This window comes from Chenopodium album, chromosome 8 (assembly GCF_948465745.1).
Source record: "Chenopodium album chromosome 8, dcCheAlbu1.1, whole genome shotgun sequence".
Lineage (NCBI taxonomy): Eukaryota > Viridiplantae > Streptophyta > Magnoliopsida > Caryophyllales > Amaranthaceae > Chenopodium > Chenopodium album.
This window is the reverse complement of record NC_137841.1, coordinates 6099077-6171165: the sequence shown is the minus strand read 5'-3', so window position 1 is coordinate 6171165 and position 72089 is coordinate 6099077. Positions and strand designations below refer to the sequence as shown.

General features: G+C 34.0%; 3 protein-coding genes, 1 long non-coding RNA gene and 1 pseudogene across 9 annotated transcripts in view; 3 read left to right on the top strand and 2 right to left on the bottom strand.

Moving 5' to 3' along the window:
- LOC145555738 (uncharacterized) overlaps nucleotides 1-854 on the top strand; it is a 6845-nt gene extending 5991 nt beyond the window's left edge. Inside the window, exon 7 of the mRNA XM_081617468.1 lies at nucleotides 1-854. This exon is cut by the window's left edge and continues 120 nt beyond it. Coding sequence (XP_081473594.1) covers nucleotides 1-112 — 112 coding nt within the window. The 3' untranslated portion in view covers nucleotides 113-854.
- A 2178-nt stretch (nucleotides 855-3032) lies between these two features.
- LOC145555737 (uncharacterized) lies at nucleotides 3033-6348 on the top strand. 4 transcript variants are annotated; one of them, XM_081617466.1, is made up of 6 exons: nucleotides 3033-3226; nucleotides 3812-3989; nucleotides 4079-4198; nucleotides 4301-4526; nucleotides 5418-5609; nucleotides 5704-6346. In XM_081617466.1, the coding sequence occupies exons 1-5, from the start codon at nucleotides 3222-3224 to the stop codon at nucleotides 5456-5458; spliced, it is 570 nt and encodes a 189-aa protein (XP_081473592.1). In that variant the 5' UTR covers nucleotides 3033-3221; the 3' UTR covers nucleotides 5459-5609; nucleotides 5704-6346. The 4 variants fall into 4 exon arrangements, with proteins under 4 accessions (XP_081473592.1, XP_081473593.1, XP_081473590.1 ...); XM_081617467.1 differs by lacking the exon at nucleotides 3033-3226 and adding an exon at nucleotides 3265-3681 and having other exon boundaries at nucleotides 5704-6348; XM_081617464.1 differs by lacking the exon at nucleotides 3033-3226 and having other exon boundaries at nucleotides 3688-3989; nucleotides 5704-6345.
- Nucleotides 6349-19441: 13093 nt separating this feature from the next.
- LOC145555736 (protein FAR1-RELATED SEQUENCE 5-like) lies at nucleotides 19442-22382 on the bottom strand (annotated as a pseudogene).
- A 33141-nt stretch (nucleotides 22383-55523) lies between these two features.
- LOC145641671 (uncharacterized) lies at nucleotides 55524-60796 on the top strand. Of its 2 annotated transcripts, XR_014115489.1 has the most exons (7): nucleotides 55524-56440; nucleotides 56727-56834; nucleotides 57249-57372; nucleotides 57922-58110; nucleotides 58413-58494; nucleotides 58597-58690; nucleotides 60291-60796. It is a non-coding gene; the product is annotated as an uncharacterized LOC145641671 (long non-coding RNA). The 2 variants fall into 2 exon arrangements; XR_014115488.1 differs by lacking the exon at nucleotides 58597-58690 and having other exon boundaries at nucleotides 55529-56440.
- Nucleotides 60797-64190: 3394 nt separating this feature from the next.
- LOC145555734 (protein LONG AFTER FAR-RED 3-like) lies at nucleotides 64191-71355 on the bottom strand. Of its 2 annotated transcripts, XM_081617463.1 has the most exons (12): nucleotides 71283-71355; nucleotides 69876-69982; nucleotides 69510-69789; nucleotides 69032-69117; nucleotides 68803-68910; nucleotides 68540-68635; nucleotides 68337-68435; nucleotides 68142-68216; nucleotides 67812-67943; nucleotides 67693-67716; nucleotides 65316-65407; nucleotides 64191-64438 (listed from the first exon to the last, which is right to left on the bottom strand). In XM_081617463.1, the coding sequence occupies exons 1-12, from the start codon at nucleotides 71353-71355 to the stop codon at nucleotides 64249-64251; spliced, it is 1362 nt and encodes a 453-aa protein (XP_081473589.1). In that variant the 3' UTR covers nucleotides 64191-64248. The 2 variants fall into 2 exon arrangements, 1 of the variants encoding a protein (XP_081473589.1); XR_014091543.1 differs by lacking the exons at nucleotides 65316-65407; nucleotides 71283-71355 and having other exon boundaries at nucleotides 64317-64438; nucleotides 67463-67716; nucleotides 69876-70672.
- Between the last annotated feature and the right edge of the window lie 734 nt (nucleotides 71356-72089).

Genomic DNA, 72089 nt, shown 5'->3' with positions numbered 1-72089 from the left:
GTTAGAAACATTTCCAACAGAAATGATTAGATGGCTATGCGGTTGTTTTGATACAACAACTTGTCAGTTTAAATCTTCCTCCCGGTCAGAGTTATCAGCTTACTGCAGCTGATGTGCATGATGTGTTCATGATACCTATGGGAAAAACAGAGGTTCCTACTTCCCTTAAAAGACAGAATTCTGATTTGAAGTTTGCTTGGAGATCGATGTATGGGACTAAAAATCTGGATATTTCAGTACCTCTTTTATGGAATAAGATGATAAATGATGATGGGATGAAAAAAGGCAATGATGATTTTAAAAGATGCTTTGTCATGTTTGTAATGGTTACACTACTTGCTCCTACATCAAATAGATCTGCTGACTTCAAACTGGTTTTGGCTTTGGAGAATGTTAAAGAAATCCATAATTTCAACTGGTGTAAGTATGTGTTAAATGATTTGTGTGAGAAATTATCAAGTTGTTCACTAAGACAAAAATATTTTCCTGGATGTGTTTTGTTGCTGCAAATATGTTATTTTCATAGGCTACAAGTGGAAGGGAGTGTACTTGATTGTTCATTGCCTTTAATTCAGCATTGGACTGAAGAAACTTTTAGGGATAGGTTGGACAAGGAAAATGGAAAGTATGGTGATGGTGAGTTAGATGAAAATACATATCCTGTAACTGTAGTTGATGATGCAGAAGTTGAAGTTGATGATGTAGAAGTTGATGATACAGATTATTCTAAGAAGCTGCAAAAGAAAGAAAGAAAGAAAGTCACTTGTCTCTAAGAAAAAAGAAGAGGAAGAAGAAAAGAAAAAGGAAAAAAATAAAGAGTTGGTTGTTGAGGCTGATAAGAAAAAAGAACAGAAAAAGAAATGAAAAAAAGAAGTTCAAAAAAAGAAAGAAAGAAAGAATGAAAAAATGGAAGAGGAAGAGAAAAAAGAAGAGAAAAAAGTGATAAGAAAAAGAGTGTCAAAAGGAAAAACACTGATGATTTTGAAGCTGAAAATGTTGTTGAAGAAAAACAACAACCAAAGGAAAAAAAGAGAAGGCGTTTGCTAAGGAAAGCTGATTTTTATATTTTAGAAAAAGAGAAGAGATCTTCAGATGGGGTTGATGAGAAAGAAATGAAGAGAAGACGTTTGACTGAAGAAGTTGGACTTGAAGATTTGGATGTTGCTGGTTCATCTCATAATTTAGAAGTTGGTGGTTCTTCTCGTCTTGTTTCTTTTGAAGTTCCTGCTGAAATTCATACAAATGATGAAATTTATCAAATTTCAAAGAATGTGAGTTTTTTTTAACTTTTTTTATTATTATTAATGTTTATTGAATTACTTAAACAAGTGTCAATTGAAGATTGGAATCGGAGTTACTTGCAATTTTTTTTAAGTGTCAGTTAGAGTTACTTGTATATGTATGATTTTATTTGGTGTTACTTTTATTTGGAGTTACTTGTAATTGTTTAGTGTTACTTGTATTTAGAGTTACTTGTATTTTGGATTTTCTTGTATGTTGTTATTGGGGTTATTTGTATTTTCTATTAATATTACTTTTATATGTATTAATATTATTTTGAGTTACTTGTTTATATAGTTACCTTGACTTTGTTTATGTTACTTGTGTAATATTGTGTGTTATAGTTAATTATTAGTTGAATGGATGGATTACTTGTATTGGATACTAGTTTTTCTGAAATTTATATAATTTATTGATTTTTTTTATAAATTATTTGTATTGGTTACTTTTATGTATAGTTACTGGTTTTTATTAATTAAAGTGGTATTATTTGTTTTAATTTTTGTTACTTGTATGTATAGTTACTTGTTTTATGAATTATAGAGGTATTAATTGTTTTAATTTGTGATTCAATTTTATTTGTAGGATATGGAAAAGAATTACATGCTAATGCAAAGGGACATGAATTTGAGCGTTATGTTGAGTCAATGAAGCAACAATGGAAAGCTGTTGAAGTTGATTCTCATGTGGGGTCTCAGCTGGATCCAATTTATAATGCTCAGTCATATTGGGATCAAATTGATAAGATTGGGAAACAGAATATTGAAATGAAGAAAGTTCTTGATGAAATGCCAATATTTAATTTGTTTTCATCAACTGATCCTCAAGTTGGTTCATCTGAAAATCAGTTATCTGTTAATGATTTTCAGAACAGTATGAAAAATGTTGGTGGTCAACAAATTCCTGTTGAAGAGGTTTCTTATTTTGATGATTCATTGGATGCTGATCGGGCAAAATCAGTTGTTGAAGATGTTTTACAAAGTATTAATCTAGAAGAGATTAATGATAGTGAACCAACCAATGATGCCAAAGATCTGAATGCTGGAGAAGGAAATGGTGTCACTGCTGATGTGCAAATTGATCCTCATTCAGATGTTCCTGAATCATCATCTATTCTCGTTGAAGAAATATCTACTTTTGCTTATGTTCCTGAAGTTAATCCACTGGCTATAGTTCCCTATAGTCCTATTGTCCTAAGCCAGGACCTTGTTTTAAATAGCAAGTCGGGGTAAGTCAAGATATTTTTCAGAGTCTTGACACATTTGCTACTCTTCCAAGTCAAGATATATCTTCAACTGAGATTGTTTTGTCAAGCCAAGAGATTATTCCAACTGAGATTGTTTTGTCAAGCCAGGAGTTTAATCAATCCACTCAAGATATTTCACAAGAAGTTATTCATCTTTCAACTCAAGATGATACTCAACAAAATCCTGAAGAAGAGATTCATCCTTTAACTCAAAAATATCTTGATGAAATTAGAGAAATAAAGAGAAGTGGTAAATCTGCTGCTTCTCAAAAAAACTTGTCTGACAAAGCTGTTATTTCTTCTGATGGCACCAAAGGGAAGTCTACTCAGAAAAAGAATACTCAGAGGAAGAATACCCAGAAAAAGGCTTCAACACAAGGGAAAGGAAAAAAGAGAGAAAGCAAAGAAGTGTTGACATCATTTGTGGCAGGTTGTACTCCAGAAGAATCAATGAGAATTCTTAGACAAACTTTTGATGAAGCTGGGATGCCTGATGGTGAGGAGATTAATACTTCTTCTGATGATAGTGCCCTACAATATGCTGAATTAATTAGCTGTGATATTAACTGTGGTGCACATGGTGCTTATAAATTACAGTTAATATCAAAATTTATGAGGCTTAACCGCAAGAGAGTTTCTACTATGAGGAGCTTACGGTTGATGGTTGCAGATTATTGTTTTGTTTGGACTGGATATGTCGTAAGTTATTTTATCTTTTGTTTTTTTTAATAATTATTTTGTATAATTTTTGGTTATATAATGTAATGGGATTATTTGTATAGATTACTTATGTTACTTGTTGCACTAGTGTTAGTTATTATAGTTTAGTAAAGTTATTTATTATATTGCACCATGGTTACTTGTTGTAGTGCCTTAGTTTTACTTGTTATAGTGTCTTAAGGTTACTTGTTATAGTGCCTTAAGGTTACTTGTTATAGTTCATTAAGGTTACTTGTTAGAGTACATTAAGGTTACTTGTTATAGTTTATTAAGGTTACTTGTTATAGTACATTAAGGTTACTTGTTATAGTACCTTAAGGTTACTTGTTATAGTTCATTAAGGTTACTTGTTATAGTACTATAGGGTTACTTGTAATAATTAGGGGTTACTTGTACTCCTACTACCCCCTGAATACCTGTAGTTAGTTGAAAAGGTTTTAAAGAATTTAGTAGAATTACTTAGAGTAGTTTAAGTATTCATTATTAATGTTACTTATAAGTTTTATTTGTTACTTGTAAATTTTTGTAAATTTTACTGATTTATTTATTGTTTATGTTGAACAGGGAGATTCTCGTTTATTATAATGAGTTTTACAGTTTACCTAGAGAAGAATTTATGACATTGTTCCAGAAGGAATTGATTTCAAGTCGAATTTTGGATTGTTTTTTTATCCTTCTGAATTATGCTGAGGTTAAACAAGATAATGAAAAACCAAGATTCTTTTTTGGTGGTGAACATATGGTAATTTTTTTTTATCCTGCTAAATTATGTTGAAGTAATTTATTTAATGTTTATATTTTAAAATTTTAATATATGCTTTTTGTATACAGTTGTCTCTTTTGCGTTCTGTATTTAATGGAGAAGGTTGCATATATGAAAATGAAATATTTGGAGCATGGGATATGTGGATTGAATCAGTTCAATGTTGTGAATTGGTAGATGCATTGTTGGTATGCTTTCTTTTTACTATTTTATTTCTTTTTTTTTATATATTTTTGTATAATATACTTAACTTGTGTTGTTTTTTTTTTTTTTTTTTTTTTTTTTTGTAGATATTCATACCAATATACTATGGCAATCATTATTCAGCTGTTTGTATAAATTTTTACACTCAAACTGTTGATTACTTGGACAACCAAACATATTCAATGCAAGTAGAAGTTGAAAATAAGCCAAATTCAAAGAAAGGGAAAGGTGCAAACAAAGAGAGTACTAAAAAATTCAAAATTTCAACAAAATTTGATGAATTTCACACAGATTTTTATACTCTGGTATTTGGTAAGTATAAAATTTTTATTTAAATTAGAAATAGTACTTGATTGCTTGTATTTTACTTGTATTATTCATAGGTTTATTTTATTTATGTCTTATGTAGTTTACTCATAAACTATGTGGTTTACTCATAATTACTTGTATTGGGGATTTTACTTGTTCTGAAGATTACTTGAATTTGTATTTTCAATTACTGTAATTACTTGTATTGATGATTACTTGTTCTGAGGATTACTTGAATGAGAATCTTTATTTAATGATATATGTGTTACTTGTATGGTTAACTCAATGAATATATATAAACTATTGGTATAGAATAACATGTGTTACTTCTATTTTGAATTACTGCATTTAGTTGTATTTGGACTTTAATGAAGGGTTATTGTACTTGGGATTACTTATATAAGTTATTGATAAATATGTATTTAAAAAATATGAGTTTACTTGAATGATTTATTCTATGATTATAGACAGTATAGATATTGAATAACTGGTGTTACTTGTATTGTGAATTACTGCAGTTACTTGTATTGGGGATTTTTATATTAGTGTTACTTGTTGAATGGCTGCTTGTTTGGTTATTATTGATTACTGGTTTTTATATAACTGTAACTAGTTTATGGGTTATTATATGGATGTTACTTGTTTGATTATTATTGATTACCGGTTTTTATACGGGTGTTACTTGTTTGGTTATTATTGATTACTGGTTTTTATACGGGTGTTACTTGTTTGGTTATTATTGATTACTGGTTTTTATATGAGTGTTACTTGTTTATGGGTTATTATATGTGTGTTACTTGTATTGTGAATTACTGCAGTTACTTGTATTGGGGATTTTTTACTTATTTTAGTTTTAACAAACTTGTATTTAATGATATATATTTTTTATTTCAGAGACTTTATATGTCAAAATATTTGGTTTCAAAAGGGCATGATAATGGAGAATTTGTCAAGGATTTCGACATTCGAATGATTCCCCTTGATTCTCAAAAGTGTGCTTCTGAAACTAATGACTGTGGAATTTTTTGTTTGTATCATTGTGCCACATATGAAGGGAAACCTTTTAAATGTAAAAGTTTAACTCAGGTACAATATTTATCTATTTAATTTTTATTTATTTTTATTTTCTATTTTTTTATGAGATACTAATTATTTTTTCTAAATGTATATTGTTTTTTAGGCATTGGAGAGACGTCGTTTTAGAGCAGAAATATGTGCATCACTGGTTTTATGTAATTTGAATTTGTGTCGACCTGATGTTTTAAAAAGTGTGAATGCTTTTTGTGACAACAATGAAGAAATTTATGCTGAAGTTATTCTTAATGAGAAGATTTCAAAAGCTAATAAACTGGTTCAGCAAAGTTTGAAGGCTAAGAGAGCTAGTCTGATTAATAGCAGAAGGAGGAGTTTAAAGATGAAGATGGCTAAACAGGGGAAAAAAGAAGAAGTAGAAGCCAGAGCTAAATAGAAGAGAGAAAAGTAGTCCTGATTGCTGCAACTATAGGTGAAGAGAAAATAGCAAGAATATTAAGGCTGCTGTTACAATAAAGAAGTAAGAAGTTCTGAAAAAAAATCCAGTTAGTAATATGTTGAAAACTTTAGATTTAAAGCTTCAATAGAAAAGTTTGTAATTACATTATTAAAATTACATCATTATTTATATAGTATTACTGTCTTTTATTAATTTTATTTATAATGGTTATTTGAATGAGTTTTTAATCAGTTATTTGATAGTGTTACTAGTATTAGCTATATTGATTATTAGTATTAGATTACTTGTATTGTTTACTTGTAATTGAATAGTATTTACTAGTATTATTAATTTTATTAATATTATTTATTATAATATTATTTATTATAATATTATTTATATAGTGTTACTTGCTCTAATTGTTACTAGTATTAGATTAGCTATATTGATTACTAGTATTAGATTTACTTGTATTGATTATTTGTAAACGAATATTACTTGTATTAAATGTTTACTTGTATTGGTTACATGGTTTTTTGTTTTAGATTTATTATATTATTAATTACTTGTATTTGTGGTTACTTGTTTAGTTACATTGTTTTTTTTTAGTTACTTGTATTTTTGGTTATTTGTTGTTACTTGATATTTGATTACTTGTATTAGTAGTTACTTGTATTTTTTGGTTACTTGTATTAGAAATTACTTGTATTGGTTACTTGTTAGTTGTATTGGATTACTTGTATAAGAAGTTTCTTGTATTTTAGATTACTTGTTTTGGATTACTTGATTATTTTTTTTTTAAATAACTTGAATTATTGATTACTTGTATTATTTTTGGGGGGTTACTTGTTAAAATTTTTATTTTTTTTTATTTTTCATTGGGGTTTTGTTACTTGTTAATTATATTTGTAAAATGACTATTATGTTTGTTTGGTCTTTTTTGTAAAATTAGTGTTACTTGTATTAATTGTTACTAGTATTAGCTTAGCTATATTAATTACTTGTAATGGTTACTTGTATTACTTATATTGATTATATGTATTTCTGGTGTTACTTGTATTCGTTACTTATATTACTGGTATTTATTGTATTAGTAGTCACTTATATTTTTATATACTTGTTTATATTGTATTTTTTTTATTTGTATTTTTTATTTGATTACTTGTTGTGTATTCTTATATTATTGATTACTTGTTACTTGTATTAATAATTTCTTGTATTGGATTTCTTGTATTTATTATTTGTATTAATAATTTCTTGTATTAGTGTTACTTGTAAAATAATATAATAGTGTGATTGCAGTATGTATGAAAAACATAAATAATTTTAAAATTAAGTAATAAAAATATATAATAAAAATCTAATTACTGTAGCTAAGTAATCTAGTATTAAAGTTTGTATCACTTACATTGTGTGGCCATCATACATAACGGGCCTACTCAATTTCAAAAATAACAGACCCATTACATATTCCGTTATTTTAGAATTTGAAACGTTATATTTGAATTTTTTTTTTCCCAAACCGCCATTAATAGAGTTGTCACTTCAAAAACCGCCATTAATATTCACTTTTATTTTCTCTCTCCTCCTGAATATTTTCTCTCTCTTCCTGCAATTTTTTCTCTACTCTCTATATTTTCTCTAAATTGTCTATATATTGTTTCAAAATTATTAAAAATGGTTAAATTGAAGATTATTCATCCTAAGGGAAAGACAAGTAAGTTTAAACCCTAAATTTCATCTTTTCAAGAATTTATCAAGAATTTATCAAGAATTTTGACATTATTTTCATTTTTGCAATTGTTTTTAAGAATTTTGATATTATTTTGCCCTATTTTTTATCGGCATATTTTGCGATTATTTTTTGAGTTTCGTCTTATATTTTCAACTGTTTTGAAGAGTTACTTGTTTAATTTGTTTTTCTATATATTAATTTTTGTTTTTTTTGCAGATTACGTATATGTTTGTTATGGTTATTGTTGTTATTTTTGCGTTTGTTAGGTTATTGTTGTTATTTTTGCGTTTGTTAGGTTTTGGTTTAATTGATTTTTTATTTGTAGCATCATTTATTAAATTTTAATAATTTTGTTACCTGTTGTTATTTGTTATGTAATTAATGGTTACTTGTTACTTATCATTAGTGCAGGATTTTTATTGTTACTTCTTTTTGGATTAATTATAAGATTGTTACTTATTTTGATTATATATAATTGCTAGATATTTTAGGTGTTACTTATTTCTTGTTATAAAGATTTTAGTTGTTACTTGTTTTATAATCAGTTGTTACTTGCTATATAATTATTGATTACTTGTTACTTATTGTGTTTACAGTATTTTTATTGTTACTTGTTTTGATTTTACTTATATGACTGTTAATTGTTTTTTTTTTTTTTTTAATTCAACAGAAAAATTGAATGTTACACAAGATGAAGAAACTAAACAATTTATGGATAAATCAAATGTTGTAGATAATGAGCCTACTGAAGAATTTGAAGCTGGTGAAGTAGTTAGAAATAGTGGTATGTTTATTCTTGATGAAGATAATTTAGAAGAAAATCAGAATCTTGAGAAGGATATGAACCTATCTAAAGATGGTGATGATCTGAATGCTGAAAATTTGAATGATGGCAATGCTAATTCTGATAATGGTAATACTGAAATTCCAAAAGAAATTATTACTGTGGGGGTTGATCAGCCACCTTCTAACAAGGATGATGTTAAACCAGATGTGGATGTTAAACCTTCAATTGTAAATACACGACCTCGTAGAACTCGTAAACCTGCTGCAAGTTCTAGTCAAGTTGTTGAAGTTGTAAAACTTGAAGAGGGGTATGAAATTTCTTCTTTTATTAATTATTTGTTATATATATGTGATTAAGGTGTTTGTTAAATTTATCAAGTTACTTGATAGGTGTTACTTGTAAATGATAAAGGTATTACTAGGTAAGGTGGTGTTGTATAAGAAAATTACTTGTATAAGTATTTTTTTTTTTTTTTGTATGGTTAATTGTTTGTGTTCAAGAATGTAGGTGTTACTTATTTAAAAATGATTCAAGTTGTTAGTTGTTCTTGTAAAGGGTTTTATTAATTATTCTATCAATTCATTGTTACATTTTATTTTTACTTTTTTTGTTTTACGGATGTTGAATTTATTAAAATCGATAGATATTACATTAGGTTATTTGTTATACGAGAGTGATGTAAGGTTTTTTTGTTTAATTGAATACTTATTTGTTTGATATATATTGTAGGTGTTACTTGTTGTATAAAGTGTATAAGTGATTAAGTTGGTGTTTTTTTTTAAGATGTTACTTATTCTGTCAAATTAATGAATACTATATTTCTATTTTTTTTTTTGGTTTTAGGGAAGATGAAATTGTTTTGCATAGTAGACCTTCTGGTATTATGGATTTATTTAAGAAGTTAAGTGAAGATCAAGTTAAAGCTGTAAAAGCTATTGGCTTTGGGAGTTTACAGTACGGAAATGGTTCGTTGGCTCTGCAGTTCTTTTGATGCTGAAAATTGTAAGTTTAACTTACCTTTTGGGCAGAGTTTTCAGTTAACAGCGGCTGATGTTCATGATGTTTTTAAGATACCAATGGGAACAAAAGATGTTCCTATTTCAATTAAAAGACAGAATTCTGACTTGAAAACAAATTGGAGGAACGTATATGGATCTAAATCTCTAGATATTTCAGTTCCTCTTTTGTTGAATAAGATGTTAAATGATAAGGAGATGCGAAAAGGGAATGACGCGTTTAAAAAATGTTTTGTTATGTATGCAATGGTTACTTTACTTGCTCCTACATCAAATCGATCAGCTGACTTCAAATTGGTTTTAGCTTTGGAGGATACTAAGCAAATCAAGAACTTGAATTGGTGTGAATATGTTTTAGATGATTTGTGTGACAAACTGGGGAGTTGTTCTCCTACTCAGAAGTATGTGCCTGGTTGTACTCTGTTGTCACAGATTTGTTATTTTCATAGGATTCTGGTTGAAGGGTTTTCTGTTAATAATATTTTGCCTCTGATTAAGCATTGGAATGATGAATCTTTTAGAGATAGGTTGGTAAAGGAAAATGGACACTATGGTCATGGAACTTTGGATGAGGATACATACCCTGTGTCTGAATTTGTTGCTGTAGATGTGATTGAGAATGTAGAAAAAAAGAAAGACTCTGATGTTAGTGCTGAAAAGAAAAATTTTCAGAAGAAAAAAGATGAAAAAAAAGAAGTAAAACAGAAGGGAAAACAGAAAGAGTCTGTTGAAAAGAAAAAGAAAAAGGAAGTAAAAAAACAGAGTTTGAAAAAGAAAATTGATTTTGATGATGCTGAACAAAAAGAACAGCAAAAGGAAATCAAGAAGAAGTGTTTCTTAAGGAAGGCCAATATTTATATTGGTCAAAATAAGATTGATGATGCAAATGACGATGGACAGAAGACTGATAAGATTGATAATGCAAATGAATATCAGAAAATTATTCAGAAATATAAACTTTCTGATGTGTCTTAAGAAGAGAATGAAAATGACAATGTATTGAAAAGAAAGCGATTGAGTGAGAAGAATATTGAAATTGAAAATATAATTGCAAAATATAAGGCTTCTTTATTTAAAAATGATCCAGATGAAGGTTTTGATGTTAATGATGGAGCTGCTGATGGAGTTGTACATGGAGTAAAATCTGATGATACTGAACAAATATTGGATGTTGAAGTTGTTGATGGATTGGTTTCTATTGGAGCTGATGCTGTTCAAAGTTTGGATATTGCGGGTTCTTCTCGTCTTGTTTCATTTCAAATCCCTTCTGATATTCAAACAAATGAAGAAATTTATCAAGTTGCAAAGAATGTAAGTTTTCTTACTAGTTTTTTATTTGGTTTTTCTTGTTTTTATTAGTTTATTATTTACTATTACTTGTTATAGGTTACTAGTTATAATTTCCCGTTTATTTTAATTATAGGATACTTATTATAGGATATCTATTTATTTTTGTTTTTGTGTTACTTGTTTTAGGTTACTAGTTATAGATTACCTGTTTTATATGTTACTTGTTATAGATTACTTGTTATATGTTACTTGTTATAAATTACTTGTTATAGATTATTCGTTTTAGGTTACCTGTTTTATATGTTACTTGTTATAGGTTATTTTTTATATGTTACTTGTTATAATTTTCCTGATTATTCTAGGTGTAACTTGTTATATAAAAGTCATTTATATAAAAGTGATTAAGGAGATAGGTGTTATTTTGATTAAGGTTTTAAATGTTACTTGTTAAAATTTGATTAAGGTGTTTACTATTACTTGTTTTGTTATTACTTATTATTTTTTAGAGAGATTTTTTGTTACTTATTTTGAAATTAAGGGTGTTACTTTTTTTAGTTTACTTGTTATAGATTACCTGTTTTATATGTTACTTATTATAGGTTACTTGTTATGGGTTACCTGTTTTATATGTTACTTGTTATAGGTTACTTTGTTATAATTTTCAGCTTATTCTAGGTGTATCTTGTTATATAAAAGTGATTTATATAAATGTGATTAAGGAGTTAGGTGTTATTTTAATTAAGGTTTTAAATGTTACTTGTTATGCTTTGATTAAGATGTTTAGAGTTACTTGTTTTGTTGTTACTTTTTTTTTTAAAGAGATTTTTTGTTACTTATTTTGGGATTAAGGGTGTTACTTGTTTTGGGATTACTTGTTTTGGATTTATTTTGGGGTTAAGGTTGTTACTTGTTAGTTTTTAATTGTTACTGATTATGGGTTACTTGTTTCATAATTTGTTGATGGTTACTTGTTTTTTTTTTGTTTCTTGTTTTTGTGTTACTTTGTTTTTGTGTTAATATGTTAATGTCATGTACTTGTAGGATGTGGAAAAAAATAACATGCTCATGCAGAGGGACATGAAGTTACCTATCAATTTGAGCATTACATTGAATCAATGAAGCAACAATTTAAACCTGTTGAAGTTCATTCTCAACAACAACAACAAAAGGAGAATTCTCCTGAGTTATCACAATTAGATCCAATATATAATGATTTGTCATTCTAGGATCAAATTGATAAGATAGTGAAACAAAACATTGAAATGAAGAAAGTTATTGATGAAATTCCTTCATTCAAACTGTTTGCTTGCCCTGATCCTGAAAGTGAATCACTTGCAAGTCGGTTCTCTTTTGGTGGGTGTCAGAACATTATTAAAGATGTTGCTGCTGAACCAATTTTTGTTAAACAAGTTTATTTTTCTGATGATCCATTGGGTGCTTCTCGTGCAAGAAAAGTAGTTGAGGACATTGTTCATTCTATTAATCTGGAACAGTTTAATCATAATGCTTCTACAAATGATGCACAAAAAGAAAGATCTGTTATTGCTGATGTACAATTTGGTAATCATTCGGTTGATTCTGCTGCAAATGCAGAAACTTTTGCACAGTCTATTTCTGGTACACTTGTACATGATTCTGACATTAGAGGTCCTGTTTCTATTTCAATTTCAGATGTTCCTGAAGCTGGCAAGAAGGCTATTGTTGTCTATAGTCTTGTGGTCTCAAATCAAGATATTTTAACAACTAGCCAAGAAAATTTTGAAGTTCAAGCAAGTCAAGATGTTGTATTATTATCTAGTGAATATAATGTTCAAGTTGAAACAACTCAAGAAATTTTTCAAAGTCTCGAAAGTTTAGCTACGATTTCAAGCCAAGAACTAGCTACAACTGAGATTAATCCAACTGATATTGTTTTGTCCAGTCAAGGATTAAAACCATTGTATCAGGAGAATTTTCTGGATGAAGGTGTTATTCATGTTTTGTCTCAGGATAAAATTTGTAAAGCTTCTGATGTTCCTAAAGAAGTTGTTCATCTCTCAACTAAACAATGGCTTGAAGAACTTAGGGAGGTGCAGAAAAAAGCTACTGACAAGGCACAGCCTGTTGAGACTATTGATACCACATCCAACAAGAAACATAATACTAAGAGAAAAATAACTCAAAAGAAAGATTCTACTAAGGCAAAAGGAAAAAAGAGAGAAAGAAAAGAGGAGTTGCTTTCTTTTGTGGCTGGATGTACTCGTGAAGAATCTTATAAAATTCTTAGGAAATTTTGGGATGATGAAGGGAGGCCTGATGGTGAGAAGAATATTATTTCTGATGATACTATTGTACAGTCTGCTGAATTATTTAGTTGTGATATTAACTGTGGTGCATATGGGGGTTATAAACTACAGTTAATCTCAAAATTTATGAGGCTTAACTGCAAGAGAGTATCAAAAATGAGGAGTTTAAGGCTGATGGTTGCTGATTACTGTTTCCTTACAAAATATTCAGAATTGTCTAATTCGTAAGTTTCTTTTTTATTTTTTATTTTTGTTGTATTGATTACTTTATTATATGATGACTTGTTTTACATATTCTGAAGTTAATATTTTAACTATTTTTATATATTACTTGTTACATATATTTTTTATTTTACTTATTCTAAATTTAATATTATATTGGTTACTTGTTGTATATGTTACTATTTTAGCAATTATTATTTGGTTACAATATATGTTACTTGTTAAATATATGTTACTTGTTTTATATATGTTACTTGTTTTGTATTATATATGGTACTTGTTTTAGCAATTATAAATTGTTATTTCTACCTGGTTTACTTGTTTTATATGTTACTCGTTGTATTTAAGTTTTTTATTTTAGCAATTATAAATGGTTTGTTATACTTATTGTGTGGAGTTAATTGTTAATATGTTGTTAATATGTTACTTATTATATGGTGTTACTTGTATCATAATTGTCTGGTGTTATTTGTTTTAGTAGTTACTTTTCTTTTTGTTCATGTAAATTTTGTTACATATTATATGGTGTTTCTTGTTTCAGCAGTTTATTTAAGTTACTTATTGTTTATGCTTTAACAGGGAACTGTTAGTGTACTTTAGTGAATTCTATAGTTTGCCTCGAGAAGAATTTTTGACGTTGTTTCAGAAGGAAATGATATCAAGTCGAATCTTGGATTGTTTTTTTATCCTGTTGAATTATGTTAAGGCTAATAAACAAAATAATGAGAATCCAAGATTATTTTTTGGTGGTGAATATATGGTAATAATATATTACTCCTTTTTCTTTTTTTTTTTTCAGAATTTAATTTTTTTTGTATATATGTTATACAATGGCATTGTTTGTTTATACTTACTTTTTTTTTATATTTATATATATAATACAGTGGCCTCTTTTATGCTGTTTATATAATGGAGAAGGTTGTATATCTGAGAAAGAAGTTTTTGGAGCATGGGATATGTGGATGGAATCTGTTAAATGTTGTGAATTATTTGATGCTGTGTTGGTATGTGTTCTCTTTACTTGGTTTTTTTTTTATTGCTTATATTGGGTTAATTTGATAAAAAAAACTTGATACTCTGTTTTTTTTTGTTATAGATTTTCATACCAATCTACTATGGAAAACATTATTCTGCTGTTGTCATAAACTTCATAACTGAAACAGTAGACTATTTGGATAATCGTACTTATTCAATGCAAGTGGAAGTTGAAGACAAAGGCAAATCAAAGAAAGGAAAAACTGCAAAAAAAATGGAAACTTTCAACAAATTTTGATGAATTTCACACAGAGTATTATACACTCACTTGGTACATAGTAAGTATTCATCATTGGATTCTTTATTTATAATAATTTTATAATTGTATGTGTTTATTGTATTTTTTATTCAGTTACTTATTTTTGGGTTTACAGGTTTTTGTGGATACTTGTTTTTGGGGTTACTTGTTTTTGGAGTTACTTGTTAAGAGTTACTTGTTTTGTGGGATTACTTGTTTTTTGAGGTTACTTGTATTTTTGGATTACTTATTTTTGGGATTACTTGTTAGGAGTTACTTGTTTTTGGGGTTACTTGTTAAAATTTACTTATTTGGGGGGTTAGGGTTACTTGTTTTTTGAGGTTACTTGTATTTTTGGATTACTTATTTTTGGGATTACTTGTTAGGAGTTACTTGTTTTTGGAGTTACTTGTTAAAATTTACTTATTTGGGGGGTTAGGGTTACTTGTTTTTTGAGGTTATTTGTATTTTTGGATTACTTGTTTTTGGGATTACTTGTTAGGAGTTACTTGTTTTTGGGATTACTTGTTAAAATTTACTTATTTGGGGGGTTACTTGTTAAAAATTACTTGTTTTTTAGGGTTACTTGTTTTTTGGGGTTACTTGTTTTTGGAGTAACTTGTTCTTGTAGTTACTTGTTTTTTGTGGTTACTTGTTAAGAATTATTTGTTTTTGGGGTTACTTGTTTTTTGGGTTACTTGTTAAGAGTTACTTGTTTTGTGTGGATACTTGTTTTTGGGGTTACTTGTTTTTTGGGTTACTTGTTAAGAGTTACTTGTTTTGTGGAATTACTTGTTTTGTGGGATTACTTGTTATGAGTTACTTGTTTTTGGAATTACTTGTTATGAGTTACTTGTTTTTGGAATTACTTGTTATGAGTTATTTGTTTTTGAAGTTACTTGTTAAGAATTACTTGTTTTGTGTGGTTACTTGTTTTTTGGGGTTTACTTGTTTTTGGAGTTACTTGTTAAGAATTATTTGTCTTTGGGGTTACTTGTTTTTTAACGTTACTTGTATTTTTGGATTACTTGTTTTTGGGATTACTTGTTAGGAGTTACTTGTTTTTGGGGTTACTTGTAAAATTTACTTATTTGGGGGGTTACTTCTTAAGAATTACTTGTTTTGTGTGGTTACTTGTTTTTTGGGGTTACTTGTTTTTGGAGTAACTTGTTTTGTAGGGTTACTTGTTTTTAGAGTTACTTGTTTTTTGTGGTTACTTGTTAAGAATTATTTGTTTTTGGGGTTACTTGTTTTTTGAGGTTACTTGTATTTGGGATTACTTGTTAGGAGTTACTTGTTTTTGTGGTTACTTGTTAAAAGATACTTATTTGGGGGGTTAGTTGTTAAGAATTACTTGTTTTGTGTGGTTACTTGTTTTTGGGGTTACTTGTTTTTGGGGTTACTTGTTTTTGGAGTTACTTGTTTTTTGAGGTTACTTGTTTTGGGGGTTAATTGTTTTTAAAGTTACTTGTTAAAAATTATTTATTTTTGGGATTACTTGTTTTTAGGAATTACTTGTTTTGGGGGTTACTTGTTATGAGTTACTTGTTTTTGGAATTACTTGTTATGAGTTATTTGTTTTCGAAGTTACTTGTTAAGAATTACTTGTTTTGTGTGGTTACTTGTTTTTTGGGGTTTACTTGTTTTTGGAGTTACTTGTTAAGAATTATTTGTTTTTGGGGTTACTTGTTTTTAGAGATTACTTGTTTTGGGAGTTACTTGTTTTTGGAATTACTTGTTTCTGGGGTTACTTGTTTTTTGGGGTTACTTGTTTCTGGGGTTACTTGTTTTGTGTGGTTACTTGTTTTTGGGGTTACTTGTTTTGTGTGGTTACTTGTTTTTTGGAGTTACTTGTTTTTAGAGTTACTTGTTTTTTGGGGTTACTTGTTTTGTGGTATACTTGTTTTTGGGGTTACTTGTTTGTGAAGTTACTTGTTTTATGAGATTACTTGTTTAGGGGTTACTTGTTTTTGGGGTTATTTACTTGTTAAGAGTTACTTGTTTTGTGGAGAGTTTAATTTTTAAAGAGTTACTTGTTTTTGTGGGATTACTTGTTATGGGTTACTTATAATTAGTTACTAGGTTTGGGGGTTACTTTTTATGATTTACTTATTATGAGTTACTTTTTTATGAGTTACTTATTACGAGTTACTTGTTTTGTTGTTATTCATATATCTGACATTTTATTTCAGATAAACAATTAATTGCTGATAAAAATATTAGTATTTTTGATTAAAATATATTTATTACAAACAATGTTAATTTAAAAAACAATATACATTCCATAAAAAAACAAAACAATATACATTAGTACCATATTATGCTTCAATAGGAAGCTTATTTATTATACATAATCTTATAAATAAACTTATACATTAGCACCATTTTGTGCATCTGTAGGAAGCCTTTCAATACCATCAGCATTAAAAACTCTAATATAAATGGAATTATTATCATGATAAATATCAAGTTTGTCACCAGGAACAATGTTGTTAGTAGACATGAAGTTTTCCCATTCACGATCAATTAAAACACCACCACACTCTCCTGTATCTTGTTCTACGTTTATCACTCTAATTTCCCAAAATATGCCTTGTCTACCATTATTACCGCTATAGAATCTAACATGATTTCTGAATTTTAAAAGAAAAGTTCTCCATTCTCCAGGAAGTGGCTGAAATAAAATAAAAAAAAAAGAAATTATTAAATTTTTACTAAAACACACAAAACAAATGTATAAATTTAAAACTTAATGTATAATATATTTACCATACTATTGCGATGAATTGGTCTGACTTTAACAGAACATTTTTCTTTATTTGAATAGAAATCAGCCATTTTTCCTTATTTGCTAAGAATATTGTATTGTAGAGGAATAATATTCAACCTTATATAGAAATAATATAGGCTGTTAGGTTGTTAAATTTAAATCTTTTAATAGAAAACCTTGGTTTAAAAATAGAAAACCTTTATTTTTAAACGGCCTTTATATAGAAAATGCTATGTATGAACAACATTATTAACCTGTAATTTAGTCAGATTACCTGTGAAGAAATTATCACTTTAGTCAGGTTTTTTTTTGACTTTTTGATCATATAATTAATTCATTTTTTAAATTTGTATGACTTTTTGATGAGGGAATAAATTACTTTTTTGTGTTTTATTGAACTTTTCCAAGATTTTTGTTTACTTTTTTAGGGGTTATTAATGTTGTTTGACTGGTTATGGGTTTATTTATTTTTTGTTACTTGTTTTGAGGATTACTTTTTCTGAGTTACTTGTTTAGGGGTTACTTTTTTGGGGTTATTTGTTATAGTTTAATAATTATATGTTACTTGTTTTATTTTGGTGTTACTTGTTCTGTTTACTGATTTTTTTTTTTTTTTTTTTTTTTTTTTTTTTTTTTTTTGCAGAAGTTGTATATATCAAAATATTTGGTTCTAAAAGGACATGATAATGGAGAATCTGTGAAGAATTTTGATATTCGTATGATTCCACTTGACTCTCAAAAGTGTACTGTGGAGACATATGATTGTGGGGTGTTTTGTTTGTACCATTGTGCTTTGTATGAAGGAAAAGCGTTTATATGTAAAAGTTTGACTGAGGTAAACATTTTTTTGTTTAAATTTGGTTGTTATTTTTAAGTTAATTACTTTATGTATAATTTATTTTTAACATATATTATTTTATAGGCATTGGAGAGACGGCGTTTAAGGGCAGAAATATGTGCATCTCTGGTATTGTGTAACTTAAATCTAAGAAGAGATGATGTTTTAGAAAGTTTGAAAGATTTTGGTGATAAGATTGAAGACATATATGTTGAAGTCATACTTAATGAAAAAATTGAAAAGGCTAATAATATGGCTGAGCAAGCAAAGAAAGCTAAAAAAGCCAGTATGTTAAAAAAACAAAAAAAAAAAGTTTAGAGTTGAAGAAAAAAGTTATTGAAGGTAAAAAATTGTCTGAAAAAGAAGTAGATGATGGCATTGGTATAGAAAAGAAAGAAGAAGACTTGCTGGTTGCTGCAACCGTTGCTGCAGAGAAAATGGCAGAAGAGGCCAAGAAAAAAAATGTTTCTGTTTATTCTATGTTGGCTGCTCAAAGGTTTTTGTCCAGAAAGAAGTAAGGAATTTTGTAAAAAAATTTTATTAGATAATTTTAGTGAAGTTTGTACTTACAATTTTAATGTCATGTTATGTTTTGAAGTATTAAAAAATGATGTTACTTGAATTTTTCTTTTTATATATTTTACTGGTTTTATTTATGTTACTTGTTACATATTGTTATCTGTTTTAAAAATTATAAATTATTTATTCTACTTATTGTGTGCAGTTAATTGTTAATATGTTTTACTTATTATGGGTTTTACTTGAAATTTTCTTGAAGGATTACTCTTTAATATAATATTGCTTTCTATATTATTTGTGTTATTTGTATTACTTAGATTACTTGTATGAGTTAAATTACTTGTATGCATTATGTTACTTGTATCAGTTATGAGTAAGGTTACTTGTTTATTATTATTTTTTTTTTTGAAGACTTACTTGTTTAATATTTACTTGTTATTATACTTAACATGAATAATAGGAGAGTTACTTGTATGAGTTATTAGGGAGTTACTTGTATGAGTTATTAGGGAGTTTACTTGTATGAGTTATTAGGGAGTAAGGTTTCTTGTAAGAGTTTTGTTAATAGTTTACTTGTATTTATATAAAAATAGGATGGAATATAGTTACTTGTTATATATATATATTGCATAATATGAGATTTAATAAATAATTCAAAATTTCTATAATATAAAAATTAAATAAAAATATGTAAATCAGTAATTCAAAATATCTAAAATAACTTTGGGTTTTGAACTGGAGTTATTGTTCCAAATTCTCTAGAATTTCCTTTAGCTTGCATAGCCTTTGTTTTTTTTTTGCTTTAGGTTGTTTGCCTTTCTCAAAGTGCCCTTTTATTCTTTTGCTTCTTCCCTTTGTGTTTGCTTTTTCTGGATCCATAACTGCAGGGATTTCTTCTTCATTTTGGTGATCTGGTGAAGCCTGTTGCTGATCAGTTGAAGACTTCTGTGGATTACTTGTAGCTTCCTGTTGAGCAGATTAAGTTTCTTTCTCTTTCTTCTTTTGCAATTACTTTTTGAATTCATCTGCCTTCTCTATTATCATTTTGAACTGTGCTTCAACCAATTCTCGCGTTTCTTTGTGGTCTTGACATTGTAAAAGTAGATTGTAGCTTCTTCTAGCCATTGTGTGACGCCAAGGCATTAATTTGTCTGAATGAGATTCTTTTTCTGCTGCTTCATCATCTTTCTTTTTCCAGACATGTGCTTTTGCCATTTTAGACCATCTTGATGAAATGTATAAGCTAGGAATTCTTGTCACATTATGATGATGTAAAATCTTTATACAATGATAACAAAGCCAACCAATTTCTTCAAAATTTTTGCAAGAACATGCTATTTTATTTTCAGCTTTGTTAAATGTAACATATTGTCTGCTACTTTCATCATACTCAATCTGCACCTGATAAAAGTAAAAATCTCCCACAGTAGCATGATGATATGTTATGCATCCAATTGAGTACATAAATTCTGTTTCAAAATATCTGAAAATAGTTTGAGTGTACACTTCTGAAGCATGTTTAAGTAATCCAATAAAAGGAATACTTGAGGTTGGGTTGGAATTTGAACATTTAAAATCAGCATCAACCTCATTTTTTCTCCACCTCTTCACTGTTTGATTGAAAATTTTGAAGAAATCTGTGAGGCTTGTGTTTTTGTTGGGCTTAAACCCAACTGCATTATTTGCACTTTCACTTCTTTGTGATGATAGTATACCAGCAGAAAAAAAAAGTCTTTACTTAATGCTGTACACCATTTTTCTCTCAAACCATACAACCTTTTGAACCATTTATTGTTTTCAAGTTTGTATTTGACAATCATAGAATCCCAGCATTTCTGTAAATTCAGATTTATAAGTAATGATTTAGAATAAAAGTGAAATTGTTGTTACTTGTTAAAAATATATAATTAATAGTTACTTGTTAAAATTTATGGTTACTTGTTAAAATTTATAAATAATAGTCACTTCTAAACTATTCAAGTAATTATAAAACCATTATAAAAATTTATAAGTGTTACTTATAAAATATACAAGTAACTATACACCTAACATCATACAAATACACATAACATCATACAAGTAACCATAAAACCATTACACGTAATCTCTTAATTATAATGGTTACTTTTATTATGTTACCTATAATAGTTACTTGTATTATATGGTTACCTGTAATGAAGTTACTTGTATTGATGTTACTTCTATTATATAATTTCTAGTTATATTACTTGTATTATATGTGTTGTATTATATGTTTACTTGTTTGAGGTTACTTGTATTTTATAGTTTCAAGTGAATTTACCTGTATTATGTGGTAACTTGTATTGAGGTTACTTGTATTATGTGTTATATGGATATTGTATTAAGATAGCTTACTTGTATTAGGAAGATAGTTATAAATGTTACCTGAAATTCTTCCTCTGTCACACATCCTGAAAGACATTTATTGAATGCATCTTTGAATGAGGTATCTCTTTTCAGTGCTCCAAATCTTGATACAGCATTCTTTATAAGATGCCAAATACATAATCTGTGTCTTGAGTGAGGAAGGACCTACAACATTGTGAATAAATTATACTGTTAAAATTTTGTTGTTTTTTAAAGAGTTGATCTTACTGAAATTATAAGCTAATTCATAAATTACCGATTCAATTGCTTTAGACATTGCCAAGTCTTGATCTGTAAATATTGAAGCAGGTTCACTACCTCCCATTGACTTTTTAAAAGTGTCTAACACCCACTCAAAAGTTTCTATTTTCTCATCAGCAATAAAAGCACATACAAACATTACATTCAGCCAGTGATTATTGAGACCAACAATAGGGGCACAAATAAGGTTGTATTTGTTTGTCCTATATGTGGTATCAAACACAAAAACATCTCCATAAATTTGAAAATCTTCATTCATTTCAGAATCTCTCCAAAAAATAGCAGTGAGTTTATTTTCATTTTCACCACCTCCTAACTTAAATCTGAAAAAGAAATTCAGAAGTTACTTGTTTTGGTAATAGAAGTTACTGCTATAAGTAAAAGAAATTAATAGAATTTAGTTTACTTATTATTATTAAAAGTAGGAGTTACCTGAAGAAGAAATCATCATCTTCAGCTTGCCTTTTGTATAATCTATCTATTACTGTTTATGCATCACCTCCTTGAATTTCTTTCATTTTCTTCCTTGAAATGTAATTGTAATGATCCATTATAGTGTGTCCTACAAGTTCTTCTCCACCAGCTTCACTACTTATTAATCTAAAAGCATCTGCTGGTCTTAACCCACTGTCTGCCATTAAATCAATAGCTTTTGCTTTTTCTTCTGTTATCTTTCTCTCTGATCTATGTAAATTCTGCCAAACACTTCTTGTCAACTCATGGTTATGTGCTATAACATGCTGTTCAACTACAAACGTTCCTTCTTTGTTTTTTTTTTGCTCTAATGAATGCATTGCAACCAGTCCTAGTATTAGGTACTTGATGTGTTCTTTTTTTTTTTCACTTGGTGGAGGGGTGTTCTTTTACCTTTTGGTACACATCTGAATCCTTCTTTAGAACAAACAAAATCTTTTCCTTTAATTTCTCTGTGTTTCCCTTGTGTATACCTTGTTGTTGAATGTCTTATACTAAATCCTACAACCATAGCATGAAGCCTATATTGCTCATATATTTCATCCAAAGTTAAGGCTGTAAAACCTAGTAGACTTCCTGCAAAATCATCCAATTGTAGTTCAGCTTGATTTCCACTTTCTTCTGTCAATGTGCTATGACTTGTTTCTGCAATACTTGTATTCATTTCTGCAAATTATAAAATGAATTTAGGAATATATAGCTTGAAATTGACACAATAAATAGGAGTTATAACATCTAGGGTTGTTTGTAAAATTTTTATTGTATAATATGAGTTTACTTGTTATGGTTCACTAGAGTTACCTGTAATTTTTTTAAAGAAGTGGATTACTTGTTTTCCAATGGTTACTTATGTATAATCTAAGGTTACTTGTTAAAAAACGCTAGGGTTACTTGTTAGTTTTTTAAAGTATAGTTACCTGTTGTTAGTTATTAATGGAGATTACTTGTTATATTTTTTTGAAAGATGAGTTACTTGTTAATTTTTGTTAAGTTTCAGGTGTTACTTGTTAGTTTTATAGGGGTTACTTGTTATTTTTAAGAGTTACTTGTTAATTTTTACCTGTAATGTTTTTAAAGTAATGGATTACTTGTTTTATAATGGTTACTTGTATATAATTAGAGGTTATTTGTTAGAAAGCACTACAATTACTTGTAAGTTTTTTAAAGTAGAGTTACCTGTTGTTATTTATTAATGTAGAGTTACTTGTTAGATTTTTTTGAAAGGGAAGTTACTTGTTGTTAGTTATTAATGACATAAAAATGTTGGGTTACTTTTTTCTCTAGGGTTACTTATAAAGGAAGTTACTTGTTATAGTACATAAGGGTTACTTATAAAGTTTTTAAAGTATAGTTACCTGTTGTTTGTTATTAATGTCATTATATGGGGTTACTTGTTACAGTACACTAGGGTTACTTGTAACCTTTTTCAAGTAATACATTACTTGTTATCCAATGTTCCCATGTAAAAAATCAGCCATTACTTGTAAGTTTTTAAAGTAGAGTTACTTGTTATATTTTTTGGAAAGAAGAGTTACTTATTGATAGTTATTAATGATATAATATGGGGTTACTTGTTATAGTGGATTACGGTTTCTTGTAAGATTCTTCAAGTAAAATTTCTTAATACTTGTAAATTTTACAGAATTCAATAGAGTTACTTATTCATTCATATTTTTTTACTTATTAAATAATAAACACAATGTAGATTTTACCTTGTATGTCATTGTTGACGTCAATTACTTCAATTTGTTTGTATCTGTGTTCATCTTCCAGATCCAATACCTGATTATTAGTTTGAATTTCGAGATTCATCAATGAATCCTCAATTTGCTCCATCTCTATTGATTCCTGCGAATCAGGTAGTTGTTGGAACTCTTCTTCCATTGTTATTCTTCAATTTCTGGAATAATAATGGATCTAGTTTTCGGCTCGATTTTTCTTCGTTTTTATCGATTTTTCTGGAAAAATGAGTTCGCCGCAATAAATGTTTTTTTCTGGGTTTTAGGTTTTAGGGATTTGTGCGCGTCTTTCTTATAGTCATTTATTATGTCTAGCGCGTGTTGTTCAATCCCGTTATGCGCGATTGGACTCCGTTATTTCGCTGACATGGCAGCAGGTCGCACCATGTGGCCTGCTGCACCAAAAAGGCGCCGAAGTTGGAATTGTACTTTTTTTTTTTGCTCACTGCTTTGTTATATTTGTTTCTTGTTTCCATTTTATCAGGATTGACTACTGAGAGCTGGGTTCTAGGGTGTGATGGGAGAGCCTTATCTTGGCATCATACCTGTAAGCTCTCTTATTGAAGGTGAGACAATGTGGAAAAGGTGAGTGACTGTTGTTGCTTTTTTGTGATCACGCGGACTGATGATGAAGAGCAGCTCAGAGGTAGACTACCATATGAAGTTGCCTCTAAGAGGTTTCTAGATCATATAAGATACACCATATAATGTATATAATTCCCTCTTTAAAATTATGACTCATTTATCAGATGTGATATTTGAAGCAAATTTCACGAGTTTTGAAGAAAAAAAAGAATTATCATCGTCTCCGATTATCTTTTTGCAGGTGTAACAACAGTTTGTGAAACCAAATATTATACGAGGCTGTAGAACATTTGTATTGCACAGACGCAATGATAAAAAGATTTGAAGCTCTAGGAGAATGGAACATTGGATGCAAATTGCACCAATGGTGTATATTGAGGCCTCAAAAGGTGGATCAATTCAGTCTTGGAAACTGGGCAAGAAACTCTCCTGCAGACAGTTCTTCTTATTCCCAGATAAGACCATAATTCTTTCTTATGATAACTAGAATATTGTACTGGAGTAGATGATTGGATCATACTCTTATTTTGACATAGTATTTGGGTAACTACCAAACAGTTGAATATTTCAATATCTCTATCTTTTGTTTTGACACATAATTAATGGCCTATAATGATTGAGGTGAGGTTATCCATTACCATTACTAAACAGAAATAGTCAATGTTAGAAATGTAATGGTGTGCCCTCCTCCTCTTCTTTATTGATTAATGATTTTTATGACGAAGTAATAAGCCGTCCTCTAAATCAACTAATAATAAATTTATAATCAATCTTACATTATATTCAACCCAATATATAGCCTATATTATATTTTGTAAGAGTGTGCTTCTTTCAAATACAGTTGTCTAAATTGACAAAACAAACAAATTATGGACGCAGCTATAAAATTATTTCAATATGTGGTAAGGGGGCTTGCCCAGTTAATCTTCATGATTGACAAAATTTGTCAATCATAATCTCCACCTCAGCTTTTGTGACCCCCACTTGATGAATCGGCAAGATGAAACATCATTTTATTTGACGCCGTAACCGCAATTGGGTTAACCATTGAAAAGCTTCGTACTCTTTCTTGCTCCATTAAAGCTTCATCAACCTCCATTCCACCATTGAAGCTAGCTTCCCCATCTACAGAACCTTCGAAGCTTTCCCGACACCACCATTGATGATTCCCCAAAATCCACCCACCTTCCCCAATCTTAAACGAAAACCCTATGAATAAAGGGTGAAATTAATGGCATGGTCAACCCCTAAGGGTAGGGGTGACCATGTCCTCCATTCAAGCTCCCTCCATTGAGCTTGATTTTCGAAGATGGGTCGTTAATGGTAGAAGTGAGGTCGTCGATGGCAAAGAGAGGAGATGAAATATACATGACAGTGGTTGTGATGATGGTTGTGGTCGTTGTGATGGTGGTGGAGTGCTTTCACGTTTGACATCACATCGATCGCCGATTGAGTGAGCTCTTCTCTTGGAAGTTACCTCCATTGTTGAGAGATTGAGAAGAGTGAGGAGAGAGAAAGTTGATGAAAATGTTATGTTAACTACGTGAATTGTGTGACTGTGAGCTGGAGTAGTGATATGGCAAGAATGACAACTGTCAATGGCAAATTTACCATACCATCCCTAATTTAATGATGTAAATCTCATTTACACCCTTATGATTGACAATTTTTGTTGATCATGAAGATTAACTAGTATTTCCCCCGTGGTAAGCATTTATTTTTTGGCCTGGCCAAAATAATGAAGTACATTGAAAATTTTACAGTATTATTCGTCTAAGTTAATGGAGGCCACATCTTAGACCATCAATCATCAGATTCATCACAATCAAGAAAGTGATTATTTTATAAGATTATGTGATATTCATATACCGTACTATGTTACTATGTTTATTGATTTAGACCCCGTCAAAAAAATAATAAAGCTGGTTCTTAAATTAATTATTATTCTTACTGTATGTTCTAAGGTTACCCTTTCTCGATCAATGGTAAATATTCTTGATATTATGACAGTGATTTTTGCAACTTTAATTGTGAATTAAGGAATTGTAAATGATTGCTGACAGTGTTGGATGTTTTTCATGTCATTATCTCTGAATATTCTTCTTATGTATTAGTGTATTACTTTTTAGGTGAAATATGAGGATACACTCAGGCTTTTTAATATTCCAGTTAAGGGTCAGCGCTTAGATCTAAACATGGAAGTTCAGGTTGAAGATTTGCTCTCTCTTCAACTTGCCATTGGGTGCAAATTTTACCTTGACATATCTAGATGAATACGATAACTTGGTCACCATTGTTGATGATGAAGATCTGCATGATGTTGTGAGGGAGGATCTGGATCCAATTAGGATCACTGTTAACCTGAAAACAGACAAGACTGTTCAACCTTGTGCTAATTCTACAAATAATGGAAGCTCAATGCTTAGAGGATCATCTTCATCTTCTACACAACACAATGGCAATCAAAATGTTGCTCAAGTCTTGAAATCTGTTCCGGAGCCTCTGCGTGATGCTTTTACATTTGCGTATATTGATTTATAGTCTTTTTCTTAGAACACACTTCTTTCAATAGTTAGTTTTTGTATGGTGACCTTGTAAAACTCTTTATTAAATGTTGAATGTTAATACTAAATTACCATTATTTTACATACCATTTATTGTAAAACTCTATTAAATGTTAAATATTAATACGAAAATGTTCAACCTTATAGTAGAATTGTGCTAGATTCACAAGTAAATGTTTTTTTAAATGTTCATTTAACCATAGAACAAACCATTAGTTTTTAAATGTTTTTTATTGTTATTTTTTTTTTTTGGAGAAAGAGCGCCATCAACGCTTATATTTTTTAAATTTACTTTTATTTTAATAGAAAAAAAACATTGTAAATTTACTACTCTATATTTTTTTTTGGAAAGGAAAAAGTTATAAAAATAGCAAAATGACAAACGCTTTAAATTAAAATTATTATCTTTCATTAAAATTATTAGACTGTAATTTACTTCATCAATCTAAGTTTGAAAACTAAATGTCCCGGAATTTTTTCGATATCTTTTAACTCTAAACCTATCTACATAAGTTCAATTTCATTACTAGATTGACGCAAAATTATACCCTTCCTACACTACTAATTACATACATTTGACACATTACTAATTAAAAACCATATGTTTGTAGTTTAGAAGGAAATATTACATTTACCAAACTAATCAAAAAACATATACACATTGTCTTACGGATTATTTATAATATTGTCTAATATAAATAACATTATAATACACAAATCAACTTTTACAAAATACTCAATGATGTAACAACATCTAAGTCTTTTGCTCAATGTAGTAGTTCACAAGCAATCAATCTTGCCTCATTTACATATTTGCCCATTTTCTGTTGAGGTAAAAAAAGTATCAGCCTTGAATTTAAGAATGTAAACCCATATCATTAGTGATTTCAAAGATAGCCTTGTTTTCTTGTTCGGGAGATAGAGCTTGTTTCATGAGTACATCCTTGTCAAAGTTGTCAATATCTTCACCTGAGCCCCTTCTATCAATCTTACCTCATTTGCGCTACTCATCAGATGAAGGTAGTTGTAAATCTCAGTTGGTTTGTCAATCAATTCAATTTGTAGGCTGTTGGAGAAGAAAAACAAAATAGGCTAGATATTGTTGCAAGAATTTTTAGAGCAAAGGTATTTGCTTTGAAACATTTAATTTGAATTAAACTTGTGTTTCTGGTTTGATTAGGACGGTGTCCACTCCTGATTCTTGACTTTTCTTTGGCATGAGAAGAGTTGTTCCAAAATGGTAATGGATCAACGGAAGCTTTGCCTCGGCCTCCACCTCCTGCACAGAAATTGCTCCGGATGTAGTATCAATTAAGGCTGAACCAGTTCCTCTTGAGAGGAAATGTGTCCCTAATACATCCTTGTCAAAGTTGTCAATATCTTCACCTAAGCCCTTCTATTAATCTTGCCTCATTTGCGCTACTCATCAGATGAAGGTATTTGTAAATCTCATATTTGGGAGGGAGTGGGACGAGAAAGAAAGAGATAGATCTAAAGAGAAAGAAAGGTGAGAAAGAGAAAAGAGAGGGGTCGGGATAGAGAAAAAGAGAGATAGAGATAAGCCAGGAGGAGAGGGATAAAGAGAGAGATAGAGGTTGGGAGAAAAAGAAAGAAATAAGAGTCGGAAAAGAAAGAAATACAGAAATTAAGAGAAAGATGGACAGGGGAGAGAGATAAAGTGATAAAGAGAAAGATGAGTCGGGAGAGAAAAAGAGAAGGGACGGGAGAGAAAGAGAGAGAGAGCGAGGGAGGCTTACTAAACTGCTCAAACTACACAAGAAAAGTGGATAGGAGGAGGATAAAAGGAACAAGAAGGTGAAAGAAAGCAAGAATGAATAGAAAAGGGAAATGAGATAAGATGAGAATGAAAGAAATATAAGGGAGAGGGTATATATGAAGGAAGAATAGATAGGAAAAACTTTAAAACAAGTTAGTGACTACCACACAAATAAGATCCCTTAATCATCATGTTAATAACACCCTAAATTACGAAACATGATCACAACCACGAATCTTACATATGCTTTGGATATAGGAAAATGTCCAATAAAATTTCTTAATGCGTTTCACTTTGGAGATTGTATGTATATGATATTAGTATTTATTTACATCGTGACATATACTTTTGATATTTTTACAATTGCTTTTGGTATTACCCTATAAGTCATGACATTCTACAAACAAGAGATAGAGAGAGAGAGAGAGAGAGAGAGAGAGAGAGAGAGAGAGAGAGAGAGAGAGAGAGAGAGAGAGAGAGAAGAGAGGCCATTAAAAAGGAGGAAGGAGAAGAGGGAAAGAGAGACCAAGAAAGAGACATAGAGAGAGAGAAAGAGAGAGAGTTTAAGGAAATAAAGAAAGGAAGGAAAGAGAAAAACTTTTAAGAGTGTAATTAAGGAAATGAAAATACATTTTAGAAACTTTATAAATTGCTCAAAATTATAAAACATAAATGAAAGAAAATGAAAGCTAAAGGGATAGAGAAATAGAGTAACCAAGAAAGAGGGAATAAATATCAACAATTAGATTCGGAAAAACTTTAATTCTTTCAATAAATGTTATTCATTAACCAATGTGGTTTTGTGACAATTATGGAAATGGTAACTAATTTGTAGCACTTTTAGCATAAACCGTTCAACCTTATAGTAGAATTGTGCTAGATTCACAAGTAAATGTTTTTTTAAATGTTATATAACCATAGTAATAGATAGCTTTAAAGAGAAAGAATGGAAGAAGGATGGATGGAGGAGGAGGAGAGAAAGAGAAGAAGGGAGTGGAAGGAAGAGGAGGAGAGCGGGAGAAATAGAGAGAGAGAGAGAGGATAAGAAGGAGGGAGTATGATGAGGAGAAGATCAGAAATAGAGGAAAAGAGGGAGGACATAGGAGGAGGAAAGGGAGGAAAAGAGGGAGGGAGCGAATGGGATGAAAGAGAGAGAGATAAAGGGGTGAGAAAGAGAGATAGAGGGGTTGGGATAGAGAAAGAGAGAGAGAGATAGAAACGAGCCAAGAGGATAGGGAGAGAGATAGAGAGAGAGACCAGTAAAGAAAAATCATTTCAGAGAGCCTACAAAAGATTACTTAACAAAAAAGGGAGACCACTTAAAACGTATCAGTTAAGAAAATAAGAGAAATTAGCTTTGGAAAAAGAGTTACTGAAATGTTTGAAAGAAAAAGAGAAAACACTTTAAATAGATCACTTGAGAATAAAAATCACTCAAGGAAAAAAAAATTGCTCAAGAAGATAGATCACTTAAGAAAAATCACTTAAACAAAAAGCCACTTAAGAAAATCAAGAGATCACTTAAGAAAATCAAGGCAATCAGCTTAGGAGATAAATTAAGACAATTAGCTTAAGAAAGGGAGAGAAAGAAAGAGTAAATGAGAGAGACCACTTAAGAAATATCGCCTAAGAAAACTAGGGCAATTAGCTTGGGAAAAAGGCTTACTAAAATGCGAGAGAGAAAGAGACACAAAACAAGAAAGATCACTTAAGAAAATCATTGCAATTATCTTAAGAGAGAAAAAGAGTAAATGGCCACTTAAGAAAAATCACTTATGAAAATAGGATCAATTGGCTTTGGAGAGATGAAAGACCAATTAAGAAAGATCACATAAAAAATACAAGGCAATTAGCTTAGAATAAAGAGATAAATATCACTTAACAAAATCAAAGCAATTAACTTAGGAAAACACAATTAGCTTAGGAAAAGGCTTACAGTAAAATGCGAGAAAGAGGGAAAGAAAGAGAGACAGCTAAAGAAAGATAACTTAAGAAAATCAGGTCAATCAGCTTAGAAAAAGACAATTATCTTAGGGGGAGAGAGAGAGAGAGTGAGACCACTTAATAAAGATCATTTGAGAGGAATTAATTAAGAAAGATCATTTATCAAAAATAGAGATACCACTTAAGAAAGATCACTTAAGAAAATATTAGGAAAAAAGAGTTACTAAACCCCAGAGAGATCGAGAGAGAGAGAGAGATCGAGAGAGAGAGAGAGAGAGAGAGAGAGAGAGACATAAGGAGAACACTTAATAAAGATCACTCAAGAAGAATTACCACTGAAGAAGAAAGAAAAATCACTCAAGAAGAAAGATCACCTAAGAAAGATCAATTATGAAGAAAGAACAATTAAGAAGAAAGATCACTTAAGAAGAAAAGTAACTTAAGAAAAGAAAGATCCCCTAAGAAAATCAAGAGACTACTTAAGAAAGATCACTTAAGGCAAGGCGATTAGCTTAGAATAGGGAGGGAGTGAAAAAGAGACCACTTAAGAAAGATCACTTAAGAAACATAGATCATTTAAGAAAATCGGGAAAATTATCTTAGGAAGAAAAGAGAGATAGAGACCACTTACCAAATATCACTTAAGAAAAATCAGGGCTATTAAACTAGGAGAGTGAAAGATCACTTAAGAAGGCTCACTTAAAAAATCAAGGAAATTAGCTTAGGAAAGAGATAGAGAGACCACTTATGAAAGATCACTGAAGAAAGTCAGGGCAATCAGCTAAGGAAAAAGGCTTACTAAAATGCGTGCGAGAGAGAGAGAGAGAGAGAGACCACTTAAAAAATCACTTAAGAAAATCATGGAAAAATCTTAGGAGAGAGAGACCACTTTAAAAAGATCACTTAAGAAAATCATGGAAAAATCTTAGGAGAGAGAGACCACTTTAAAAAGATCATTTAAGAAACACAAGTCAATTAGTTAAGAGAGAGAGAGAGGGGGGAGAGAGAGAGAGAGAGAGAGAGAGAGGGGGGAGAGAGAGAGAGAGAGAGAGAGAGAGAGAGAGAGAGAGAGAGAGAGAGAGAGAGAGAGAGAGAGAGAGATGCCACTTACGAAAGATCACTTAAGAAAATTAGGGCAATTAGCTTAAGAAAGAGAAAGACCACTTTAAGGGAAATATATAGGGCAATTAGCTTAGGAAAATAGAAGGTACACAACAACAATAAGGGAAGAAGAGATAGGAAAAACTTTACATCAAGTGATAAAAGGATAAGGGAAAGGTAACATGAATTGACTTTATAATATCAACAAAAGCATAAAAACAATTTGGATATAAATTATATTTAATTAATACTTTTAATATCAGCAAAACCACAAAAAAAATATCCTTTTATTAATACTAATATATTTGTAAAAGTAATATATTTTCCAAGACATATTATTATTTACCAAAATTATCTTTTAAAATTTGTATAATATTTAAAGTATAATATAGCAATAACAATAACTACACTGATTAATAGCATACATACACTTACGCTACATAATACTCACACCCGAGATAGAAAGATTACTTAAAAAAGATCATTTACGAAAAGAAAAGTCACTTAAGAAAGATTACTTTAAAATAAGGATCACTTAAAAAAAGAAAGATCACATAAAAAAAATCAAGAGACCACTTAAGAAAATCAGGGCAATTGGCTTAGGAGTGGGACAATGACAGGGAGAGATAGAGAGAGACTATGAGAGAGACCACTTAAGAAAGATTGCATAAGAAAGTTAGGGCAATTAGCTTCGGAAAACACAATTTGCCTAGGAAAAGGCTTACTAAAATGAGAGAGAGAGAGAGAGAGAGAGAGAGAGAGAGAACATTGTACTTAAGAAATTATAGCAATTGATTAAGAAATTGCAATTAGCTTAGGAAAAGGTTTACTAAACTATTTGACCATTTATGATAAGTATGTTTTCTTAAGGTTATTTTTAATGAAAGATCACTTGAGAAAGAGACCACTTACGAAATATCACTTGAGAGAGAGAAAAAGAGAGAAAAAGAGAGAAACCAAGAGAGAGATAGAGAAACCACTTACGAAAGATCATTTGAGAGAGGTCACTTAAGAAAGATCACTTAATAAAAAGAAAGAGACCACTTAAGAAAGATCATCACTTAAGAAAATCAGAGAAACTAGTTTAGGAAAGAGTTACTAAATGCGAGAGAGAAAGAGAGAAAGAGAGAGATAGAGGGAGAGATAGAGCACTTAAGAAAGATCACTTAAGAAGAAAGATCACTCAAGAAGAAAAAAAGATCACTCAAGAAGAATGATCACTTAAAAAAGGTCACTTTAAAAGAAATATCACTTAAGAAAGATCGTTTAAGAAGAAAGGTCACTTAAGCAAAGAAAAGATCACTTAAGAAAATCAAGAGACCTCTTAAGAAAATCAAATAAAATAAAGGCAATTATTTTTTAATAGGGAGAGAGTGAGAGAAAGACCACTTAAGAAGAAAGATCACTTAAGAAAATCAAGAAATCACTTAAGAAAGGTCACTTAAGAAAATTAGGGCAATTAGCGAAGAGAGAGAGAGACCACTTAACAAAACCACGGCAATTAGCGTAGGAGAGAGAAAGACCACTTAAGAAAGATCAAGACAATTTGATTTATAGAGAGAGATACCACTTATGAAAGATAACTTAAGAGAATCAGGGCTATTAGCTTAGGAAATAGGCCTACTAAAATGCGCAAAAGGGAGAGATAGAGACTACTTAAGAAAAATCACTTAAGAAAATTAAGGCAATTAGCTTATGTGTATGTGTGTGTGTGTGAGAGAGGGAGAGAGAGAAAGAGAGAGAGAGAGATCACTTAAGAAAATCAAGGCCATTAGTTTAGGGGAGAGAGAAAGAGAGAACCACCTAAGAAAGATCGCTTAATAAAATCAGATCAATTAGTATAAGAGAGAGACACCACTTAAGAAAATTAGGACAATTAGCTATGGAGAGATAAAGACCACTTAAGGAAAAAAAAAAAAGGCAATCAGCTTAGAAAAACACAATTAGCTTAGTGTAGGGAATAGTTTCAAGCCTTTAAAAATCCCACTAGCTTGAAACCCCACTGTGATCATACACTAAAGTACGGTGGCGTCCAAAAGGGAAGAAGATAGAGCAAAAGAGTCGCCAACAAGTTTTTAAGGAACTTGTAAACCGTTCACGAGGTGAAGGTTACACCCCTTAACGATCTAAGAGATCGCCAACTCCATAAGGTCATGACCCAAATAAGGGTTCGGGGATGAAGGTACAAATCCAACCTAAAAGAGACTGAACCTGCCCTAATAATAGGCCTCTACTTTATTCTGCTCGTATTCATGTGCGCTTTCTGACTAACATACAATCAATAGGATTAACCCTAAACCTGTTTAATCTATGTTGGTTGAATTTAATGCACATATAAACTATTATTGGCGATCACTTGAATTTATAATCACAATTAACCCTAACAAGATTATTAATTATCTTATCAAACGTGATTGCAAATACTAATTCCCTTTAAACATACATAAAAGGTGATCAAGCAATAACAATATATAATATATATCAAGCAACATAATAAATAATCATCATCAATCATAATCATAAATGTTAGAAAGAACATAGGAAGCATCATACTTTTAATCACGCTTAATATTAAAAATACCCTAGACATGATACTAGGAATCATCAAAATAACAATTTAAGCATGATATCTACATCATGAAATCAATTAAACCATTAAAGTACTTACTTGGATGCCTCGTACCTCTTTCTAATTACAAAATACACACGTTAGTAACTTCAAGGAAAGCAATAATCAAAACAATTAAATTAAATAATTGAAATAGAGATTAGGGACCAAACCCTCAGAAATTAAAACCTTTCACGTCTAGGGAGAAAGCAACTTCGAATATGGCTAGGTGTTTCTAGATCTTGTGAATGCGGAATTTTGTGTTAAAGAATAAAGTTTAGAAAGAATGAATGAAAGATTAATGATTCATAAACTAATTTGTTGACGATTGAAGATTGTAGATGATGAATGAAAACGGAATTTATTAAAACTTAAGAATAAAAGAAGTGGTGAATGATAGATGATAATCCGTCCATGAAAACGGAGTTTTTGATATGATATTTATAGAGAAAATCAGCCAAAAAAGATAATTTATCAAAACAGAATCTGAAGATCGCAAAACCAACTTGGCGCCAGCCCTGGCTCATTGGCGCCAGGACCAGTGGCTAGCGCCAGGCGCCAATGGCTGGCGTCTGGCGCCAATCCTGGTTCCAGGCACCAAGGCCTGGGGTTGGACGCCAAACCGGCTTTTAACACGTTTTCGAAAATCTGATAATTTTACCGTACTGGAAGATAAAATAATATAATTTCAGTCGAAAATGCTATTTGATCTAATTAAAACTCTAAAGAATCCTAATTGAATTAAGAATGATAAGAACCTTCTAGAAACTTCTAGAAGACCAAAACCATTCCTAATTACATTAGGAATGATAAATCATATTAGGCTCTCCCCTAGATCATTGGGCCGTACTTAAAGCTCAAACCGGGCCCAGTTTAGTAAATTGGCCATAAATTCCTCAATATTCATCGGAATTGGGCTTATAATATATCGTTGGAAAGGTCTTTGCAAGCCCCATCCAACTACACCACTATTGGACCCATATCATGGACCAACCAAACTGGATTGGCTGTTTTCTTAAAATAAAGTTTTCAAAAACAGAGAGAAGAGAAAAGAAAAGAAAAGAAATAAAACTTTCCGCAACACTAGACCTTTCCACACTTTCGTTTCATTCGATTATGATTCGACGTGAAAGGCACTCATCACTGGGTTTGGTTTTGGGGAGACACAAATGGGTGTCTACAGAAGCCCCCACTTTGACTGAGTTTGGAGAAACGCAAGTTCCGAAAACGAAAGTCAAAGTATCGATAGGGACGGAGAATGATTCAGAACGTTCTGCGATCCTAAATCAATCTTATAACGCCGATACCTGAAAAACTTAGCATTATTTAAACAGATAAAAGAGTTAAGAAACGCGTATCTTGCACCGTCGAGCACACGTCTCTGAAAGTAACCGATCGTTGCTGCTTTACTGTTTTGATGACCTCCTGCAAGCTAGAGAATGTCATCCCGCTTGAAAACCGCTACGCCTTGTAACTGCTTCCAAATTAGAAGATTGCTTCGCCTGAAACTATCCTCTCCGCCGTGATAATATTCCACGTCCAAGGGAATACCATCGAAAATTATTTCTCTTGAAATAATTCTCATCCGCATTATGATCACGTTCCATGCCTCAGGAACTATGATCGAAGACAATTTCGCCCGAAATTACCTTCAGTTGTTTGTGACAACTTTCTGCAAGCTAGGGAATGATGTCGAAGACATCTTCTCTTGAAGTCATCCTCATTTGATGCGATAATCTCCCAAAGGAAAATACCGAAGATCCACGCCCGTCGATCTTTAAAAGTTCGCCTGAACTTTGCTTTTTTGCTATGCCTGTACGTCGGCGCTCTTTGCTCTTGAACCTATATGTCGGTGCCCTTTTTTTTGCTAATGAACCTGTATGTCGGTGCCTTTTGCTAATGAACCAATGCTTAGGCGCTTTAAGCTTAGTGAGACGATCTTTTCATCAGGTCGATCACTTTATGTAATCAAGCCGATTACCTAATCATGTCAAATTGCTTAGAGGGGCTAACTGGCGTACCAAGGAACCCAAAATATATTGCAGAAGGCTAGCACTACCCCAAAAGGTGGCTGGCTGCTTTGGCGTCGCTGAAAATCGATCAGCGCCAAACATATGGCATTAGCGCCATGCGCTGAAATTGGCGTCTAGCGCCAAGCACAAAATGTGACGCCAATGCCTAGGGACTGGCGCCAGCACGGGAATCACTTTAAATTCCCGTTTTCAGTTCATTTCGTGCTCTGGTTTGTTGCGAACGCTGCTCGAAAGAAGTCGAAACTTCAATTGATCGTTGCTCATTCATTTCTCAACCGAATTTGCTCAAATTTTTTGCAAATCAAAGCTCTTTTCATCCATATTCCCGATCTATGTAAGTTTTCCTCCAACTCAAACCGGTTTTTATGAATTATTGGCATGTTCATTCACGAATTTCATGAAAATTCGAAACTTATAATGCTCAATTTGCTTTTTTATCAAACTTCATGCCATGAAATTGCTTGTTTATGTTTGTATATTGCTTTGGGAGTAATTTGAGACTTGTTTGACTCAATTTGGTGAAGAAATGAGCAATCCGCCATTGTTGGACCTCCTAAGGTCGTGAAAAACAATGTGACTTGTTCTTGATGTTTTTGCTAGCAATTCTTGTTCAATTTGTCACAATAATCACTATAGTGTTGCAAGAAATTGTTTGATTGCTTGAAAAATGCTTATCATGCTCAATTCGAATTTGTGCTCTGTTTTAGTACTACGTACTCTGTTTTTTGCGAACATAGTATCATGCGGCTAGACAAACCTTTAAATACTATAGAACCTTGATTTATGATGATTCTGCACAATGTAGCATGGCTAGACAACGAGGCTCAGGTTCACGGTCCCGAAACACTAGACGGGAGCATGAGCCCGTGGAAGACGACACCACACCGTCCACCTCGCTTGGTCAGTTCCCAGAGTGGGATGAGCGGACCTTGTTCTTTGCCCCTGTCCACCATATTTCTGAGAGGGTGAGACGGGGAACCGAGCCTGGAAGGACACGGCATCACGGCTCTGGCTGCGATGGTCTCGGCGATTTGTATAGGATGCATATCGCCAGAGATCGAGAGACGAGACTCCTATGGGAGTCTTGCGGACTGGTTGCCCTGTTTGAGACCTCCGAGGCTATGGTCGCCTCCAGCGGGGGTCACCACGTAGTACGGGCTCTGGTGGAGTTCTTTTGGGACACCACCAACACATTTCATTTTCCATGGGGTGAGATGATGGTCACTCCTACAGACTTCAGTCTCATCACAGGACTGGAGTTCTCTTCTGTGCCGCTGCCATTTGACGGCGGTATCGACGTCTTTTCTCCAGAGGTCGAGGAACTACTGGGGCCGATTGCTGTTCGGGCCCGAGCTGAGGTCGTGACGACTCAGTTCAGTGCTAGAGGGATCCGACGCTCGACACTGGCAGCGGCTCTTGATGACGATGCGACCACCCGAGAGCAGCGGGTGCGCATCTTTGTGCTGATGTTATTGTCAGGGACATTCTCCCCTGATAGGGGTAGTAGGGCGTTGCTTTACTATCTCCCTGCTGTTCGTGATCTCCAGCGGATCGGGACTTATGACTGGGCCAGCTTGGCCTATACTGACTTCGTTCGCGCACTGAGGGACTCGTGTCGCCACCGGTCTCTTAGGACGAATGTTGCTTTGTCTGCTTTCTGGAAAGTCGTAGAGGTAAACATTATTCCCTGTAAAGTTTAGCCCTATATGTTTAGTTAGCATTTACTCATGCTTTAGCTTTTTGTAGATCTGGTTCTATGAATACTTTCCTTCCATTGCGCCGGCGAGACCATCGCCGAGGGGGTATCCGGTGAGCGCCTCTTGGGGCGGCCACCATGTGGACCTGTCTACTGCACGCGTCCGGAGTCAGATCATCTCGGTATGATTTTTGGTGCTTATCTTGCTCTTCCGCGTGTTTTAGACATGTTCTTACCCGATTGGTATTTTTATAGGGACCTGAGGTAGTATACCGGCCATGGGGTGGTTGGACAGTCCCTGGATTAGCTGCACAGTACTCTGCTAAGCGCCGTTACTTTCTGGGGACCTACGGAGCGGTTGCGTACTTAGGAGAGAGAGTTGCTAGACAGCACTCTTCTGATGCCTTTGTCGTTCCTGCTCCTCCACCACGCCACATGTTCGACGAGAGAGAGTTGTCGAGCATGGCTGAGGAGCCTGGTTCTCTTTGGCGGTCCCATGTGATCCTTGGGCGGAGTTATGCTGAGGAGCTACTTCCTTTGTTAGCTCCAACCCCCGTGCCGGCCGAGGATATGAGGGTAAGATTCTTAACTTTTTGTTTTTCACTGAGTAGCCCCCAAGTAACACCTTACTGATTTCTTTTCTGTTTTATCAGGATGGTCCCACTGAGTTTGTGCCACCCCGTATGTCCATCCACTACCAGGGGATGTACGGGCCGATCGAGGAGATGATTTCTCCGGCTCCTGAGGGCGAGCGCTTCGTGGAGCGGTCGATTCCTCGTCACCAGACCAGGGTAAGTCTAGCTCTAATTCAGAATCTTGTATTCAGTTATCATGCATTTTTACTGACTTAACTTTCCTTGACAGTTCTCACGCGAGGTGGTTTCGGCTATGGCACGATGCATAGATGCCTTCCGGAGCCAACTCGTCCGGATGAGGAACGCAACTACCAGTCGTCGAGACGACGCTGTCCGAGAGGTAACTTTTCTTTACTTATTGTTTCTGCACTATGCTTCATTTTTCACCTTGTTTCTGATTTATTTCTTTTTGCAGGGTCAGCCGATTGCTTCTCACACCCGTACGACGCCTGAGGGGCGAAGAGAACCGGCGAGGTCTAGCTCGAGACGTCGTCGCACTTCGTCAGGAGGTAGAGGTGGCCGTTCCGAGGCTGCTCGAGCCGACGTTGCTGAGGGCTCAGGGTCTTCTTCTGAGGGTGCTCCTGCTGCACCGGTGGGAGAGGCTACCTCGGCTTTCAGAGGTGGTGGGATGTACGAGGTTGGCTCGTCATCGCAGCAGCCTCCGCGGTCTCAGCCTCAGGTTAACCTTGGCTGGAGCGGTCCTGTTTTGAGTTTCCCTCCTCCTATGGAGACTGGAGCTGGTGGAGAGGTTGGAGCTGGTGGAGAGGTAACTCCTCGGACGACGCAGTTTTATGGCGTAATGGGCCTACGTCCTCCGGCGCCGTAGTTTATTTCTGTATATGCATTTTATTTTGACTTTTTATAGAACTTTGCCTTTGACTTGTTACTTAGACACTTTGTTCTGTAAATCTATTATTATGTATTCTTATTATGTTAGTGTATGTTAGTGTGTGCAAATGTGATAAGAATTTTTGCGCAAAAATTCCGTCATTTTTATTATTGATGGAGGGTATTATCCGACTCTCTCCCCCAAAAGGACAAATAAAAAGGAAAAATAAAACGGAGAGAAAGGCTGATTTATGAATTTTAATATAAAATCCAAAAAAAGGAAATAAAAATTAACTAAACATAATTGCTATATTTAATTAATTAAGAAAAGGATAGAAAGTTATTTAGAAGAAATTAAAACGGGGCCATAAAGTCATTAACTGACTCCAATTTAATATCAAAACGCAAACTGAGCACGCGCGGCTGTCCTGCTAACTTGGCGCCAGCTGGCGCCAGCCTGTGGCGCGTGGCGCCAGGCGCTGTTGCTAGCGTGTGGCGCCAATAGCAGATGTGTGGCGCCAGTTTCGGGTGTGTGACGCCAATTGACGCTGACTACGTATTCCAGTCAGGTTGAAATTCCTCGCAATTTGTGCATAAATAGCCCCCTGCTCAGCCGATTATTCACATAATTCCAGCGAAAAAATTATTCTTCTCTTTAGAAAAAATAATAATCATGTCTCTAGCCACTAAAACCTTCATCCAATATTCTCATGAATGGTGTCGATCTCTCAATGCTAGAGAAATAAAAGAATTGGATTTATTTCACTTGGGGGGAATATATGGCATTAAGGGGTAGATCTAGACATAGACTTCATTCATACCGTTTTAGAATATTGGAACATTGACACACATAGTTTTAGAATAAGGTATGACGAAATTAGCCCTTTGCCAGAGGAATTTGGTGCTATTTTAGGCTTTCCTGCAATAGACCTGGTAGTGATCCCTAGAGTAGATGCATATTACTATAAGGATTTTGAGCGCTTCTTTAACTTGAAGGAAAGGGATTTATCAAGGATAGTGAATGGCAACGTGATGAACTTAAAAGAATTCGCACGCTATTATTTTGATAAACCGCTTTCTGAATCTTTTCACATATATAGAAGAAGGGCGTTCTTATTCTGCATGCTTAATCAATATTGTCTTAGTAGTGGTAAAATTAATGAGGGTCAATCAATTATAACCACTGTGCTAGAACAAATTGAATCAGGGAGAAATCCGATGCCTTTAATAGTTGGAGAGACTATGATTAGTCTAGATAAGTTAAAAAGGGACCCAAAAGCACCTCTTCGCGGTTCTCCAATTTTATTACAGGTAGAAAAATAATATTTTTAATTTACAGAAATCAAAAATATATTTTTGTATTGTAAAATTTTTTTTTTTCTCTTTTTTTTTTTTCAGATGTGGCTAATGGAAAGGCTAGGATTAATTAGCCCTCCGGACGACATTGAAAGTTATACGCCCACTTGCTTTGTAAGAAGAAAGAAACGCATCCCTAAAATTGGGCGCCATGGGTGGAAGAAAGTCTTTGAATCACGTGACTTTGCTATCAAGTGGGTCATCCCATGGTGGAAAATAAAAAGGATGGTTGGTGTTAACAAGCAACCTTTCTACCGTCTTCCAAGCTTGTCTCGCATGACATATTATTATCCCTGCAGAGTAAAGAGACAATATGGCTTGCTTCAAAATATTCCTTCCGGGGATCTTCGTCCTCCCTATGAGTATCCCATATCTTAAGAAGTAGATAAATTTGACACTTACTGGAGCGCTAGACCTTTATGGGAAGTGATTACCCAAAAGGTTTCCCCTCCTTTACCCAATGACGTAAAGAAGTGGTTGCTGAAGAAGTCTTCAATTGATCAGGGTAGAACCGATGTGAAGAATCGTCTAGGTGACAGGGTGACACCGGCCAAGGAATGCTTAGGTGCAAGAATTGAGTTCAAGACACCTATAATGCCTAAGAAGAAGAATACTACTAAAGACAAGGGGCAAAGGAAGATTATAGACAAGAAGGCTTGGGTGGAAAAGAAGCATGGGGTGCTAGCTGAAGGAGAAACAATCTATTCTAAGATTGAATGTAGGTCCTCTAAAGGATGCCTACTAGCTAAAGTAATGGATGAAGAGGAGGAGGCAGAAAAGAATTGGAAAAGAGCAAAGAAGGAGAAGAAAGATTAGAACATTGCTTAGCTTTCGATTTATTAGATTCTTAGTTTTTATTTAAAGTTAATTTATTTCAGCCTTATTTAAATTCCATTAACAATGCAATTTTATTTTATTAATGAAATTTCAGCTTTCAATTAAATTGTTACTTTAAATTTATTTTATTAAAGCAATGAAAAACCGAAAAAATTGATTTTCCAGAAATTCTTCGAGTGCGGAAGTCGAAAATTTTCCGAAAACACCGAAATTCGCCCAGATTTTATTACTGAATTGGCGTCAATAATTGCGAATTGGCGCCAGATATTGAGGTCTGGCGCCAGGCGCCAATACTGTCGTCTGGCGCTAATGGCTTTTTGCTGGCGCCAGGCTCTGTTCTGCGACGCCAGTTGCTTTTCCGACTTTTGTTGACTTTTTGTTGATTCTGGAATGCGGAGATGTCGAAAAATAAAGTGGCCGCACCCGTAATGGGTTGCCTACGTATCCTTTCCTAAGGAATCAGGCCGAACGTAGCTCTCTTGAGTGTCCTACTCAAGTAATTATGGGTAGTATTTTTTAAGTTGGTCAAGATTGGTCATGTTTGAGAATTCATTGCCATCCATATCGGTTAATTTTGCTGCACCACCTGACAGGATTGTTTTGACAATGTAGGGGCCAGACCAATTAGGTCTAAACTTTCCCCTTGGATCCAAAACATTTTTCCTTAGCGCTTTTAATACCAAATCTCCTATTTTGATATTTCTTGTCTTGACCTTCTTATTAAAATGTCTAGCCATACGAGTTTGATAACACTGAGTGTGATGTAGAGCTTCTAGTCGTTTTTCGTCGAGTAGGATCAATTCTTCATATCGTGCCCTAGTCCATTCGACTTCATCGAGTTTACTTTCTAGCGCAATACGTAGAGATGGTATTTCTAGTTCGACAGGTTGTACGGCATCCATTCCATATACCAAAGAAAATGGTGTATTTCCTATTGACGTACGGATTGACGTGCGATAACCCCACAATGCAAAGTGAAGCTTGTCAGGCCAATCCTTGTAATTTTCTGTCATTTTCTCGATGATAGTCTTTAAATTTTTATTAGCTGCCTCGACTGCTCCGTTTGCTTGAGGTCTATAAGGGGACGAATGATGATGTTGGATACCGTATTTATGTAGCAATTCTTCACATTCGGCTTGAAAGTGAGTTCCATTGTCACTTATCATTTCATGTGGGACTCCATATCGACAAATGATATTTCTCTCGATAAAAAGTGCTACATGTTTTGCGGTGAGTTTAGCATATGATTGTGCTTCAACCCACTTCGTAAAGTAATCAATCGCTACTAGAATAAATTCATGGCCTCCTGTCCCTGGAGGAGCGATCTTGCCAATTATGTCAATTCTCCATGTAGAGAATGGCCATGGTGATGTGTAGGTGTAGAGCAAAGATGGAGGAACGTGCTGTAAGTTGGCATAAATTTGACACTTAGGGCATCTTTTTACATATTGATGGCAATCCCTATTCATGGTAGTCCAATAATACCCTTCTCGCATTATTTTCTGGACTAACATTTTGCCACTTATATGAGTTCCACAGATTCCTTCGTGGACCATTCTCATTATTCTTTGTGCATCCACCTTCCCTACACATAGGAGGGCTCGACCTTTAGGTACCCTTTTATGTAGCTCGTTGTCTATGAGTACATATTGAGAAGCCAAAAGTCTCAAGGCTCGCTTAGCTCTTTTGTCAGCATGAGGAGGGTATTCTCCATTGGTGACATAGTTGAGAATGTCTGTGTACCATGGTTTTTCTTCTCGTTCTTCATCTTCGTCTTGGACTGGATCGTCATCTTCTATAGCCTGTATATATGCCGGTTTGTGCCTTTTTTCGATAGTTAGAGGCATTTGCTCGATATCCGTGGGAATCCTAACCATTGAGGCTAATCTTGCCAAGGCATTAGCAAATTGATTTTCTTCTCTAGGTAGATATGTGTATTCTACCTTCTCTAACTGATCGGTAAGAGTTTCCAGATAAGTTTGGTAAGGAGCTAGGCTTTCACTCCTTACTTTCCACCTTTTAGATATTTAATTGATGATTAGAGAGGAATCTCCAAATATCCTTAACTTCTTTACTCCCAACGCCAGGGCTGTTTCAAGGCCTACCACACATGCTTCATATTCAGCAGCATTGTTGGTAACGTCGAAATCAAGCTTTATTGAGATTGGGACGTGTTCTTCTTTAGGTGATACTAGTAGCACTCCGACACCACACCCCTTTTGGTTTGAGGCTCCGTCAAAATACAAGGTCCAAGTATCATCTTCGGTGACCATCAAATCTTCATCTGGAAATTCATTGCCCTGTATTGGTGTCGAGTCTTCTATTAGAAAATCTGCCAGAAAGTCTGACACCACGGATCCTTTAATAGCCTTTTGTGGCATAAACCGTACATCGAACTGGGCTAAGTTGACTATCCATCTTGAAATACGTCCATTGAGCGTTGATTTCTCGAACAAGTATTTGAGTGGATCTAATCGAGATACTACGAAAACGGTATGCACCAACATGTAATGTCTCAACTTAGTTGTGGCCCACACCAAAGCGAGGCACAATTTCTCGAGTGGTGTATAGCGTGCTTCGTATTCGAGCATCTTCTTACTTAAGTAATAGATTGAATTCTCTTTGTTTTCTACCTCTTGTGCTAGCATGGCTCCCATTGTCTCTTTGGTAACCGTCAGATATAACCTAAGAGGTATTCCAGGAAGTGCTGGCGCTAATACGGGAGGATTTGCGAGATAAGCTTTGATCCGGTCAAAGGCTTTTTGACACTCGTCATCCCATATTACTGGTACATTCTTCTTGAGCTTTTTGAAGATTGGTTCACATATCGTTGTTAGTTTTGATATGAACCTGCTTATGTATTGTAACCGGCCAATGAATCCTCGAATCTGTTTCTCGGTCTTGGGTGGTGGCATTGACATGATTGCTTTAATCTTGGTTGGATCTATCTCTATTCCTCTAGAGCTTATGACGTATCCCAAGAGCTTGCCCGAGGTGACTCCAAAAGCACATTTTGAGGGATTTAACCTCATATTGTATTTTCTTAGCCTTTCGAAAAATTTCCTTAAGGCTACTTGATGGCCTAGACGGTCTTTTGATTTCACAATCATGTCGTCTACATATACCTCGACTTCTTTGTGCATCATGTCATGGAGCAAGGCAGTTGCTGCACGTTGGTAAGTAGCACCTGCGTTTTTCAACCCAAATGGCATTACCGTGTAACAGTAAGTGCCCCATGGTGTGATAAAAGTTGTCTTCTCCATGTCTTCTTCCGCCATGAGAATCTGATTGTACCCTGCGTATCCGTCCATGAATGAGAGAAGCGCGTGATTTGCTGTGTTGTCTACCAGAATATCAATGTGTGGCAAAGGGAAGTCGTCCTTTGGACTTGCCTTATTTAGATCTCGATAGTCGACACACATCCTTACCCTTCCATCTTTCTTTGAAACTGGGACGACGTTAGCGACCCATTCGGGGTATTTGGATACCTTGATGAAACCTGCGGTTATTTGTTTTTGAACTTCTTCTTTTATCTTAAGTGCTACGTCGGGTTTCATTCGACGTAACTTTTGTTTTACAGGTTTCATTCCTGGAATTAATGGTATAGTGTGTTGAGCTATTTCTCTGTTAATGCCTGGCATATCTTCATATGACCAAGCAAATACATCGATAAATTCTTTAAGCAAGTTAATTAAATCGGTTCTTTCTTGTTTATTCAATGTTAGTCCGATTTTAACTTCTCTTTTATGAGTTGAATCATTTGAGATGTCAACTGTTTCAGTCTATTCAATTACTGGTGTTTTCTTTTCAAGTGTTTCCATTACTTTAATAAATTCTTTATTTTTTTCATCGTTATCTAAGCAATGTTCGTCATCTTGGGTTAGGGAAGAACACGAGAAGTAAGGAGAATGAGAGATATTATTATACTCTGAGATCATTACATCAAAGAGTGATATGTCCTCAGGGACTGGATCACTAACTATCCTAGGAGAAGAAATAGAAAGGGAAGGCGTTATAGCTAAAGACTTAGAAGGTTCTAAAGGGAAAGACTCTGACTCAGACTCTGACTCTGACCCTGACGATTCTTCAAACATTGGCCCTTGTCCTGTCGTGATTGATATCTTCCTCCCGCTCGGAGTAATCACCTTGATAGTCTTGCGCCACCCTTGCAGCGATCCTTTAGCTGGAGTAATTAGCTTCGAGGGGTCGAAGTTTTCGCTTTGTAGGACCGTTTGAATGAGTGAGGAAATTTCTTCCTCATAAACTGGCTCATTCTTTTCTCGCCCAAACAGTAATCCCATGACGTTAAAGTCAAAGCATGGGGGTGCTTTCTCCTTATGGACGGGAGTTGGGATTTCGTCAGTGAAATAGCAATCCAAGAAAATCTCGAATTCTGGTTGTCGTATACCATTTACAACAAATGGTTCGGGAAATTCATGGCATGGATAGTCCTCTCCTTCTTTTATAAACTGACCATTAAGCGTAAGAGGGTACTGATCCATTGGAATTGCTTTCTTTTGAATGCGAGCATCCCTACGTGCTTTTAATTTGTCCTGGGCTCGCTTGAGATCTTTCTGAGTCGGTTCGAAACCAAGTCCGAAAGTATCTAGTTTAGGGAGGCCAGGTGACTCTATCGATTTTGCTATCCCCTTCTTCTTTCCTAAGGTCATCCCAGGGAAGTGTCCTTGTTTCTTTAGCATAGTGTTGATAATCATGTTGGAATGGGGGTCGTGGAAAAGAGATGTCCTTTCATCCTCTTGGATTAAGGAGACTTCTTCGTTAAAGCCCCATAGGTCTTCATCATCTTCGTCGTGCTCCACGTTGATGATTGGATTCTCTATTGACTTGATCCTCATTGGCGAAGCATCAATAGTGATGGGGATTCCTCCAACTATAGCTTTCACTTGTTGGTGGAGAGATGAAGGGACGGCCTTTAGATCATGGAGCCAAGGGCGTCCTAACAACAGATTGAATGAGGCTTTGATGTCTACCACTTGAAAAGTAGTAGCATGTTCTATTGCTCCTGCCATCACATTTAGGGTTATTTTGCCAAGAGCTTGACGTCGAGTATTATTGTAAGCTCTTATTCCTTGTGTGGACGGAGTTAAATCCTCATCCTTTATGCCGAGCATCCTCGCAGTCCTAAGTGGACAGACGTTAATAGCCGATCCATTGTCTACAAGCGTCATGGGAACATTCATTCTTTTGCAGACTACGGTGAGGTTTAACGCTTTGTAGTGCTTGTCACCTTCCGGGGGTAAATCTTTATCAGAGAAGGTGATTAGATTAATTGGACTAGGGAGATCACTCGTGAGGAAGTTAGCTAGTCCCTCAGGAGTGGTGTCAGAATCTATCCCGATTTTATCCAAGGCATTCATCACAGCCAACCTATGTTCTCGAGATGTTGCCAGAAGTTTCCATACATTCATCCCCACTTTTGTCTTCTTGAATTGTTTAACGATGTCATTGTCTTCGATGATAGGTATGGGAACTTGTTGTACGGTAGGCATGGGTTGTGTTGAAACGGGAGGTTGTATTCTCCCGGATCTTGTGAGGACGTCTATTGATGAATCTTCTTCAGCCCAAATGTCGTCCGTGGTGTATGATATAGAAGGTGAAGGTCCTAATATGTCTTTTAGATAGACATCTTCTTCATCACTGTCCCATACTCCATTAACATTTATATCCTCTTCTTGTTGAATTCGGACTAATTCCTTTCTATCAATCATTTTCTACACCAAATCCTTGAATTTGAAGCAGTTTTCTATGGTGTGTCCTCCTGACTGATGGTATTGACAGTAATATCTATCTGTTCTTTTTAATGATTCAAATGGTCTCGGTTCGAGAGGTTTGACCTTGCCACTCTCGGAGAGCATTTTAAACATTTGTGCATACGGGATCCCAATTGGAGTATAAACTTTATTGCTCTTCTTGGGTCTTTCGGTGACTTGTAAGGGAAAGTGTTTTGCCTCATAAGTCGTTTTTACTGGTGTGAATTCTCTCTTAGGTTCTTGATCATATTCTTTGCGAAGTTCATTCAGAATTTTGAGAGTTTCATGTAACAGTTGTGATGTCTCTCTCAGATATAGCGTGAGTATTCGTATTTCTACCTCATTTGCTAGTTCTGGAGGATTATCTTCGACATCGAAAAAGATCTTTTCTTCTTCCTCTTCGACGTTGGTTCCTTTGACAGGCTTAATGAGAGATGAGGGATCAACTTCGCTTTCTTCATCGGAGATAGCCAATGTGTGAGCTAGAGGTGCATTGTCAATACTCGGTTTCTTACTGGCAGGAGGCAACGGCAGCTTATTACTGTCAATCAGGTCTTGGATAGCTTCCTTAAGCTTCCAACAGCTTTCAGTAGAATGGCCCCTACCTTGATGATACTTGCAATGTGCATTGGGGTTCCAATTAGGCGATCTCTTCTCGACTGGTGGATCTCCGAATGGTCCAATGGGAGTTATAAGACCTTTTGCATTTAGCCGATCAAACGCGGTGTCATAACTCATGCCAATAGGAGTGAAGTTTCTCCTAAACAGTTTCTTTTGTCCTTGGTTGTTCATGGCAAGGACTTCTCCTAGATTAAAGGTGCTAACATTATTCGAGTGGGCGGTTTTGGAAGAAGAAGGATTGTCGCTCTTCTTTCCTTTCCAGCCACTGTTGGAGTTATTGTTGGCAGCTTTAGATTTAGCTAAGTCATCTTCAATATTAATCCCAATATCATAAACAGCCTTAAAGGTATGAAGGTTATTTTGATATTTAAGATGTTTTGAATATTTTTCTTGGAGATTTTTAATGAACAATCTCACGGACTCTTTTTCACTTGGTACCTCAATCATTTTAGCTGAGGTTTCTCTCCACTTGTTAAAGAAAGATGTGAAGCCTTCATTTTCCTTCTGCTTGAGAATTTCAAGTTCTCTATGGTCAGTTTCGACTTGAACGTTGCACTTGTACCTATCAACGAAAGCGTTTGCTATGGATTCCCAGGTAGAGGTCTTTTCTTTTTCAAGAGAAAAGAACCATTGTTGGCAAACGGTCTCGAGAGATAGCGAGAACAGAGAAGGGAAAATTTTCTTATCGATACCCTTGATACTCATTATTGTTTCAAATGCCCTTAGATGGAAGTAGGGGTTGTCAATTGCCCTAAACTTTGGGATGTCGTTGGCACTGAACTTCTGCGGAAGAAGATCCTTATCCACCGAGATCCCTTGGGATGTGAGTTCTTGAAACTTGTAGTCGCTGGACAACTTGCTTAGGCTTTCTTGCATGAGGTCCATTTGTTGTTGCTTCGCGGGATCCTCGATATTAAGTGCGAGAAGCTTTAGTGTCTCAGTTACAATAGCCAATTGGTTCTTGAGATCGTTAACTTCTTCCTGAGTTGCCATTATAACTCTTGCTTTCCTCTTGCGAGCTATAGGTTTGTCGAAAAGTTGGACTTGTACGAAGAGGTTATCTTTGATTAATCGTCCTTCCTTTCTTGACCACGCGCTGTAAATTAAGCCAGTTTGCATTTTAATTACTTAACTCGAATCAGTTTGACTTTATGGCTTTGTTTTAAAAAAAAAAAAAAGTATGCATATTTTTAGGGAAAAAAAAGTATGCATATTTTTAGGGAGCAATAATGTACATGTGTTTAGGGAACTTAAGTACTATTATTTATTGGAGGATTAATATCCGACTTACCCCCCTAAAAAAATGACGAAAAATAACGCGCGCACACAAGACTCCCTTAATCATGGTCAAGACATGTGTATTAGTGTGTGTATTGAGTGTAAGTGACATGCTTGGACTCTTGTGTAAGACCATGAGACTTAGTGCCTAAACTCGAATATTGATTTAATTAAGCAGTATTAACCGAATTAAACAGGAAACTGAATAATTAGACATTAGGTGATGACTCGACAAATAATCCGAACTGTCGGCCAAGCGACAGGACTGGCGTCCCAATGTGGTGGTTGGCGCCAGACTTTTTAGTAAATGTCTGGCGCTACACACCATACAGTGGCGCTACAGCCCAGATTTTGGCACCAATATTGGAGCCTCAGTCTGGGACTGTTTTCGTTGGGTACGCCTAAAGTCGTACTAGGTCAATTCCGATTAAAAGAAGAAAAAACTTTATTGACTCGAATTAATTAATTAATTAATTAATTAATTAGGCAAAGTTCTTTAAGTCATTGATTATAATCTCAACACAAATCAACAAACGATTAGGAGGAGCATAGAATATATATGCACAACAAATAATGCACAATTAGGCAAGTAAGCACAATATGATGCAATGAGTTCGCAACTTAACCATGGCTCTAGTTCTCTAAAGTTCGAGATATGGTTTAGTCAAACAGGGTCCAAATTAATTTTTCAGATGCAGCGCGTAGAAGCCTAACCGTGAAGGGTTAACGCGTGTGGATAGAACACCGCAAGTTTTTAGAAAAAACTCACTTCCATGGTTTGGTGAATTCAACATCTTAGATGTACCCTTTGTTGCCAGGAGCGTTCAATCGGGTAGATAGAGCATGAATTCCCAGAGGGTTATGTCCATATGTAGAACACATATGGGTTTCAGAAAAATGAGAAAAAATTCAATCAGGAAGTAGGATCGAGCAAACAATACGAAAAACCGGTCGAAATTAGAACGCATATTTCTGGCTCGGTATTGGGGGAAATTAGCGCCAGCAAACAGAGACTGGCGCCACCTTTTAACTGTAGCGCCTGGCGCCAATACTGGCGTCTGGCGCTACGGATAAAAGTTTGGCGCCAAGCTCTGGCCCCTGACGCTACTTCCCACATGCCTCAGCAGCTTTCTGTGCTCGATAAAATCATCCAGTTTCGCGCGGTGTTATTTCAGTCCTAGTTGTGAAAGACATTTCTCAAATTTCCTACGTGTAAAATCCTATGTTTTTTACTCATTACGGATGGTCTTTCCAATGAGAACCTTTTTATGCATATGACAATAATGTTAATCAAAATTACGCACATGAAATACTTAGAACTTTTCGAGTCTCATCCGCTCATTCTAAATCATTGCCGAAACAAATTCAGGAATTAAAATAGAAATCCTCCCCAGTGGAGTCGCCAAAAACTGTAGGGAATAGTTTCAAGCCTTTAAAAATACCACTAGCTTGAACCCCACTGTGATCATACACTAAAGTACGGTGGCGTCCAAAAGGGAAGAAGATAGAGCAAAAGAGTCGCCAACAAGTTTTTAAGGAACTTGTAAACCGTTCACGAGGTGAAGGTTACACCCCTTAACGATCCAAGAGATCGCCAACTCCATAAGGTCATGACCCAAATAAGGGTTCGGGGATGAAGGTACAAATCCAACCTAAAAGAGACTGAACCTGCCCTAATAATAGGCCTCTACTTTATTCTGCTCGTATTCATGCGCGCTTTCTGACTAACATACAATCAATAGGATTAACCCTAAACCTGTTTAATCTATGTTGGTTGAATTTAATGCACATATAAACTATTATTGGCGATCACTTGAATTTATAATCACAATTAACCCTAACAAGATTATTAATTATCTTATCAAACGTGATTGCAAATACCAATTCCCTTTAAACATACATAAAAGGTGATCAAGCAATAACAATATATAATATATATCAAGCAACATAATAAATAATCATCATCAATCATAATCATAAATGTTAGAAAGAACATAGGAAGCATCATACTTTTAATCACGCTTAATATTAAAAATACCCTAGACATGATACTAGGAATCATCAAAATAACAATTTAAGCATGATATCTACATCATGAAATCAATTAAACCATTAAAGTACTTACTTGGATGCCTCGTACCTCTTTCTAATTACAAAATACACACGTTAGTAACTTCAAGGAAAGCAATAATCAAAACAATTAAATTAAATAATTGAAATAGAGATTAGGGACCAAACCCTCAGAAATTAAAACCTTTCACGTCTAGGGCGAAAGCAACTTCGAATATGGCTAGGTGTTTCTAGATCTTGTGAATGCGGAATTTTGTGTTAAAGAATAAAGTTTAGAAAGAATGAATGAAAGATTAATGATTCATAAACTAATTTGTTGACGATTGAAGATTGTAGATGATGAATGAAAACGGAATTTATTAAAACTTAAGAATAAAAGAAGTGGTGAATGATAGATGATAATCCGTCCATGAAAACGGAGTTTTTGATATGATATTTATAGAGAAAATCAGCCAAAAAAGATAATTTATCAAAACAGAATCTGAAGATCGCAAAACCAACTTGGCGCCAGCCCTGGCTCATTGGCGCCAGGACCAGTGGCTAGCGCCAGGCGCCAATGGCTGGCGTCTGGCGCCAATCCTGGTTCCAGGCGCCAAGGCCTGGGGTTGGACGCCAAACCGGCTTTTAACACATTTTCGAAAATCTGATAATTTTACCGTACTGGAAGATAAAATAATATAATTTCAGTCGAAAATGCTATTTGATCTAATTAAAACTCTACAGAATCCTAATTGAATTAAGAATGATAAGAACCTTCTAGAAACTTCTAGAAGACCAAAACCATTCCCAATTACATTAGGAATGATAAATCATATTAGGCCCTCCCCTAGATCATTGGGCCGTACTTAAAGCTCAAACCGGGCCCAGTTTAGTAAATTGGCCATAAATTCCTCAATATTCATCGGAATTGGGCTTATAATATATCGTTGGAAAGGTCTTTGCAAGCCCCATCCAACTACACCACTATTGGACCCATATCATGGACCAACCAAACTGGATTGGCTGTTTTCTTAAAATAAAGTTTTTAAAAACAGAGAGAAGAGAAAAGAAAAGAAAAGAAATAAAACTTTCCGCAACACTAGACCTTTCCACACTTTCGTTTCATTCGATTATGATTCGACGTGAAAGGCACTCATCACTGGGTTTGGTTTTGGGGAGACACAAATGGGTGCCTACACTTAGGAAAAGGTTTACTAAAATGCTAAAGAAAATACGATTAACTTAGGAAAATACAATTAGCTTAGATAAGCGGCAAGCTGACATGAATTAACTTTTTAATATCAATAAAACCATAAAACGATTTGGATATAATTATAATATCAGCAAAACCAAAAATAACAATTTAATACTAATATTTTTTTAAAAGTAAAATAGAGAAGGAAATGTTGAGTCTTTTTAAGAGAAAGAGATCACTTAAGAAAGATCACTTAATAAAATAAAAGAAATTAGCGTAGGAAAAAGACTTACCAAATGCTAGAGAGAGAGAGAGAGGGGGGGGGGGGGGGGGGGCTGGGGAACCACTTAAGAAAGATCACTCAAGAAGAAAGGTCACTTAAGAAAAGAAAGATCACTTAAGAACATCATGACAATTAGCTTAAGAAAAAAAGAGAGACCACATAAGAAAGATCACTTAAGAAGATCATGGCAATTAGCTTAAGAGAGACAAGGATAAACAACTTAAGAAAGATCACTTACAAAAATCGGGTCAATTGGCTTTAGAGAAAGAGACCAATTAAAAAAGATCACATAAAAAAAATCACGTCAATTAGCTTTGAAGAAAGTAAAAGAGACCACTTAAGAAAAATTAGTTGAGATAATGAGGGCAATCAGCTTAAGAAAACACAATTAGCTTAGAAAAAGTCTTACTAAAATGCTAGAGAGAGAGAGAGGGAGGGGCAACTTAAGAAAATTAGGGCAATCTTAGGAAAACACAATTAGGTTAAGAAGAAACTTACTATGGGGGGGGGGGGGGGGGGGAGGAGAGAGAGAGAGAGAGAGAGAGAGGCCACTTAAGAAAATCAGGGCAATCAATTAGGAAAACACAATTAGCTTAAGAAGAGACTTGCTAAAATGCTATAGAGATAGTGAGATAGATGGAGGAGGGGTGGGGGGAGAGAGGGAGAGAAAAATATCACTTAAGATTGAAAATCGAGCAATTAGCTTAGGAAAAGGCTTACTAATAAAATGTTGTACCACTTAAGCTAATTACGTTTTCTTAAGCTAATTTCTGAAGAAAGATCACGAGAGAGAGAGAGAGAGAAAGAGAGAGATCACATACAAATGATCACAAGAGAGAGAGAGAGAGAGAGAGAGAGCACATACAAAAGATCACAAGAGAGAGAGACCACTAAAGATAAATCATTTGAGATAGACTACTTTAAAAAGATCTTTTACAAAAATTGGGAGACCACTTAAAAAAAATCAATTTCGAAAATAAGAGAAATTAGCTTTGGAAAAAGAGTTACTGAAATGTTAGAAAGGGAGAGAAAGACCACTTTAAAAATATCACTTAAGAATAAAAATCACTCAAGAAAAAGAAAATTTCTCAAGAAGAAAGATCACTTCTGAAAAATCACCTAAGAAAACAAGAGATCACTTAAGAAAATCAGGGCAATTAGCTTAGGAGATAAATTAAGGCAATTAGATTAATAAAGGGAGATAAAGAAAGAGTGATAAGAGAGACCACTTAAGAAATATCACCTCAGAAAATTAGGGCAATAGCTTAGGAAAAAGGCTTACTAAAATGTGAGAGAGAAAGAGAGACAACACAATAAAGATCACTTTAGAAAATCATGGGAATTATCTTAATAAAGAAAAAGAGTAAGAGGTCACATAAGAAAAATCTCTTATGAAAATAGGATCAATTGGCTTTGAAGAGATGAAAGACAAATTAAGAAAGACCACATAAAAAAAAGGCATTAGCTTAAAATAGAGAGAGAAATATCACTGAAGAAAATCAGAGCAATTAGCTTAGGAAAATACAATTAGCTTAGGAAAAGGCCTACGCTAAAATGCGAGAAAAGAGGAAAAGAAAGAGAGAGACCACTAAAGATAGATAACTTAAGAAAATCAGGTCAATTAGCTTAGAAAAACACAATTAGAGAGATAGGGAGAGAGAGAGAGACCACTTAAGAAAGATCATTTGAGAGAAATCAATTAAGAAAGATCATTTAACAATAATAGAGATATCACTTAAAAAAAAAAGAGAAATTAGCTTACGAAAAAAGAGTTACTAAATCCTAGAGAGGTAGTGAGAGAGAGATAAGAAAATCACTTAATAAAGATCACTTAAGAAGAAAATACCACTCAAGAAGAAAGTTCACCTAAGAAAGATCAATTAAGAAGGAAGAATAATTAAGAAGAAAGATCAATTAAGAAGAAAGGTAACTTAAGAAAAGAAAGATCCCCTAAGGTCAGACAATTAGCTTAGAATAGGGAGAGAGTGAGATGACCACTTAAGAAAGATCACTTAAGAAAAAAGATCATTTAAGAAAATCGGGGAAATTATCTTAGGAAGAAGAGAGAGGGAGAAACCACTTGCCAATTATCACTTAAGAAAAATCAGAGCAATCAAATTAGGAGAGTGAGAAAGATCACTTAACAAGGCTCACTTAAAAAATCAAGGAAATTAGCTTAGGAGAGAGATAGAGAGACCACTTATGAAAGATCACTAAAGAAAGTTAGGGCAATTAGCTAAGGAAAAAGGCTTACTAAAATGTGTGTGCGAGAGAAAGAGAGAGAGAGAGAAGAGGAGGAGGAGGAGGAGGAGGAGGAAGAAGAGAGAGAGAGAGAGAGACCACTTAAAAAATCACTAGAAAATCGTGGAAAAGCTTAGGAAAGAGAGAGACCACTTAAGATAAGAAACTGATCAAGTCAATTAGTTAATGTGTATGTGTGTATGTGTGTGTGTGTGTGTGTGAGAGAGAGAGAGAGATAGGAAAAACTTTACGACGTGTGTAAAAGGATAGGGGGAAGCTAACATGAATTGACTTTATAATATCAACAAAACAATAAAAACAATTTGGATATAAATTTAAGTAATACTTTTAGCATCAGCAAAACCACCAAAAAAAATATATACTTTTATTAATACTAATATTTTAAAAGTAATATATTTCCCAAGACATATTACTATTTTCCGATTATATTTTTTAAAAGTTGTATATTTTTTAAAGTAAAATATAGCAATAAGAAAAAAATAATAACAATAACTACACTGAATAATAGCATACATACACTTATGCTACATAATAGTCACACCCGATTTTTTGGAATACGTAATCTCATCCTTGTTGCATTATTAATAGAACGGAGGAAGTATACATCTTTTCCAAATTAAAAAATTTAAAATATGATACAATCTTTCTTATTTTATAACTCAAAAAAAATTGCCCATATTAGAATGGATATAGATATTCAACAGTTTCATAAAGCAATCCAGCTTTTCATACAAAAAAAACACATACACAAACACGCATTTCGTATTCTGTTTCACATAAGTAAGATTAAAACTTCACATATAGATTTCAAATAACTTCATTACAAAAGTTACAAGAACCATCAAAACCTTATTTTTGTAAAAAAAATATATAAAGCTAAAAATATATACATCGATAAATAACAAACACTTACGCTCCACCATATTCACAACCGATAAAATCATTTTGCGCTATCGCGCGATTGCTCAACTAGTTTCTTAAAAATTGAGAACATTCTTACTGTAGCTTATAAACAGTATTTTGCCATTAGCTTTACGGAGTATACTGTCTTCTGGACTACACTTCCTACTGTAGCTTTTTCAGTACTCTTTCTCTCTGTAATCAACTAATCACACTCCATCTCTCTATTCCATTGAAGCGTGAGCAGATTTTCTCATCCTCACATCTCCAACAGCTCACGCTACACCATTGGTTGAAGTTTAAATTGGCTGCCACCGCCGGCCTCCCACCCAAGCATATCCTAGTATTTTCCCCAATTTTTCCTTCTCCGATCAACATCAATTCAAACCCTAATTCCTAAAACAGATTCGACACCCACGAATATCTCAATACTACCTCCAGATTTTGATCTTTCTCCGAGCTCTCCAATGAAGGCTTGAAGGGTACTCTGCGTTTTATCTCTCCTCCATTAAAGTAACTTCTTGAGGTAAGATTTTTTATCATTTTTAATTATCATCTAATATCAATTCGAAAATCTAGGGTATATCTTTAATTTGTTTTGGTTGATCTTATCTTATGGAGTAATTTTCTCAAATTCAATTACTGAGGTAATTTTAGATCCTTTTTGGATTTTAAGTCATGTTTGTTTTGATGGGTTTTATTCATAATCAGGGTTTTGTTGATGAAAATGTGATTTTTGTGAATTTTTTTGCGGCTAAAATTTTGTTACCGTAGTAAATTCCAAGGTTGGAAATTCCAATTTTTTTTTTCAGAAATTTGGAGGATTACGAATAGCTTAGTAGCTTATCTCAAACGGATTGAGGAACTTGAACAGAATGAACACCCTTCATCGTAAAAAATCTCCTGACCTTGTTCTCAAGGTTCGCAAACTCTAATCCTAACTCTCTATGGTTTTATTGCTTTCTTGCTGTGATTGAATTCGTCTTTGATCTTATATTAGCATTTGTTTGGTTTGATTCGGGATTAAATGTGTCGAATTATCAAGGTAATTTTCTCTAAATCTCTACTATTGCATGTTTGAAATAGGGATTTTTTTTTTTTTTATGTGGGCTGCTAATACTTCTTTACATAATTTGTGTGTTGATTTTTTCCCTTCGTTCTGAGAATTGTATATGGAGATTGTTTTTTTTTTTTTTAAAAAAAAATTAATCGCTTTTCTACTGGATCAGATTCGTAGCATTTCAATTATGTGAGTGATTTCTTGCTTGTATGAATTTTTGCAGATGTTTATAATAATTTATTTTCCCCTGATTTTTTTATCTGTGTTTTGGAAGCTATGGGAGCTTTGAACGAATTGAGGAAGCTAGAATTGTTCTTTAAGGATGAGAGCAGGCATGGTCTTTCAGTTATTGATCTTTACAAACTTGTTCAACATGGTAGCTATGTGTTACCGAGGCTGTAAGTTTTAATCTGCAATCTCAATTTTATAGTTGATCTGAGTTGGTGAGCTTAGTTTTGATGAATGCTTTGGGGAGTTGTCTGATGGGTGAACCTTGTCAACTTCTGCTAATTGTTTGATCTAATTGTAGATGCTATTAGACTATATGCTCACTGATTAGGGGTTTTGTGGCTGGATAATAAGCCTTGACCTGATGTTTATTTGGTTTTACACTCATGGTTGAAATTTGGAGTTGAGATTTTAGGTGCTCTTAGATGTTGCGAGTCTTGTTTCTGAATTAGCACCTAAACCGTTCCATTCAACTTATTGATTTGCTTACAAAGCAAAGGTTTTTTTTTTTCTTGTTACGATAGATTCTTTGTTTTCCTTTCCTCTTTCTATCAAAGGCATGAAGGATATTCACATATTTTGTCAAGCTTCACTTTGAATTTTTGACTTTGACACCTTACTGCATATTGTTAAACTCCTTATTGTTAGTGAGAATAATAATTTAAATTATATTTAGCTCATTTGAGGATGATACTAAAATTTATGTTATGCTTTTCCAGGTTGTTAACTTATTTAAATTACAAGGACCAGCAGGTCTTATTTTACTCAGTTTGGAGATGAATAATGGGCTGGTAATCATTTCAATTACAAGGACCAGTAGGTCATATTTTACTCACTACGAGTCCCCTCGTACCAATATTTTGGTATCTCCTCAGTGCAACACGAATGTATTCAACGAACTATTTTGGGTATGGATGTCATCTGCCAAAACACTGTTTATCGTTCATATATTTGTCAGTGTAGACAATTTTTGGTTCTGTAAAGATGGAATATTGAACAAGCAGTTATATAATTGGTGAAAGTATGAAAGGTTATACAAGTAATCTTTTTTATTTTGTAAAGTGAAGAGATATGAATTTTGGAACCTAAATTGATTATTGAGTCAATTTAGGGGGTTCTTTTACTGTGATTGAAGACCCACGGACCCCTGTTTGTTTCCCCCTTTTTTTTCTTCTCACTTTGGCTTCCATTTTCTTTGATCGGATGGCAGAACTGCTCCCATTGTTGCCGACACCTCTATCGTCTACTGCCACAACCTCTCAAGTTTCATTTTCCCCTAACGGCTTGCTGAGGTAATTTGGTTCATTCTCATCCCCTTTTCTTTCCTATTTCTATAATAATGATGCTGAATGAATAGTGGGTTCTATGAATTGGTTTCGGGTTTATTTACTGAGGTACACTGCTAATGACGTGGTATGAATATTCCACGACAATATGTGTGTTTTCTCAAATTCAATTACTGAGGTAATTTCAGGTTTGATTACTGAGGTAATTCCATATTCTTTTTGGATTTAAAGTTTTGTTTATTGTGATGGGTTTTATTTATAATCAAGGATTGTGATGGGTTTTGTTGATAAAATTGTGATTTTTGTGATTTTTTTTGCAATCTAAATTTTATACTGTAGTAATTTCCAAGGTTGAAAATTCCAATTTTTTCTAGAAAGTTTGGTAGTAAAATCGTCAGTTTTAGGGTTTTTGATCTAGAAAATGGGTTGCATTTTCCCTTTGCTCCTCCTTAGGGTTTTAGATCATCAATAATCTGAGTTTTGAGGGTAGTAGGTCTAATTTGGGAGGTGGGTATGAATATAAGGATAATGGGACGTATGCTCGAGGAAAATCGGAGCCATATGGTGCTCGAGGGAAGGGGTCGAAATCATCAAATTGGTCTGGGCTGTTCGATGATTATGGGAGGGCTAATTGGAGTTAATTAAAACAGATAAAGACTATGTGGAGTGTACCTTTCTGAGAAAGGAAGTCATATCTGTCAATATTACTTCCATCTCCTCAGCAGAAGTCATACTTAGTTAGTCACATGAGTATTAGCCATACTATTCCCTGCCAACTGCTGGTTGTTATTTATCAGCAGCTGGATGTTAGTTATCCTTTAATTAGATTGACTTAGTGGTGTTAAATAAAACTATTTGTTGAGGTAGTGATTAACTGTATCGATATGAAACATTATCTTGAATTAAAGGATTTATGTCTTCCATCAATACTAAGAATGGGCACTATCCAAGGAAGGATCTTGTTTTTGGGGGAACTGTTTTATGGAAAACATCTCTTGCGATAACAGAGAGCCTATTTTCATTTGTGATTAGGCCACTTGAATGTCAAAAACTTTTAACTAATGTGTGCCACAAACAGCAATTATTATCAGCAGTTAGTTAAATAGGCCATTGTTATTTTGAGTTACTCTATTTCCTAGCCAAGAAAGGTGAATTTATAGTAGTTTATGAGTGATTTGCCTAGGAAACTAAGAATAGTCGATTGTGGTTTGTAGGACTCACTAGAGTTTGATTTTTGTGACTAACTTATAGTGAGTTTGAGTGCTGAAAGCCATGATCGCTATTTTTTAAATCTCATTCTGGAGGATTGCTATTTTTTCCTTTGGAATAATTTTAAATGGTGGACTGGTGGTGAGGTGAAGCTGTTATTTTGGTTGAGGTGTATAGAAGAGAAATGAATGTCATATATTTTTGACAGATTGACAGGGAATGAATGAAATTATGTGAGCTTCCTTACTCCTTAGTAGATTGTAATTACTGTATTGAATTCTTAAATGCTTTGCAAAGTCAATTGTGGAAGAGCTTCCTTACTTCCCAATTCTTTGCATCAAAATTTCAAAGAATCACAAAACTTCATCAATCAAAATCATCCTTTAGTGGGTTACGGAAATTAGTGTAAAATTGATTAGTGCAATTAGTAATTTGTTTTCAATGTTTGTTATTGTCTTATTGATGCTAAAACTGGGTATCTTCTATTGTTGTTATGTTTTCAAAATGAATGGGGTTTTTGGCAGATTTAAGCATTTAATTTGAAACTTCAAGGACTCTGATGTTAATGTTTCATTTTTCAATACTGATTGCAGCGAATAGGAACCACCCTTCTACCAATAAAGTGAATAACAAGTCTCTTCCAGCACTGGTAGAGGCAGTCCCTGAAGCTGCCATTGCTAAACATAGCTTCCCCAAAGTTGAATCCCTGAGCCACAAGCAATGGCACTTGCACAGCCTGCCGTTGAACGAGCAGCATAAGCACCTTTTCAGAGATCCATTCCTCACACCAGAATGAAGACAGAGTTTGGGACAATAAAGGAAAGAATATGTGAGTGGGAGCAAGTGCAACCTATAATTTTCAAAGTCATGAAAAAAGAGGGATCATGGAGACAAGGCTACGGGGGAGATAAAAGGAAATAAATAAAGAAATCAAAGGAATGAAGACGAAAAGAATTTCAAGAGACCATTCTTAATATTTAATTGTGGAAGAGACTTTGAGGCTATAGAGGAGGGAAATGGAGAGAAATTAGGGCCATCTATATGAATAATAAATACATACTTCCTCTGTTCTTTTTTACTTGACATGTTTCTTTTATCACGCTTGCCAATGCAAAACTTTAACGATCAATAACTTTAATTCTCCATAAGTAAAAATTATAAAATTTATATATTATGATAGTACTTATTGAGACGAATTCAAAAAGATCCAACATGAATATGTTTTTCCTTACATATTATTCACAAAAGATGGTCAAAGGAGGGGTGGTGAATAGTGTAAAAGTCAAAGCGGGTCAAGTAAAAAAGAACGGAGGAAGTACATATTTTTATCCTCAAATTCTTTGTATTTCTTTACTAAATAAACCAGTTACTCGAGGGAAAAATGTCCATAAATATAATGGACATACAAACAATGATAAAACAATGACCAAAAGATAATACCGATAACTTAGGGAACCGTGCGCAACGCGCGCAGGTCCACAACTAGTTAAAAAAAAAATTCCAATTGTATTCTCTCTTCTCTGCGTTGAACATCATCGACCCGATTTCACGAAGAAGAAAATTCATCGATAGAGTTGTTATTGGTACTTTGGCCAAGGGTCAAACATCAACACTAGAAGCCTATTTAGCTTGTTATCGGACAATTACAAAGCTTATTATCACTCCGCCGGACCAAGAGCGTCCTTCAACTAAATATCAGCCCGCCTCTAATGAATTTGCGCTTGTAACATTTACACAATGTTGCTTATGTGAATTAGATTAACTTTTTTTTTCTTTTTTTTTCATATGACATTTAAAATTTAAAGAACTAACTATTTTTTTTTTATCTAGTCTTAAACAGTTGCTGAAGTGGTGAGAAATTGCACTCGTGTGAAATAGTCTACTTCCGATTTGCCTGATGACAAAGCTTTGGAGTTGGCATTGCACACCTTACAAAGTTTTGCAAGTTCCTGCACCGAGACCTTGCATACAATTGGCAAAGCATACATGCTCCATGATGTAGGTGCCACTCTTATTCCTACTACTACTGCTACTTCTACTGCTGCCACTCCTATTGTTAATGCCATTGCCACTCCTACTTCTACTCCTACTCAAACTGCTACTGTCACTCCTGCTTCTGTTGCTACTGCCACTCCTTCTTCTGCTACTGCCACTCCTTCTGCTACTACCACTCCTCTTCTTCATCCTCCTACCTCACCTACTTCTCTCATATCACCACATACTATGCTCACCCCATCTCCATTCTCTTTGAATTATGACTCTTCTCCTCCTCAATCTTGTAACCTACATGAGACGATCACGCACCTCGAGTTCTACTATTTCAATGCTATCACCCATTACAGAGGTTAATGAATCTGCATTTGGATCATCGGAACATACTTCAAAGAAGCAGCGTGGATCATAGGTGTTAGATAGCTAGAAGCAATTTTTTGGTCTTAAATTATATGTAAATAACATTTTGTTCAGATTTTGATGAAATTACATTTAGTTTGTGTTGGAGAAATGCATATTGACTTTTTATATATATATATATAATAAATCGGATACTCTTTGCTATGATCTTTGTCTTGGATGAATGCATTTTCTGTTGGTTTGTCACAGATTCATATTAGTGCCTTGTGCATTTTTACAGGTTCATATTTTTTTTTTTCGAGATAGCTATTGTGTACTTTGGCAGACTCACAGGTTAAAACCGCAAATTCTGCTTGCGGTTTTATATTTAAAACCACTAATGGTATAAGCGGTTTACAAATAAAAACCGCTACTGGCATTAGCAGTTTATAGGTTATTTTTTTTTTAAATTGCTAGTGGTATTAGCTATTTAATTATTATCGTTAGCGGTTTATATGTATAGAACCGATATCACCGTTAGCGGTTCTTTACTGAATTAAAAATAAAAAAAAAATTATCGAAACTGGTACCAATCATACGTTGACAGTACCGCGGGAATAAGTTTTAAAACCAACGCAATTAGGAAATTAGTTTATAATTAAACAATTTCTAGGGAAATCGTATGGCTAAAGGAAAACAAAAACAAACATAAATAATAATAAAAGGCATAAGGAAAAAATAAATTTCCTTGAGTATTAATAGCTCCCTAAATTCTAAGCTAAAGAAATTACAAAAGATAATAGAAAAATAAAAATAATCAAACATATGCTATACGACGCCCTTATTTTACCAGGTAACTCCCACATTTAAATATGAATAGATAAACATACCCTCGTGTGTATTCCATGTTCTTAGTCAATCTAACATCCTCTCCTCCCAACAAACCACCACCGATCGAAAGCAAGGTCATCGGACACATCGCCAGAATTAAAATCTTTTTTTTTTTTTTTTTTGTAGAGGGGGAAAACGCCTAATTTTTCAAAATTCTAGGGGAGAAACGCCTAGAATTTTCAAAAGTCCCTAGGAGATTCGAAAATTCTAAGCGTTTTACCCCGTAGAATTTTTCAGTTTTTTTGCGTTTATTGTTTTTATCATAACTTTTGATTCCAAATTTGGATTAAAACAAATAATATATCGTTGGAAAGATCTGAAAGTCTACCTTTCCAACCCATTTGGAATCAAGTCAATATCATTTCTAGATCTTAATATATGATCGAAATAGTGCAAGGGTATTGGTTTTGGACCAAACTTAGTACTTTAGCCATATCTTAAGATCTAAAACTTATATTGATTTGATTCTAATTGGATTAGAAATTAGACTTCTAGAGCTTTCCAAAGATATATTATTTGTCTTAATCTGATTTCTGGATCAAAAGTTATGATAAAAACAAAAAACACAAAAACTGGAAAATTCTACTGGTGGAAACGCCTAGAATTTTCGAATCTCCTAGGGACTTTTGAAAATTCTAGGCGTTTCTCCCCTAGAGTTTTGAAAAAGTTAGGCGTTTTCCCCCTCCACAAAAAAAAAACGATTTTAATTCCGGCGATGTGTCCGATGACCTTGCTCTCGGTCGGTGGTGGTTTGTTGGGAGGAGAGAATGATAGATTGAGTTAGAGGCCAAAGAAGAAAAACATGGAATACACGTGAAGGTATGTTTCTCCATTTATATTTAAATGCGGGCGAACGTTACCTGGTAAAATAAGGGCGCCGCTTAACAATCCCCTTGATGACGAGCAATGATGTGGCAAGACCGCTAGACAAAGACAATCAATCAACCAAGAACCAACCCTCAACGAGTAGCTATTGATGCATATGTAAGTGTTAGGTCATGGGGCTTCAATAAGCATCGCAATAGCAGCGAGCCATAGCTCACCATCGATTGAAGGCAGGTAGGAGCGAGCTATAGAAAAAATGTCAGTTGTCATATACTTGCTTTTTTTTCCCTATCATTTTGCTTCCACTTGCACTACAACCCAACAAAAGTAATCATAAACACTAAAATAGAAATACTCAGTAGAATCATAACCATAATCGTACTGCTACATGATAATGATACATGATTATGCCTGACGAAGAGATCATATACATAATCGTACTGCTTTTAAAGGTGTTCCTACAATGATATTGACAAAAGATATTGATGTTTGACCCCGCCTTAATCACACAACATTCTTTGAAGAATAGGCTTGAATTCCACCAACATATGTAGCCTCTACAGAAGCAAATGCTTCAGCTATAAATTTCTCCCATGAGTTTGTGGACAATACAACAAAATCTGCCCATTTTCCTGGAGATACTGACCCTATTTCTTTGTCAAGAAAACACGCACGAGCTGCTGAAATCGTGTGCCTGCATGCAGAAAATTTTGTTATGTTTAAGAGTTGTTTTTATTGGTTTATGAAAATAAAATGCACAAGCACAAGCTGGAGTGAAGGATTAAGACTAAAATCTCATAGAGGCGTGTACATGTAGTATAGACTCCCTTCTTCTCTTAAGCCAAAATTTCCTTTGGTAGATTTTAAGAAGCTAACAACTTTCTATAATGACATAATAGAATTATATGCGATTAGCTAGCTAATTGTAGGAAAGATAATGTTTTATTTACTTATTGTTACTATAATTAACAGGCAAGTTTCAATTTCAGTAAGTTCCTTTCTAATACACATTACTAATGATTATACTCGTAACTGCATAACATTACATGAACTACATCTAGAATATACACTTCCTCTATCCCTGTTTAATTTTACACGTGTAGATGACAAACTTAATAATAATGAGAACACACCATAAGTTTTGTGTGTGTGCCGTGTGTGTGTGGAGTGACCATTCACACCGAAAGACATTCATTCCTCCTGGGCTAAGCCTATATCAGGTTATCTAATCTAGTACTCTAGTATGTTAACTACGCCCCTGCAATATGATCGTGAGAGGAATAAGGCAAGAGAAAGCCTCATTATATAACCTTGCCGGGATATTGAATGTGGGACACTAGGACTTCAAGGTAAGAGAGTGACAAGCCAAGCAAAGCTGACATACTATAACCCTAATACTTTGATAGTGTTTCTGGAGTCACTAACAGAAGAAACTCTATGAGGTTTTCCGTAAGCAGGTCTACAGAATGACTCTTGAATGATTTTAGTATTCAGATATGACAAACTAAAAAAAGCTCTCACTGGAAACATCAATCATAGGGGATCTACAGAAGACAAAAGATGAGCCTTACGCATCAAGTGCATCATTGAGTGAGAGGGATTCAAATGGAATCCATGATGTTTCCCACATTGGTGGAACCCTTTTTACTGCTGTCCTAATGTTGTTCTGTAGACACCCATTTGTGTCTCCCCAAAACCAAACCCGGTGATGAGTACCTTTCACGTCAAATCATAATCGAATGAAACGAAAGTGTGGAAAGTCTAGTGTTGCAGAAAGTTTTTATTTCTTTTCTCTTCTCCCTGTTTTTGAAAACTTTATTTTAAGAAAACAGCCAATCCAGTTTGGTTGGTCCGTGATATGGGTCTAATAGTGGTGTAGTTGGATGGGGCTTGCAAAGACCTTTCCAACGATAAATTATAAGCCCAATTCCGATGAATATTGAGGAAGTTATGGCCAAAATACTAAACTGGGCCCGGTTTGAGCTTTATATGCGGCCCAATGATCTAGAGGAAGGCCTATTATTAATTATCATTCCTAAAGCTATTAGGATTGATTATAGTCTTCTAGAATATTCTAGAAGGTTCTTTTAAATCCTAATGGGGTTAGGATTGATAATTATGTTTTAAAGAGTTTGAAATTGAATAAAACTACTCCTTTTAAGAATCCTTGTTTTGTACGAAGTGGAATATATTCAGATTTTATTTTCGTGCCTCATAATATTTATCCAAATTTTATATGGTTGGATAGATATTTAAATTATCTTTCCAATGATATATTATAATATTAAATCCGAATTATAACGAAAAAGATATGAATGAGACATTCCAAAACTGACACCCTTCCACTATTTTGGCCATATCTTTTTATCTACAAAATATTTTAATCTGATTTCAATTGGGTTGTAAAGTAGACTTTAATATCTTTCCAACGACATATTATATGCCTTATTTGGACTTCCGGATCAAAAGATATGATAAAAACAAAAACGCGTTAAAAACAGGCTTAGCGCCTGACTCCAGGCATTGGCGCCTGGAATCAGACCTGGCGCCTGGCGCCAATAGCCAATGCCTGGCGCCAACCTCGTTTTGCGTGCGCCAGACTCTGTTTTGTTAATTTTATCTTTTTGGCTGATTTTCTCTATAAATATCGTATTAAAAACTCCGTTTTGATTCATCAACAATCAGTTTTCTTTCGCAATCATTAATTCTCTAACTCTCTCTTAATCAATCACCAACTCTCATCAAGATTTTCTTGATTATTCTCTCTCTCTCTTTTTCTAAACTAGCCTTTTCTCAAATACAAAATTCCGCATTCACAAGATCTAGAAACACCTAGCCATATTCGAAGTTGCCTTCGCCCTAGACGTGAAAGGTTTAATTTCTGAGGGTTTGGTCCCAAATCTCTATTTCAATTATTTAATTTAATTGTTTGTTTATTGTTTTCCTTGAAGTTACTAACGTGTGTATTTTGTTATTAGAAAGAGGTACGAGGCATCCAAGTAAGTACTTTAATGGTTTAATTGATATTATGATGTAGAAATCATGCTTATATTGTTATTATGATATTCCTAGTATCATGTTTAGGGTAAATTTAATATCAAGTATGATTAAAAGTGCGATGCTTCCTATGTTCTTCCTAATATTAATTCATGTTAGTATCATGTTAGGGTTAAAGATTTGATTTTTATTGCTTAGTGACATGCTAGGATTTGTTATTAATCTTGTTAGTATCATGCCTAGGATCTTGCTATTTCTATTATGCTTTAATATTAACATGAACATGATTATGAGCATGATTATGATTATAATTGTTATAATTTATGATTATTATTATTATTATTATTTTGATGATGATTATTTTATTTATGATGATATTATCATTATTATAATTATTATTCATGATATTGATTATTTATTATGTTGCTTGATATTTATTTTATTGCTTGATCACCTTTTATGCATGTTTAAAGGGAATTTGTACTTGTAATCACGCTTAATAAGATAATTAATAATCTTGTTAGGGTTAATATGATTATAATTCAAGTGATCGCCAATAATAGTTTATTTGTGCATTAATATTCAACCAACATAGATTAAACAGGTTTAGGGTTAATCCTATTGATTGCATGTTAATCAGAAAGCGCACATGAATACGAGCAGAATAAAGTAGAGGCCTATTATTAGGGCAGGTTCAATCTCTTTTAGGTTGGATTTGTACCTTCATCCCCGAACCCTTATTTGGTTCATGACCTTATGGAGTTGACGATCTCTTGGATCGTTAAGGGGTGTAACCTTCACCTCGTGAACGGTTTACAAGTTCCTAAAAAACTTGTTGGCGACTCTTTTGCTCTATATTCTTCCCTTTTGGACGCCACCGTACTTTAGTGTATGATCACAGTGGGGTTCAAGCTAGTGGGATTTTTAAAGGCTTGAAATTATTCCCTACATGTTCAAAGGATCAATGTGTGTAACCTAATACATTGTCAGGAAAATACAGATATTAGAAGTTGGAAAAGTGCAAAAAAAAAAAAAGATAGTAATGGCAAGAAGCTAAGTTTAGTTCGCACAGGCCAATCACATCCAAAAGCTAGTAGTGAGTGACTTGTTAGAAGTGAATGAAAGAGATAAGATCCATGTTCAGCCCGTTGCTTCCTCAATTTTCTTTCTACAGAAATAGCATCATCAAGAAGGTGCATCGGCTGCCAAAATTTACAAGAAATTTCAGAATTTCTGAACAATCTTTTAATATTGATGTGATGCAAAATAGAAACATCATAGGTGAACAAATTGTCTTCTTTTGAACTGGAATCAGATGAGATGAATGATCAAGTATGTTGTAAAGCCAATAAAAAAAGTATTATATGAGAAAATGCAAGGAACAATGTCCCCAATCAAACCTGTACCGAAGCAACAACGTCTTGTTTACCAAATCGAGCAGCTAAACCAGGTGCCAAATGCTGAGCATGTTCAATCTGAAATAACATGACCAAGAACTCGGGACAGTAATAAATAAGATTTAAACATGCAACAATGTACGGTGGTCACATCATAATTGCAGGCCACTTAGCAGATCACAACGAAAATTTACTTACCCTAAATCTTTGGTCCCTTTCTCCATTCTCTAAAGCAACTGAGTCATACACATCCAAGATTAAGTCATTCGCCTTATCGTCAATAGCATGAATGGAGACCTGGTATAGTAATGAAAAGCGCTTATAGAATTTTTATCCTATCCTGACAGCTTGAGCCTTGAGAGCATCTATTGAGTAAAATAAATGCAGTGTCAAGGGACCACCTGCAGCCCAGATTTGTCAGAAAGTGCAGTCATGTCGAGCAGATTGTCAAGGTCCATCACTTGAAAGCCAGAACTCTCAGGATTATCAGCATATGGCTGTATAGGAAAATCAAGAATCAAGAGTGCACAGTTCATCATAATTACAACTTTCATTCCAAGCATTACAAGAATTGACAAAATCTGGTACATAAGCATTCATTAACATCAAAATGACCAATCAGAATCAATTAACATGGAGTAGATATTAGCTCGTGCATGCTAACCTCATAAAAGAGGGCACTGTTAGACCCCAACGCTCCATCTAAGAAAGCCTTGACACCACTAAGGTAAAGCCATTTGCTAACCATACGACCTGTCGTCTGCACAAGATCCTGATTAAGCAGTATATGTAAGCCCATAGTAAATAATTAAAAAAAATAGATTGACTGGATATCTTCAAAAAGAATAAAAAAACCAAATAAATATTTTTGATAACAGTACAGTGGTACATACAGATACGCGTGACCAGGTTTCAAGGGGAAAAAACAAACAAACTCTGATCATCATATTTCCAGAAGCATTTGCCCAGTTGTAGACATCTACCAAACCATATGAAGGGGAAAATTCAATTTAAACATTCAGCAAGAAAAGAAAAATGTTAGAATTATTTGATTGCTATAATAACTAACACATGGTCAGGTCAACAAGCAAATTATCAAACTAAAAAACAAAATATCACGAACTGCATTCCTCTTGTAGGGATTTTAATTAATCACTTGGCCATTGGACTAAAAGCTCTGTCCAGAGGAAACACAATTTGTGCAGATAATATTAAAATGATCATTCAAATAGCATACAAAAAACGGATACAATATGAGAATAGCGTGTAAAAACCAAGAAATATTTCAAGAAAGAGAAAACAAGATAACAACATTATAAAGGAAAAAACTTTTGGAAATAGCATATAAGCAAAATTTGTGTACTTCATAACCTGTAAAATCTTGCCATGGTAACTCTGATGAAGAACCAGGAACATATCTTCCCATATCAACCACTGTTGTTACACCTTTGGTCAAAGCATAATAGCTGGCCTTTACTAATGCTTCCCTCCTTTCATCAATGGTGGGTTCTGGGATACTTGGAAGAATAAGCTGTCTTGCAGCATCTACCAGGAATCCAGTAGGATCTTTTGTTTCTCGAGTGATTCCAGCCATCTTGATTACCAGTGAATTAGCCAAACCCATATGACCATCCATCCGTGATAGCCAAACCTGCAAGATAGTGTAGCATAAATATTTAAAGCTTCAAAGTATTCAAGCTGCAAAGAACCATGTCAAATTTGAAGTTTTAACTTTACAGGATTTTGAGGACTTATATCATCAATCCAATTTGCCATTGGCAGTTCTCCTCCCCAAAGGTCATTGTTCCATCCACCACCCAAAATCCAAACACCTTCCTTCTTACCTGCAATGTTTTTAAAGACAAGTTTAAAAAAAATTATATTAACTGAGAAGAAAGAGAACAACCAGAAGGTGCATCCTCCAAAATACATAAAAGTCTAGTTCTTTTTTAATCCTAAGATGTAACCAGTGACATGGGTTCAAAATATATACTCTTAAGGGATCAGGATATCTAACTATCAAATCTACCATTTAAAGTAGAACCCACATACTACCATTAGCCTCCCTAGTCTCAACTACCAAATGTTGCATAACCAAGCCTATTTAACCACTGCTGCATTTGAGAGTGATTGTGTACTTCTCTCAACATGAATGTTTACACATAAGAAAGGGTCTCACAAGATCTCATGAGATTTTATCCATGTTCAGACCCTAAATCTAATGTAGAATTGTTCACATTTGACAAAATGAGACATTGAACAGACAACCGGTATCAAAGGAATAACCAGATCATCTTAATGGTGCACATAGCCAATTATGACTATCTATAAAGAGAGTTTATACATGGTCACTGAAAGAAGAAAAATGTCGGCAGTTCCTGTAGCAGGTAAATAAATCTAAAGCTGGAAAATTCATAAATGAGAGCTTTTCTCTTCCACCAGCAGCTGAAATGTGGACAGGCCACCAACCAAGCTAAGTTGTAGGTTCACTAGGTTGAGGATTTCATTACAAATGCCATAAATTAACTTCTCCCTTGTATATTCATAAGATCTTATTTAATTATTTTGTTTTGGAGCATCTTTATGCAGCGCATAAAAGAAGATTAGATGCAACAGGTTGTAGAGTCGCAATAGATTGTTCTTGTGCCCAATATTATTCCTTCATGGGCTAGTAGGCTACAGCTGCTCACTAAAAGGATCCGTTTTATTGGTTACTACCAAGATAGAATTGTTCTTGTTACTTTTGGTCCAGGTATGATGCTAGCTAGTACAGTTTCCCATCATATAGATGTCATTTTTTGGTCCAAGCATCTATAATTTGCAAACATAGCCCTCAAGAACGGAAGAGCAAAGGCTCTAGAAGTGATTGGTTACGACAACAATTTACCCATTCTTTATTTCACAATACTTATCCTACTTTCAATTCAAGTGAATTCAAACTGACTGTGCTAATTATATCCTTCTTCTCTTATAGATTAGTTATCCACTAAATATTATCTCTTTAAGTTTTTATAATCTCTTAAATCCAAAGCAAAGCCACTTTATGATGCATGGGATACCCAAAAATAATTTTTCATTCAGCAATTTGTAATAAATAATTGTTCCAGCCATTTTGTATTATAAAGCTCCTTAAAGTTTACATACTTTTAACAGCGGCTTTAATCTTCATAACAAACTTCTGTTTCGTACTGACACCATGTAGTTCCACTTGAGTCATCTGCTTAACATGAGATAAAAAGATATCAAATTTCACTGACAACCAAAAGCATTTCAAATATATAGTGGCATGTAACAGGTTAGCACTTAGCAGTAATCAGTAATGTCACATAGACTGGAAGATTAGTGTTCAAACAGCTTCACTTTTGCATCCTACCAAAATAGCAATGCATTGATAATATTTTCTAACATACTACAATATGTTTTTAGCTGTTTTAGAAGATATTAAGAGTACTATTATCAAAATCTACTTTTTTTTTTAAGCTTTTCATAAAAGTTTCCTACTTTTATTACACTCGCAATAAATAATAAATCAAACTTTAGTCACCAAGACTATATATACTCATATAGGACTGTTAATATCATTATGTAACAATTGGAAAAGTCGACCTCAATCTCGTTTGTAATACTTTTAGTCAAATTTGCTTTTTCATTACTTTTATAAACCATCATCAATCCTATTTTTATCACACATCAAAGTGATCAAACCCTTTTGTCCCTACTTATATTCAACTGAGTGAAGTAATAAAAAAAAAAATTATTTATTTATTTATTTATTTATATCTCAAACGAGTATTACATGCAATAACCCGAGACATAGACGAGTCCACAAGAGATTCGCTTTTCGGATAAACATATAGTCCACCATAAAGCAAGTGCAAATGGGAATCTATAAATCCAGGAACCACAACTTTTCCCTCCAAATTCAATTTCTCCGTTGTCCTTCCTTCTAAT

Excerpts from the sequence above, each read along its gene's own strand:
- LOC145555734 (XM_081617463.1), bottom strand. The coding sequence starts at position 71,355 with ATGACTCAAGTGGAACTACATGGTGTCAGTACGAAACAGAAGTTTGTT. Across the intron at positions 69,790-69,875 it reads ATATAAGTCCTCAAAATCCT|GTTTGGCTATCACGGATGGA; the intron begins GTAAAGTTAAAA and ends ACTATCTTGCAG. Across the intron at positions 69,118-69,509 it reads ACCATGGCAAGATTTTACAG|ATGTCTACAACTGGGCAAAT; the intron begins GTTATGAAGTAC and ends ATGGTTTGGTAG.
- LOC145555737 (XM_081617464.1), top strand. The coding sequence starts at position 3,801 with ATGTTGAACAGGGAGATTCTCGTTTATTATAATGAGTTTTACAGTTTA. Across the intron at positions 3,990-4,078 it reads TTTTTGGTGGTGAACATATG|TTGTCTCTTTTGCGTTCTGT; the intron begins GTAATTTTTTTT and ends TTTTGTATACAG. Across the intron at positions 4,199-4,300 it reads AATTGGTAGATGCATTGTTG|ATATTCATACCAATATACTA; the intron begins GTATGCTTTCTT and ends TTTTTTTTGTAG.